Genomic DNA, 63,157 nt, shown 5'->3' on the forward strand with positions numbered 1-63,157 from the left:
AAACCTTTCCTTGATATGATATGTTGATGACATCCTACACGTTAGTCGAACTCTTCAATTTATCACCGAAATTTTTGGAACCCTTGAAGTGGAATGTCAGAAAGTTGGGCTTGATTTCAGCTCCTCCAAATCTGCTATTGTCCTGATTAACTGGAAAACAGATTCCTCCACCCCTTCCATCACACTTGGATCTAGCTCTGTTCAACCTATAGATCACCTTATGTATCTAGGTCTGTCCATTCATTCTTCTATCCAACACACCTGAAAACTTCTTCCTGAACAAATCAGACGTAGAATATCAGCAGCTTAAGCTTCCATTGTATCTTGTAAACTTCAATTCAACTGAGCTCTTCTAGCAAGTCTAGACAATGTTGCAATTCGACTTTCTTAACACATAATTTTTTTTAGCTATGTTTTGTAACTCCTGCATTTTAATGTTTTTCCATACTTTCATTATTTTATCAGGTTTAATGGGTCTAGCACATGAAAAAATTCAAGTTTGCGAACAGAGGGGCAAAGGACTAGGGGACCCTACCAGCCAAGATTTATGTAGGCAGAGGGGGCAAATACACTTGTAGTTGGCTTGTCTGAGAATTCTGGGAGTTTGTCGAAGGGAAGTAACCCTTCTATGTTTTGAGGGTTTCAACCGATTATTCTTCCATATTTCAAGATTTTTTTCACATTTTTAATAATTTTTTCTCGAGTTTAATGGATCAGAAAATGAAAAAAATTCAGTTGAGGCCAGAGTGGCAAAGTATTAGGGGGCGTTACTGAGCAGACAATACGTGGGCGGAGGGAGCCAATACACTTGGAGTAGCCTTGTCTCAGATTTTAGGAGTTTGCAATAGAGAATAACTTTTCTATGTTTTAATGGTTTTAACCAATTATATTCCATATTTTAAGATTTCGTCTTTGTTAAGGGGATGTCTATACCCCCCTCTTGGGTGCTTCTGGGGTTTTGAAGGCTAACATTTAGTTCAACTTCTTTAGCATATCAAGTTTTAATGATTTACTTTTCATCTTTATTAAATTTTAAGTTATTATTTTTTGTTCCCTGTTTTAAGATTTGGGCTTATTTTTAAGGGGAAATGTCTACACCCTCTCTTGGGCTCTCGCCCTTCTAAGGTATGTGCCCGATATACAATTCAACTTTTTTTTAAACTCATACTTTTGATCGTTTCGGCTCTGGTTCTTCTGTGTTTTGAGGACTGACATACAGTTCGATTTCATCAAAAACATACTTTTTTGGTTATATTTTGTAATTCCAATATTTTAGAACTGGTTTCATATTTTTTATTATTTTCTCAGGTGTAATGGATCCAGTGCATGAAAGAAATTTCAAATTCGAGGGCAGAGTTGCAAAGCAATAAAGGTTGCTACCAATAAGGTTTTACATTGGTGTAGGGAGCCAATAAACTTGGAGTAGACTTGTCTCAGATTTTGGGAATTTGTCTTAGGCAAGTTTTTCTATATTTTGACACTTTTAACAAAATTATTTTCCGTATTTTCAGATTTGTTTCATATTTTTGGTTATATCCTTGGGTTTAATGGATCCAGCACAAAGATCCAAAATTTCAAAATTGAGGACAGAGTGGCACAACACTAGAAGTGTTGGTGCTTCCAACACTAGAAGTGTTGGAAGCACCTGCGCGGTGCTTCCGCGCAGGTGTTACACAGGATAAAATAATGTTTTAAAAGATAATTTTTCTGTGTTTTAAGCTTTGATCTTCTGTTAAGGAGAAGTAACTATGCCACCCTCTTGGGTCCTGCTGGGGGTTTGGGGGCCAATATACCATTCAACTCTTTTTTTAGCACATTTTGACCATTCTATTGAAAAAATAAAACACTACCATCCGCATAGAATTTTCCTGTCATCTTCCAGAATCTCATCTTAGATACTTGTCCAAATATGCAGGACTAAGTCTAACCCAGTGTCTAATGCAAATATCTCAAGAAAAATGCTTCTTGGAATTCACTATAGAAAGAACGTATCCTCTCCTTTGGCCATTATATTATGACTAATATGATATGTAGAAACAGCCCCCACTCCCCAAATTTCACATTATTCAGAATTATGAAACAACATATTGAACCCATATCTTGTATCCTCTGAGATTGAACACCAGTTGATAACCAAAACAAAAAAAAAATCTATTTTCCCATTATCTTCATCAGTCTTACTTAGAAGTGGGAAGTAGAAACTAACGAAAAAAAAGTGAATATCACAATTAATACTAATGAATCTAATATAAACATATTACTACAACCAATATCTAACGACATTAGTTAAAATATAGAAAGTGCAACGACTGTAAAGACTAATGAGCATCACAATTCAGACAAAAGTAATACTAAAATTCTTGAGAACATCCCCCCCCATTCAAAGAATATCTTATATTTATTGGAAAACTCCCCCCACTAGTCTGAATTCGTCAACCAAATGTTGATACGATAGTTATTTTTAACGTTATAACATTACAAAATCCAGTTATCAGATTCTTTAAATAATTGAAATTGTTTTCATATCAGAAAAGGCAATGGTCCCGGGTAACAGTGCAGGACGGAGACCGATATATCTTCTCAAATCTACATCATAGCACCTTAAGCCGGCTTGGAACCCTAACCACGACTATCCCGCCCACTTCTCATTTTTTATTGTAGAAAACAAAAACTTCAAGTAATTAGACTATATTTGCTTACCCATTCATATCCAGACGCAGTACTTGCTTTATCACATCCTTCCACTTTCCAGTTTCAATTACAGCTATTTCTTCTCTCTTAAATCCTTCTGTTTCAAATTGTTGTATCAGCTCTTTCACTTTAAGTTGAATAACTTTGGAGTCTTTGACACAAATAAACTCAGGCTCCAATAACCCGAGTTCCTGGATTGAAATCGATTCTCGAGATCAATTCGACTTTCATATAATCTGATCCCAGGAGTTGTCTTAAAAGGGTGTATGTACTACATGTATACCTAGGGCCATCCTTAAATTTTTCATAGCACATATAATCTTTTGGTGTTTCTTGATTAACATCTTGAGGGTCTGGTTTTTGATATGAGGTGAACCAGCAGAAATCGGATTTCTGATATATCCTTATCATTTCAGGACGGTGGAGACAAACAAAAACGAAAAAACCATTTAATATTAAAATATTCAGAACCGAGGTCGACAGACATCTGGAAATGGGTATCAGCTAAAAGTCAAAATTGATATCATCACAAAACAGCCTAAATCTTGTTTCTGAATCATATTTGTCAACCAAAAATAATTCTTGGGTATTAATATCCATAATATCCTTGCCAGGAATGAATTTGGTTAGTTTTGGAATTTCTTCTGTTTCGTTTATGTTTTGTCTTTATTTTTTTACAGCTCACAAAAATATGTCTTTAATAAAGCATAGCGTCTTCTCACTCATGTCAAAAACGATAATTATATCTTTTATCTTATAAGATTCTGTTCCTGGACTTGTCTGTTCTCTCTCCAACAGTTCCAAAAACATAGTGATCATTTTAGATATTGAACAATAAGGCTTGCCAGTGCCTGCCATACCTGTGATATACAATGAGGTATAGTCACATTCCATGATAGCTTTCAGTGTGGATGTTAACAAAATTCCTGCAACATCGTTTTGTTTGTTCATTTTGATTTTCTTCTTTTTATGCTCTTGGTTTAAATATATCTCCACATTTAGTTCTGGGATCAGTATATTGCAGTGATGTGCCAAACCATAGAACCTGAAAACGAGATACTGATATTATAAAGAACAATAAATCACTGGAGGAGGAATCACTACAGTTTCAAGGCAGATACTGAAGCTTAGTGGGGAGGTATGCAGTCATTGGCCAAGTCAAAGCACGAAATTAAAACTTGAGAAAAAAAACACATTAATCTTGAAAAAAGGACATTTTGCCGTTTTCTTACAGCAAATGTGTGCACTTTGGTTTACACAATGATCCAATAGACTAATCTAGCAACTGCCGTTGCTTCTATTGCTAATATGAATGCTGCTACTCCTGATATAGCATTTACTAGTCTTACTACGTTAAGACGTTACTTACGACGTTAATTTTTTACTAGTCTTACTAAGGCTAAGAGTAAGAAGGCAAAAACGTTGCAGAATGTGAGAGAAAAGAACTGAGAAAAATCAAAACACACTCTACATGCATGTTATCAAAATGGCATATCTCAGGAACGCCTTAGGGTATTAAGTTGGAACTTTCAGTGAATAATGAGGGGTATGATCAGTTTTTTTTTATGATCAATTTTCACCTATGGTTTAAAATATATGATAACAAGGTACCGATTAACAAGTCCACTGGGGAACTTACCGAGAAACTTCGTTTTTCTAAGAAATGCAAGCTTTAGTCTAAGGCAGATCAAATTAATTGAATATCTTATAGAGCTGTACTATATACAGAACATGTGAACAAATCATGGTAAAAAGGGCTCTATTCAGATGGAGAGCATACAGTTTCTTCATATGATTGGCAAATTCTGTTTTCCAGGCTTTCAAACACCATTGCTCACATTTCCTAATATTTTCACTTCAGGATAGCACAAACTAAAGATCTAGAAATTTCATTATATTATTTCAAATTCCCCCTTGATTTTCAGAAATATTTTGGGTTTGTAATCCAAACAAAACCCATAAACGTTTTGGTGAACAGTGAAGAAGCAAATTGAAAGATAACAAATTTCTTTTGTCATTTTAAAGACAATAAAAATTAAACAACATTCTGTTTCATCATGGGTGAACCTGGGGTTGCTACCTAGCAAAGCCCTAATCACGGCTCACATTGTTGTTGCTGTGGTAGCAGCACTTAAGTGTGATGCTGCCACTGTCAACCATATTAAGAAACACCCTAGAGTAAGAAATTACATCCCATAGTAAGAAATACAATAGCCCACATCTCCTAAAGATGGTATAAAATTTAATCCCATATTAAGCATTAGAATTGCCTTGTCTGAAAACCCTACAAAGGAAAATTAAAGTCCAACAGCTTGAGCCACAAGGAAAATCCATTGGCTTGAAAAACAAAGGAAAAAAGCTGCAATCATGGTATTGTCCATCAACAGGATCTTTTTTTCTGTTTTTCCTTCTCCTAAGCTAGCTGGACACCAGAATATCATACATAGCTTTTTTTTGGCCCATTTTAAAGGAAATTGTCCCATCTAGTACCTTTTGTAGTTAACAAAAGACAATATTTTAAATAAAATCAATTGCCTTACAAAAGCTGCCTTTTCATACACAAAATGATGACTCCAGTCATTATCATATGTTATAACCATAAATGACATAAAAAGTAAAACCTGCATTGCAATGTTAGTTAAGATGACGTTAGAACATAATGACGTTATACCACTAGGACATAGATTTTAGATTACACCATTAGCCAGTATAAATCAATTCATTATGGCAATATTTATTCATCAAATTCATTATGAATCTAATATAAACATATTACTACAAGTAATATCAAACAACATCAGTGAAAATATACAAAGTGCAATGACTGTAAAGACTAATGAGCATCACAATTCCGGCAAAAACTCAAACTATAATTTTGACAACAATAGGTGCAAAAATAAATGGTTTCTTATGCTGATTTCAAACTTATAAAACTTTAATAATGCCAATCAATAAGCTGAGAGCCTGAAAAATTTAGCTATTTTAAAAAAAGGGGGGAACAGCTGCTAAAAGTGAAAAAACTTGACCAGATTGTAAAATATATTGATGCAAAACAGATAAACAAAACATATTTTAAGTGTCTCTAAAGATTCCTTGCGTACTGATAGGCTTACCCAATTTTCTTCAATGCAGGAGCACAGAACAAATTCCACCCACTAAAAATTGCACATCTTAGGTTAGATGGCATCAATACAAGCCTGAGTAAAATTTACACTCTACAGTTTTGTTATAAGTTAGGGTTGACAAACCTTCCTCAAATACAAGGGTGACATACAGGCCAGCAACCCCTCCCCCCTATAAAACTCAAAACCAAATTCCTCCTTCATTCCCTTCAGAAAGTTTCAAAATAAATATCTTTTAAATGTCTAAAGGTTTTAAAGTTAAAATTCTTCATTCCATAGGATGCATGCTTTTTGGCACAAGTTTTACAGCAAGCAAAAAATGATACTTTTTAAACTATCAAATTAGATTAAAAAATGTAACTTTTAAATAAACCAATTAGAATCCAAACTTTTACTACTGGTTTGGTCAATGAACTAGAGATGAAAATCCTCATTATAAAAATAACTCTTTTGAGAGGAGGCTAGGCCATATGTTGTTTTAAAAAGAACAGTTGTATTGTGACATGTTTAGATTTGAGCATCCCATATCTCATATCAATATTAAGCTACCAAGACCAAGAAAAGTCCCAGTTACCTTGTAGTAATAAACCCTCAACAATCCTCCTTTGAAAAAACATGACTTAACTACATTTTAACCTACCAAACCCCCCCACCCCCTGTGATACGAGTAAAGGCTGTAGCTTGACAAGTCCTACTAAAAAAACATTCATTGTAGCATCTGGAATGAACTGGAAGCAAACCATGAGAGTCAACCAGAAAATAAAAACACATAAAATAATCTAGCAGGTATTAAAATTGATCTATCCCAGAATCAGGATGAACAGAGTGCAACCTGCAAGGTAGATGTGTTTAAATACATGTATATTCTTAAAATATAGGATATTTGATATTCTATAAAATATATTTGTTGTATTTATATAAGTATTTATATATATATATATATATATATATATATATATATATATATATATATATATATATATATATATATATATATATATATATATATATATATATTCTTGTATCATATTTTTTGGCATGCCTCCCTAATGAAATCATTAGGGAGGCATGCCAACTTCCATTATGGTAAATAATGGAATGTAGACTATAGAATGTAACATATTATGAGCATGAAATATAAGCAAGAGATATGAGCTTGGAGGCGTGTTAAAGAGATAACATTTAGAATCTGAATATAATCATAACTCAGCTGGCATAGGCTACTTTCCAATGTCTTATCAAAATTTTAACCATGAAAGCTTGTCGGCCATTAATATTAGCTTAGTCTAAGGAATGGTAAATAGTCTACTGGTATGACTATTTTAGTACTAGTAGCCCAGATATATAAGTAGCTCAGAATATTAAATTTGGAAAAATATAAAAAAAAACTTCTATCATTTATAAAAACAGTTCATTTGACTTAGACTATAACCACTCTTGATAATTATATTTTATAGCTACTTTTGCCCATCTTGGAAAAGGGTTAAATTAGGAAAATGAAACTTTTATGGATGAGTCTACAGGTTAAAGTAGGTCCTAGGAAGGTATTTTGAAGTACCTACCTCTACTCCTTCTCTCTCTAGAGGTTTCTGAAATCTGCTGACATGACATGTCTATACCAATTGAAATTTTGACTAAACAATATTTTACCTTAAATTTCCAGGTAGCCTATCAGTTTGTTTTTCTTTGGATTTAGTTCTTAAAGTACAATTCTAGATATTTGAGTCAATTTTCAAGCTATATCAATGTTTTTGTCAAAATTTAATAAATGCATCTGTGGCCTATATCTTGGTAAAAGTAAATATAAAGCCTATACAAAATGTCTCTCAAGCTTTTTCTGTTTCTTAATTTACATAGTATTTGTTCAATTTCTGGGTAGCCTATTAGGTTAAAACAAAAGAATGATGTATGGTAAAAGACATGTTAAGTATATAAATAAAAATAACTTATAGCCAATATTTACACATTAGTGGGGGGGGGGGTAAAATCCTCAGTAAAATTCTAGTCAATTGACTTCTTGCTATCTCAGAAAGGGTTTAGGTTAGGAAAAAGAAAGTTTCAGGGATGGGTAGGCTAAAGTATGCCCCTGTGTTACAGGGGGGGGGGGGGTTATAGATAATTTGTGGGTGTTTAGCTTAAGGGGGGATTGTTGCTACGAGGTATTGAGGACTTTTCTGGGTCTTGGGTTGCTTGGTATCGATATGAAATATGGGATTTTCTAATCTAGATATGGGAGGTAAACAACTAACATGATAGAAAGGGTTTGTGAATGATCACCAGTAATCTGGAAGACAGAATAATCTCTATGATGTTCAGGTCTCCTAAACAGTATAGATTCCCTTGGGATCGTGCCTGAAAGACTAAAGGAACTGTACCTTATGCCCTACTTCACAGACAAGATGATTATAAGACAATAATTGTATTTTCGTACTTACATACAACTTTGGATAAAACAACTTCAATAATGTATTGCATGAAATGGTACATGGAACACTGTTGCCAGATTGTCAACGCAGAAAAACGCCCAGGGGTTTTCAAAACAAGCCCGAACAAGCCCCAGAAAATTTCAAAACAGGCCCGAACAAGCCCCAGAAAATTTTACCGAAATAATCCACTTTTGAGATTCCACTTTATAGTGAGCGCGTACGAAAGCTTGTTTCACGAAGAATGTTATATCTAGATGCAGAATTAATACTGAATTTTCAGTCCAAAGCTATTCTCATCGTTTTTTCTTTAAACTTCTGGAAGAGTCTCAATTTTGTTGATCTCCCCTCAACATTTGCAGGGAAGAAGAATAAACCTACCCGGCAGGCGGGAATACTTGACATTTTTTTTCTGCTTTTAAGTTTGAAATATAAAAGAAATACCTTAAGCTGTATGGCAGCCCATAGCTCTGGCCTCTCCTAATATCGAGTTAATCTTTCGTTTCTTTTTTAAGCTGTATGGCAGCTAAATATTTTGAACTCATGTTTTTTTTCTGACGCTAAGCTTTTGCATTGACAAACTTATGGTGCGAAAGTAAAACTGTTTACTTGAAAACGAATTCGTCCATAGAATTTTCAAACTCGAGACTTTTGGAATCAAAGATTATGTGTTCAGACCTAGGATCAAAGTTGGACCATTTAATTGTGACTGCTGCTATTTTAGATGAAAGCTAGATAAAAAAGACAAAGGGCCATTTCCCAGCCGAGCCCTCGAGGCGAATCCTAATATGTTATTATTCCTTACAGTTTCAGTTTTCCCTCCGAATTTACACCTTTCAATAGAGTTGCCGCCTCTCCATGCCCTTTCGAAAGCTATAGCCATATAAAAATAAAGCCACTTCCCCATGCCCTACTGCCCTAATAAGTGATATTTTTTTAATTTGTCACTAAATATTATGTTTTCTTTATGTTTATCTCTTTAGAAACCTATTTTGAAGCAAGATTATTTAATCTAAAAATTACCTTCAGCTACGTGGCAGCTATATATTTTGAACTTTTATGATTATTTCGGATGTTAAGACTTGAAAACCTTTTTTTTTCTCGTCACCTAGTTTTAATGGACGCGGTTCTCAGCTATTTCTTAATGTATTGACTTCGTAATACAACAAAAAAAAATTCACAAGTAACAGAAAACACAATGAGATCTCTTCAATAAGCAAAATAATTTTTGTGAACAAAACAGAATTTTGGCCAAACTATCACGACAAGAAATACACAGGCTTAATTACTTCTTTGGATAGAATGGTAAAATGCAAAAAAGAAAATAATTGAAGCTTGAAATTTTGTAATACAAAGGAAAAAAGCTTCAAGAGAATAAACGCAATGATTGAAAACTCTCAATACTTTTGGTACATTTTCTTAGTACCTCAAGTAAGAAAAATTAAAAATAATTTTTGAGAAATGAGATACTATGTACAGCTTTTGACAAAAAAAATGCTACAACAGCTGAAATACCAATATATTGAACGAACACGAGGAACTTTTGATTTAAAAAAGCTAACTGCAAGCTAAAATTTCAGCGTCATCACCTTAGGAAAATATGCATATCAAAGGCTGATTATCTTGTAATACAGCATTTTGGTTTTTAAATGCAGCTTATCAATCGATTTCTTTTACCAATCAGGCTTCAACCCAAAGATTCCTAGTTTTGGCTCCACTGAAGGGGCTCATTTTTATATTAATTTCACAGAATCTGAAGAATTCCAACATTCGTTTTTCTTTTTTTTTTAAACCGATGGTTTCTTATTTAATTCCTATTCGTACCTTGAGGTGCAAATTGAAAAAAAAAACACTTATTAAAAAATAATTTCGTATCTTATTTTCAACATTATTTGCTAGAATAAACAGGAAAACGTAGAATATTAAGCTTTTTCGTTGGATTTTTAATTTTTTTTGGAAAGTCAGCAGAGTGTAAAATATAAAATTCTTTCATTGGAATTCCAAACTAATTGGTTGGACTTTGAAAAATTGGGTATTGGAAAGTCAAGAGAACATGAAATATCAAACTTTTCGCTGGACTTTAAACGTTTTTTGTTGGAAAGTTAAACAAATCGTTGAAGATCACATTCACTTTTTCGATTTTACACCTTTGCTGAAAATTCAATTATAATTTTTTTTTTAAGCAATTGAAAGTTCAACGCATTTTCTTGTTGGAAATCCATTTCTTTTTTTAAAGTGTATATCTACAACTCAAGAAGTTAGAAAAGAACACCAAGAGAAAAACAGCATCAGATGAAAAGAATACGAATAAAGAGCCAGTTCTGCAATTCTATAGTAAAACCAGTATGTCATCAAGATCATTGTTAAAATTCATATCTGTGGTTGCAGTGGAACCCCCAAGCCTATAGATTTCACTGTTGAACTGAGGCTCAAACTGGGAACAGCAAATACCACACACTGACAACCACAGCCGAAAGACTACTATTGAGTTCAGCATAGGCAACAACATTTGATTCCGAAGTTTGTTCTTCACAATATTCATCATAGAAAATGACCTCTCAACTACAGCATTGCTTATTGGCAGGCTGAGGAGGGTCAATGCCCACCTCGCTAAGTCACGACATGGAGGAACACCAGCTGGATCAAGATGGTGCAGGACCTTGACCCAGAATTCACAAGAGTCACTTGGAATTTCTCCGCCACAAGCTGATGCCCAGTCAACTACCAAGAGTCTTCTCCACTGACTCTCTAACTCACTAATATTCAGCACTGGAATAACATCCAAAGGCAAATCACTAAATCGAGGACGCAACTGCGACAAACAAATGGTCGGAGAAAGCACTTTCAGTTTCAGCAGAGAATCAAGAGCTGGGGACAAGCGCTTTAAAACTGCTCTAGCAGCTGTCTTGAGAAATTTGAGGCAACGCAGCTTTACTTCTTCCTTTTGATGACTGGTCAGCTTAGATCTTTCAAGCTCCAAATTGAACTCGTATCCGTAGTCAACCTGGGCTGTAGGAAGGTAATAAATTTCGAAGTCCATATTCACTGTAAATGGCACTGCAGACGTGTGCAATATTCTCTGCAGAAGACTTAATACAAACTCTTTTAGCTCTTGAAATAAACGAAAGTGATCTGCGTTAGTGTGTTGGAAAAGGAGGTTAACTCTCTGAAATATGCCTTATTATGTTCATCGAGGTACATATCATGGAGCATTCGGGCAGTGTAGCAACGTTCCTTTTCCTTCGCTAATCGAAAGTGCGCTGACAGCTCAGAATACTGCTCGAGTATGCGAACGACTGCTCTATATCGAGACAGCCAACGGGTATTGGAAGGAGCAATCATTTTCAACGGGGTATTCCCATCGTTTATGAGCTGGAACATTTGCTGATATGCCTCTCTTCGTAAAGGACTAACGTTAAACCACTTGTAAGTCTCTGAGAACATGAACTCCAAATTGCTTGGAAGCTCTCCAACAGCCTCGGAAGCACACAAATGTAGGGAGTGACATACACATTTGAAGAGTTCGGAGTTGAGGCAACCCGTCATCTCGTAATAACGTGAACAGCGAATGGTTCCCACCACACATGTTGTTTGCTCCATCTGTCCCAATACCTATCAGATTTTTTAGGGGAATTCCACATAAAGCTAAGAAGTCTTTCAGTTCTTGATGTAAAATCACAGAAGTGGTCGAAGGTACTTCAACCATGCCCAAAGTAGCACAAAGAACTTTCTTCATCTTGGGGCTATAGTATCTCACACAAATACACATGAATTTCATGGTGGCAACATCGGTCGATTCGTCCAGAATAAGGGAATATCTGCTGTCACCAACATCAGCAACAATCTCTTGGAGACTTTCTGGTCCAAGAACATTCTTGATAAGGGCTGAACATTTTGTTCTCTTCAATTTCGTTGCCTCGGAAACTGGTCCAGGAAAAGCACTCTTGATAATGGTGGATAGGTGGTCAATAGTCATAATTGATGAGTGACATGCGACATGTGCTGCTAAAATCAGTTCTGCTTTTCGTGCTTTGACATCGAGCTGAGTAATTCCTAAGAAAAGAATGGGGTTTTAATAGTCAAATGAAAATTCTTTTTTTTCCAAACTTCAAACCCTATTTTCCTTTCCTATTTGACCTAGGATCTTCATCTCAACACTTGATGTGATTCATGATTTTAGGCATTTTTTGTCCATCTTTGATTCAAATTTGTCACTACATTCATATACTATACAAACAAAACGAAAAAAATCAACTTTTTGAACGCTTCAATCTGACTCCCCCTCATACTATTTAGCCTAGAGTTTTCATCTCAGAGATGAAGAGTTTGGAATTTGATCTGACTTTCATTGAAAACTGCGAAATTAAACTTTTTTCAACACTCCAAATTCCCTCAATCTGTTTGAGCTAGGGTCCTTGATCTCAGAGTTTGATTTGAGTAATGATTTTAGGCATCTTTGATCTAGCTTTCATTAAGAACCATCAATCTATACATAAGTTATACTGAATTAAACAAGAAGCTCAATTTTCTTCAGCACTGAAAGTCTCCTCTCTCTTGCCCTATTTGAGCTAGGGTCTTCACATCCAAACTTGACATAAGTCATGGTCTTAGGCATGGTTGGTTCAATTTTCATTCAAGTCTGAAAGGGCAGTTCATCTGCTATATTTAATTGCACACACTCAACATCTGGAGGTAACATCTAAGGTATCTATGTTGGCACATTGGCTCCCAATAATACTTTAATCTTTTGTCTTAGATAATGGGTCAGTATTGCATACATAGTCTAATAGGGTCAATTTTAACATGAATGAAGGTTTTGATAGGATATTTATGTTTAGGTTTTATATTTGGGTTTTCATCTCCTGTAGATTCTGCAGTAATGGAATATTAGCTGATATTTAGTCTGCTAATTTTCTTTTTAATTTGACTGTTTTGTAAAAAAAAAAAAATAAAAAATAAACATGAAGTAGTGCAGCAGTCAGAGAAGTGCTAAAAAATGCAAATTTCCATAGTACCATTACATTAGAGGTATGCTTAGTTGAATATTTGCTTGTTCTGAAGTTTGCCATTTTCATGCCCTTGCTGTCACTAAAACTGACCACCAATTAGCCATAGAAGGTAATTAAGGGCCTCTCAAAATACATGAATAGGTGTTTGGCATCTTCATTCTTCTATACAGCCCAAAATTATACAGTTAAAATCTAGGCATTTCAAATAAGCATGCCTCTATCATAAAGTCAGTAAACTACCTGCTCAACTTCCACCAAAAATATGCTTTTTAATAACAGGCAAACCTTGTCTAGGAAGCTACCTGAATCCAATAGGGTATGCAACTTTCTTACAACAGCAATGAGGATTAAAGAATGGCACTAGATTCAACAGTTGAATTTCCTTTGACCCTTGAATATAGATGTTACATAATTTACAACCCTTGAATCTCACAATCACCCAATTTGACAGTGGGGTCCAAAAGTTTTTATCTGGTTGACCGCTCATTTGACAGGTCATCACTACAGGGACAGATGGACCAACCTTGAAGTTTGGGTGACCTCTCTATGGGTTGATGACCCAGTCTAGGTGACCTCTCTTTGGGTTGATGACCCAGTCTGGGTGACCTTTCTATGGACTGATGACCTAGCATGTATAGAGAGATCACCCAGATTTCAAAGTTGGGCCATAAGTCTTGGAATGATGACGTGTCAAATGAGTGGTCACCCAGGAGAGCCTGTGGACCCCACTACAATTTGATTGATCACTAGATTCAAAAGTCAACAAGAATTCAATGCTTGAATCTGATGATGAGCTTTGATCTTCATTGTCATGGACCCATATAGAGCCCACTGCCTGGGTCTCCATTTCGTCTAAGTCAGGTCTGAGCATGGGTCTGAGTAGGCAGAAGAATCCAGCCTTAAGTCAAATAACCTTGAAATTGACATAAAATGCTGATGAAAACAAACTAAATCATAGATTACAAGAAGCAAATTCAAAATGACCTAGGACAAAAGTAGAACTGCAAGGTATTCGTTTGTAGCATTTTGAGTGTTCCATGCTTGGGGGTTATGAAGTCCATCTCAATCTATTTCAAACACAATTTCAAGAAAAAAGTATTTGGAGTCTTACCTTTATCCATGTTTTGTAGATGAAACATTTCTATTAAATAATTGTAACTAGTAATCTGCTGCAGTACATATTTCCATGTGATTCATATCACTTATATTCTTCTTCTTCTTTAGTGAATCGTAGGGTAAACTTTTCCTTAAATCCGTTCCTTTTCTTTCCTCGAAAGTTTTGTAAAAGAATGAACTTGAACTTGAAAAAAAATCTTAAAAACGAAATAAGAAATATTATTTTTTGGAGTAGAAAAAAGCCCCAAACAAGCCAAATTAAAAAATAATAAGCCCAGTTTTCCGCCTCAAGCCCGCAAAAAAAAAAAACGCTCGCCCCAGCCCAGAGAAATAAGCCACCGGGGCTTGAAACAAGCCAATCTGGCAACAGTGCATGTGAACGCCAGTACACAACTGATGTGAAGCTTCCAACTTCTTCTGCAGCAAAATCATTGTCTCCAGATGTCTCATCCGCAGCTACTTCATCTTGGTTTACTTTTATTTCAGGCTCTGCATCAGTATCTTTAATACTTGATCTCATTTAAAGACTTTCATCAGCCTCAGTAGTGTCTTCAGCTATATAAGATGATAAATATAAAAAAAATAGATTATTTTATTCTTATATACACAGCTTTATTCAGCGTATGATGAAGTGTGGTAAGTAAAAAAAAATTTTTTTATTATGTGGTGCAATTTTTTTTTTTTTTTTACGAATGACTAATGTGAATCTTAACACAGAACTGACACCGGTAATTATTAAAATGTCTCTCACTTGGAATGCCTAAACAATATGCACTTCTGCGGCAGTAAAAAATCTACAGCGGTAATTCTTAATATATATCTCACTAGGAATGCCTAAGCAATATGCAGTTCATGTTAGCTTTCTAAAAAAAAAATATCATTATTGTTCACTTTGTTTCTAATCTCAATTTGTGTTCAGGTAAGCGATTCAAAAGACCTGTCCACAGAATATTTTTATGTCAATTATTGCACTTACAAAACTTACTAACAATAAGCTTTCCAGAACAATACACGAGAATTGAATAACACCTACGATATTTCAATTGTGCTAATTTATATGTAACTTAACCTATAGTTTTTCTTAAGAAAGTATACAAACCCAATACAATCTATACGTCTCTAGATGGTGTACAGTCCATATGCCTATATGTAACTTAACCTACACTTTTTCTTAAGAAAGTACACAAACACAATACAATTTATACGTCTCTAGATGGTGTACAGTCCATATGTCTATATGTAACTTAACCTATAGTTTTTCTTAAGAAAATATAAAAAAACACAATACAATCTATACGTCTCTATATGGTGTACAGTCCATATGTCTATATGTATATTAACCTATAGTTTTTCTTAAGAAAGTATACAAACAATACAATCTATACGTCTATAAGTAATACATACGCGATGTCCAGATGACCTACAATTCATATCTCTATATGTAGCTTAGCCTACAGTCATGTTACCAGAAAGCGCAAAAACATTGTTGAGGACCATAACCCCAAAAAATTGAAAATGAAGAAGAGAGAAAAAAAGAAAAGAGGAAACATGGGTAACTAAAGCAAATTGAATAAGAATTTAGAGAGTTATAATATCAAAATTTTAGTACATTGTTATACAGCGTGCAAAAACTTGTGGATAGCTCGCCACTGGAGGGTATTATATTCCATTGAAGTATAGATTTATAAATGGGGGATCGCTGGGCGGAACTAGAGACACACTTGGGGACAATGAAGGTACGGTTGGATGAACGGAGACAGAGGCCTTCAGAATTATTAATATTAAAATAAGATAATAATTGAGGAGGAAGATTTTTATGGTAAGCGGAGTATGCAAGGTATAGATTTAATTTTTTGATGATTTGTTCAAAAGGGATAATACCAAAATCGGAGTACAAGTCCTGCGTGGGATATAGTCGGGGCAGCCGGAAAACTGCTTTGATGGCACGGTTTTGGGCAGATTTTAATTTATTGGTAATTGAAGGAAAAGTGTTGCCGCAAACAGATCCACAGTATGAGATATATGGGTAAATAAAAGAGTAATAAAGGGTGACAAGGATATCGGGAGGAAGAAAATAATTCGCACGATTAATCATACTTACCTGTCGCAAAGTTATGGCTCTGATGTAGGACACGTGTGTTGCAAATGATTGGGAGGAGTCTATGTGGACACCGAGAAACTTGGCAACTTCGACCTGTGGGAGGAGATTGGTAGAATATTTAAGGCCAAGTGCTTGCTGAGCTTCATTTTTTTGTAAGGGGTTCGAAATAATACAACCTGACTTTTCTTGATGTTAATGGTCATGTAGTTAACTAGACACCACTCCTGTACTCTATTCAGAAGGGTTTGAGTAGAGGCGACGACGGATGGTAAATTAGGACCGGTGATGAAAAAGTTGCTATCGTCAGCAAAAAGTACTGGGTGCACTGCTGGACCCAGGTCCGTAACCAAATCATTAATATAAAGGAGAAAAAGTATTGGACCAAGAACAGAGCCTTGTGGGACGCCCCTTCGGACATGTAGGGGATGTGAAGTCAACCCGCCCAGACTCACACTCTGTACTCTACTAGAGAGATAAGAGCCAAACCATGAGAAAGGAACTCCACGAATCCCTAAGTTGTTGAGTTTACTTAATAGAACACTGTAATCAACCATATCAAAGGCCTTAGAAAAGTCTAGAAATAAGCCCAATACAGTATTTTTAAGGTCAAGTTGGGAACGTATAAACTGTGTGGCGTCTATTAGTGCACGAGCAGTTGAAAATTTGGAACGGAAGCCATATTGATGAGTAGAAATCAACGAATCTGAAGAATGAATCCCAAATAAAAAGGGAGAAAGACGTCGGATGGGAGAAGTGAGATTGGACGGTAATTACTTATCTCAGCCGGATCGCCTTTTTTATGAATCGGGATAACAATTGCTGATTTAAATATTTCTGGGAAGACTCCATTGGTCATAGACAGGTTTGCTATGTGCACAATGGGTTCACAAACATAGGAAGATACGGTCCTAAGAAGCTTATTACTTATGCCAAAGAAGTCAGGTGTACTACTATTAGAGAGAAATTTGATAACTTGAAGCACCTCTTTACGATCAGTTGGAGAGAAAAACATGGATCCAGGATTCTTGCTAGGTTGTACTGACTGGGAGAAGGAACAGGAGTTAGCATTTGGAATATTAGTGAAATAATTATTAAAAGCATCCGGTACTGAACTTGGGTCAATTAATCTGCCACTGATGTCCTTAAGGTTAAGAGGTACAGATCTTGAATTTCTTTTTTTTGAAAGAATTTCATTTATTGTTGACCAAATTTTTTGCAAGTTCCCTTTGCAATGAGAGATTTTCGAATAATAATAATCTTTTTTGCTTCCCGGACAAGTTTGGTATATAAATTTTTGTATTTTTTATAATTAGTCAGGTCAATAACGTTACTGGTTTTGCAAGCTAACTTATATAGGTCATTTTTTCGGTATGAAGAGATTATCAGGCTATTAGACATCCAGGGGCGTATTTGGGTAGTTTTTCGGTTTGATTTACGAACTGGAAAGATTGAACTGATAATATCACTCAGTCCCTGTGTAAAACCATTTGTGGCTGAATTAACATCCTGACAATCCAAAACCTTGGACCAGTCGAAGGATTTCAAACGATCCGTGAACCTGTTCATATTCACAATATTATATATTATATTATACGTAGGGGTTTTAGTTCTAGAGGGCTGAGTAGTTGGTAGGGAGGGTAGCGAGAGATAGATTGAAAAGTGATCTGACAGGTCAGAAAATATTATTTTGGAGGACAGGTGGTTTCCCAGGGAAGTGGATACAAAAATGTTGTCAATTACAGTAGCTGTAGACCTCACAGGATCAACTCTAGTAGGAAAAAGGATTGTGGGAAGAAGACCACTTGAGGTGAATGTTTCAAAAAAGGTATCATAATCATTATTATTGCTAATATTTAGTAAATTACAATTGAAGTCCCCAAAAACTATTGCCTTCTTTTGTGGTAAATTAATAAAACTAGAAAAATCATCAAACAGGTTACAAAAGAAAGGGGTCGGAAACGAGGGGGGCTTATAAAATAATGAAAAAATAAAAGAATTCTCGTCAACACTTATGTCTACGATTATTGAATAAATGCATCTATTATTTATAGGTTGCGAGAATAAGGATTGACAGTCTAATAACCTGGTGAATTTCAGACTTGACCGGATGTAAAGAGAAATGCCGCCAGAGGACTTGGTTAATTTTCTTTCAATATGAATAGCTTGAAAACCAGGGGGGGGGGAAAAATTCATTCTTATCATCAATTTCTGAAAGCCACGTTTCCGTTATTCCAATTACGTCGAAAGGGCAGTAACCATTAATTAAAACTAAGTCTTTAAAATTAGCCCACTTATCCCGTATACTTCTGATGTTAAAGCAAATTACATTAAGTTTGGTCTCTTCCATTAGCTTAGGTTCACAGATATTCACAGTTAATTTGGTTTAAAGGGCTATCGGGGCTAGCTAAGGGGCTGGTGGGCAAATTATTTTGGTCATCGTAATAGTTAAAAACAACATTATTACACAGTGATAAATTCGTGAGAAACGTAAAATCTTGTACGGTGCACATTTAAACATCCATTGTGGTCTGAGTTTCATCATCTCCTTGATTAGACTATTGGAAATCTTCTTCAGCCGACGAAATATCATTGGTGGTAATTTTGGACTGGGATGGAAAGTTTGCCGTTTTTTCCTTAGATTTCTTGCCTTTGACTAGGGCAGTGGCATCGACTACCGTCTTGGGGGTTGTGGCAATTTCAGAGCCTGTATTGATTTGATTTACAGTTGAGTCTACAGGCTTAACTAGCTTTGATGTGGAATCTATGTCCTTTTTCATGGAGGATAATTGAGCCATAGCTGTTTCTAATATGTCATCACCTAGGAGTTTAGTGATAGCTTTCTTCTTGAGAATATTTTTGGTTTCCTCAGCTTCATTACTAACCTCAATTAAGTGACTGACTGTGAGATAAGTTGCAAGCCTTTGCCATTCTTGGCTATTTTCAGATGAATCTTTTGGAGGGCAGGATGTTGAAGTAAACTTAGGTAAGGGATGGGGGGAATGACTAGAACCTTGAGTATGAACATTATTTGCCTCTTTTGGAAATGATACTGTCTTTGCATCTGCTACAGCAACTGTTGCTTGGCTTCTACTGGGCCGATGGGGTGTGGGTTGCCAAGGGATTCTTGCAGCTACAACTGAGTAGGGTAGGTTCATTTTATCAGATGTTCTAAGGATTACAACTCGCTTTTGGTGAGCTGGGCAAGATTGTTTTTGGAGGGCGTGTGTCCCTTACGGTTACAATTTCTGCAGAAAGGGTCTGACTCAGGGCATTCACTAATTGCGTGGCCTCTTTTCCCACACTTAAGGCAAGACGGATGGGACTGTTTGCAGTGTTTTTTGCTGTGGCCGTGGGCCAGACAAGTGGAGCATTGTAGGGGCTTAGGCTTATAAATCTTGTAAAAAAGAGACATACCGTACAAGAATATTTCTCCACTTAGCTCAACTTTGCAGGAAATGAGGATTGAACGGCTAGGGTGAAGAAAACCTTCTTTGTTTAAACTTAGCCTTATAGCAGTTGAAGGATTGATGAGCAGACCTGAAGAATCTTTTAGTTCAGTTTGTATTTCCTCCACTTTTACACTGGTATCAACACCATACAGCACATACTTGTGTAACTTTTCCACATCTTTTTTTGTGGCTTAAATTTTTGAGCCATCAAGAATTATTTCTTTGGATTTTGACAGGACATGGTCTGCCGTCTGAGAAGACGTAAAGTAAATATCAATAGACTCGTCCTGCTTGAAAACAAGTTCAAAATTCACCTTGGTGATCAGAAAGACAGCTTTCCTAATTTGCATTATTCTATCTTTTGAAAAGGGTTGGCCATTGGTTTTCTTGATTGAGACAGTATAATAATTGGGGTGATCGTTAGCACTTGTTTCTGGGACACTTGAAGAGAGGGGTTGCACTATCGTTGGTGAACGAGTTTCATCCTTTTTCCTCTTTTTGCCATGCGTCTCACCTCTTTCATTAGAGTTAGTTTCGGTTAAGGCCTGAATTCCTGACAAGTGGCTAACAGTTTTGGATCGCGTAGTTGGGGGGGGGGGGGGGTTCTAGGAAGAGTTTTATAGGTAGGTTGGAATGGCGACCGGCTAAGGGTTTCAGTGGGAGTATCCTTCTCGGGTGGTAGCCTTAGGGGCTTTTTTCCCGTCATTTATTCCGACGAGATACTGCAGATTCACAAACTGTTAATCAGTCTTAATCACAGTTTTTAATCAGCGATAACACCAATATATTCAATTATAGACTAATAATAACTCACTTTGTATGAAGTGAGTAATCCCTCACAATTAAGTCCGCAAGTTAATTGCGCAATCTAACACAATACAGTACAAAAAGTAATCCGATTAGGTTCATAAGCTATTTCCTTTTAGTTCAGATACTAAACTCATACTGTCTTAAATGTCTCTATAACATAATCCGCAATTTTTCTTACGAAAGTTACTGTTGATTTAACTTCTCTGGGTCCAAATAAAGCGTAATTCCGACATTTGAAAGTCAATTGAGTAACTAAAAAAGACTACCATACTATACATTCTTAAGCGTAGGACGAGTGCCAGTTACTATCATGGTAAAAAATTGCTCTCTGGCCTAACTTTCTTATTTTCAAGAAAGTAGTTGAATAAGGTGAATGAATCATTGTAGAAATTTCCCAAAATCAAAATTTTAGCCGATCACAGAAAGTTTCAGTCACTTCACTCTAATAGCCTCATAGTATACTGGATCAACATATATTTCTTTGAAACATACGAGAAGCTTGCCCAGAAAGAAGATTTCACCCTAATAGAGTAAACATGTTTATTAGCTATTTCATTGTACTTTCAATCACAATATAAGACTGATTGAGTCAATAGAAGATCGACGAGGAAATTAAAAGGGGATATCTGTTTCATCTAGCCCCTTTTCAAGTACGGCCATAGCAAGACTTTCTAACTCTGTGTTTTCCCCCATAACAGAAGCCTGTTTTTGAATCGTTCAAATTGAAATGGTACGCTTCCTTGGTCTCGTTGAAACAAAAGATACAACTATCTGGTCGACAGGTAGGGACATTCCTGAATCTGGGTCTGGTAAGCGGGTCTTCATGTTTTCTTTGTGGATCTCCTCATCACTTTCGGGTAAGTTGTCTTTGCCAACACTAATGGTGTCCTGTACACCAGGCTTGGGACTCTCTGATTCACTAAGCCGTTGAACAATAATTCCCTCAAGCAGATTGTAATCTTCACCCTCAGCAATTCTCAAATGCATATCTTCAGCTTTTACGATTCCACGTCGAGTCGTTTCAAGTGACGGATAATGAAAAAAAGGTACAAGAAGGCGAATTTACTGTCATTTAACTCATCTGCTAATGATCTGAGTTTTTGCTGAGCTTGTCTCAAAAGGTCGTAACTGGATGTACCTGGAATGGGCTGGGCAATATTGACAGCTTGGACACGTTCTGAAGAGCATCCTCTCATAGGAAATCCTCCAGACTGAAAACTGAATTCTTTGTCAGGCTTATGTTCACAGCTGGAGGGACAGGACTTCATGTGACTAAGACGATGACGAGAGGGAAAACTGCTTATAATGGGAACAGGAGAATGTTCAGGTATGATTTCGTTAACTGATGAACCAGATTTATGACGATATTTCCTTTTAATGCTACTATGTCTTGATCTATCAGAGTCCTGTACGTTATCCGTAGAATCGTCCGATTCTTCATCAAAGGACATTTCAGAAACATAGCGGACACGATGTGCTGCTTCAGAAACTCGGTTGAGTTTTTCCAATTCAGCTACTGTGACTTGCGGCTGCAAATCCGCTTCATCTGGTTTTCTGTTACTGTACAATCTAGAATCAAATTTTAACAGATTTTTAATCCCGTTACTTAAGGATCCAACATTGTCTTTGTCATTGGTTATAGTGGAGATAATGTGCTCAAGACGGCACAAATGTTATAAAATTAATTGTTTTGAAGAGAGCAGTGCTTCTGATCGCAAATATAGCTTTTCATACTGTTCATATGATATCCTATTTTGCTCTTCACGTGAAGACCGAACTTTGTCTTCCTTCTCAAGAGCAAGATATTCCATACATTCTTCTTCAAAATCTCTAAGCCTTTCTAAGCCTTCTTCATCTAAAAATAGCTTCAAACCTCCACCAAAAACTCTTGGCTGCCCTTTAATGCACCTTTTGCACCATCTATAAATCAAAAATGGGTATGATAGAACCACAAAAGGTGGTGGCAGCGAAGGTCTTTGCTCATAATCCATTACCACAGAGTATCGATGGAACATCCACACCTGATGAGCTATAGCGTTGGTTCGAATGAAAATGTTATTAAATATGGCGATGAGCATATTTAATAATAAAATTATTGCCATTAGGAGGTAGACAGTCATAAAAATTGGATTCAGCCAGCGACCAGGTACGCACGGATCTTTTCCTACTTCACCGCAGGGAGCATCGATCTCTTCAGCAAATAACTCACCCTAAATCATAAAATATGGCTGAAAAGTGACATTTCTGGCTGAGAGCCAATTTGGCTCGTTATTCGGGTATAAAAGGGATTGCCGGAACACACCATAGTCGAGAAGAAAGACAACTAGCAAAATGACAAAATAAGCCATTGTATTAGCAAATTTTCCGATCAATGTTACAAATGGACCAAGAAGCTTGCTAACCATTAGGATCCTAAGGATTCGGACATACCAAAATACTATTTTGACACTATAGATAACTCTTGATTCGGCGAGAATTTCTGGTATGTGTCTCAAACAAAAACCAATCATAAATGTGACAATGCCAATGGTGTCTGCAACATTCCATGCAGAGGTTCGCCATACTTTGATCTTCTTCAATACATTGGGAGCGTCAATGTAAATAATCTTTCTGATTTTCTCGATGCCAAAAATAGCCAGATATGTAAATACAAAATATTCATTCCATTCAGGCAAAGGAAGGGACCGAATCAATACAGTGTATGTACAGATAATCAAGAATGTAATATAAGCCATGGAATGGGACATAAACTTTGTAATTGGTGCTCCATAGAATTCATAAATTTTTTCTTTGATTCCAACTGCTTTCGATGCTTCTGATCTAGTTGCTGGTCACACGAACTGTCTAAATATGGGCTCCCATTTTGAACCTGTAAAACATCTTGACAATCTGAGCGTGATAATATATAGTTAGTGACATCATGAGCCTCTTCTCCTTTAGAATATCCTTCATTGTCTGTTTTTGAATTAGCGTTATGAAGATCCAGAAAGCTACTGGTTTCACTGGGTGCTTCTTCTTCTTTAATTTCATACAAATGTTCTTCTTCAATCTGCGGCATCAAAAGTAGCTCCTCTTTCGACTTAAACTGAAGTGTCCATATAGCGGGTGGAAACAGTAGCCCCAGAAGAACCTTTAAATTTGGAGATTTCCGTGTTCGAAGTCCACCCATCCATAGATCAGCAAGAAGAATTTGTGCACTTGGATGTGATAGCATTGGTTTGAAGTTGCATAAAACTGCCAAGTAGAGACAGGTCTGTCGACCCCAATGTGGGAGGGCACAAGTCAACAGCTGCAGAATCATATCATCATCCTGTCTATAGCAGTAGTCTAATAGTTCAAGACTAAGACTCTCAAACTCAGCAGAATACTTCTTCAATTCTTCACAATCTTCGGCTTCAAGGTCATCGTCGGCCGCTTCTTTCGCCATAGCCTTGTAAAGACAAGACGCAATCAAAGACTTTGCCAGGGCTTCTTCTCCATGTTGCCACATAAGAATCGCCAGACTGGCGTTTCATTAAAACCGCCCATACCAGGAGTTCATTAAAAGGGAAGGTGAAAATGACTTGTTGTCCGGTCAGATGAAGCTGCAGTGGATGTAGTTGAGCAGTAACTACGGCTTTGTGCTCTGCAGATTGTACATGTTGGTTTAGCTGAGCAACCCCAGCCTTGCAACCAAGATTTTCAAGCAGAGTTTGCAAAAGGACGAGTACTGGTCATTCCCAGTCTTATACCCTTTGTCAATCTTTCTACCGCTGCAATCCGTCTTAGCAAGCCATGAACTATTAAACTTGGTAGGCCCCATACTTAATTACCAAGCATCATTTGCAAAATAGCATCCAAAGATTAAAAGACCATAAAAAGAAAAAACCTGGATATGTCCGAAACTGGGCCGTATTCGCATCAGCCTTTTAAAAAGCGTTCAGCCAGGAAACGCATAAGTCACAAGAACTCTAGTTTCATTAGGCAGAGACTGCTAGCCTACATACTGATCTTCGCTCATTTCAGACAAGCCCAACATAACAAAAAAAACATAGGCTATTAAGTCAGCACAACAGCATAGCCGAGGCAGAAGCCGCTAACTAAGCTCAACACAAAGCATTAGTTAAGTTCAAACAGCTCAACTTTTGTAATTAATTATCGACCTACACCAAAAGACAGCACTGTCTACAAGCAGAGTCAAAAGCAAAGAAAAGCACATCTTGGCTTACTTAATGAGCAGTGAAAATTCCAAATCATGGATAATGTTCTTAGTGTTCTTCTGCCGAAAATATAGGAATAATAGGATTTTAGCCAAAATATAGGCATTTCATAGGAGTGCATTAAAATACAGGAATTCATTGGAATTTATAGGCGAGTCCGAACGCTGCGATAGTAAAACTTTAGTATAAAGAGAGGAGAGTCGAAAGTAGCAGCCACTCCCTTCCTTAGAACATTTTTGGGACATTCGGAATTTTAATTTCAGTACTAAACTACATTTGAAAGAGTTTGTTGATATAAGTGCGATTGCTATGTGTTTTAATGTTACATTAAGAGTCATCCTCAATACAGCAGGACAGCTCTCCCATCAACCCGTTGCTTTTTACGCTAAAAATTTCACTATTGTATAGCAATGCTTAGATAATAAGAGCTCATTATACTTTTCAAATAAAATGAATACGCTGTATACTTTTCAAATAAAATAGGCTGTTGCCCCTGTCAAAACTCAGTACTTACACCTAAGTTCAAGTTTTGTAACTATCAAGGGGATTCTTGACACTTTCTGACGAGAAGCAACTTCTGAAAAGCTGCTTCTCTGGCTTTGACCCCATATTTGATTGACTTAGCTGGGTGATGATTCACTGTGGTTCCTATTTTACTATTCAAAATACGAAAAAAGGTCCATAGGCTTTTCCTGTGTCTAATAAAAAAAAGTAAAGAATACGGGATTAGACTTTACAGCCCCTACTGGCGGTGCTAATCTCCGTTTCTCGGCCCTTTAGCCAGGAAGTGCAATGGGGGGTTGGGGGCCAACCATCCTGTGCTTTTGCACATTCTTTCTGTTTACCTTCCCCAGATTTCTCCAGGTACCCATTTAGAGCAGGGTCGACTCTGGCTGAGCTTACAGAGTCACACCACTGACCCCCGTCCCAAACAAAATAATTGGGAACACTAGGATTCGAACCATCTCCCTCTTTGACAAACGATCCTGTAACATCTAATGTATATGATTACATGCCTATTAGCCATAGAATCTTTTCGCGTAGGCATAAGAATGATCGGTTTTTTTTAACTCTGTAGATAATTTTGAGCAGAGATATATAATTTCATTATTTGAAGCTCTGTAAGGTTTCGTGATATTTTTCTTGTGAAGACTATTCAGATTTTCACCAGTGCAAAAACCTTTTCTAACTTCAGCAAGTGTATGAACCTATCACAGTTCCATCTTCTGTCTCACTTTTATGTTTTGTTCCTCGTGCTCGAATAAATACCAGAGGTTGAAAGTACCAACTGATTCAATCCTCTTTGTTACTTCAAGCCGTGTCGGAGGTATATACAGAGGATTACCAGATACTGGTGTTAATTAAAAAGACTTTCCCAAAAAGACCCATTGGCAAATCAACTGGCATTATTTCAGCTAGTCTCAAGTGAATGCAGATATAGAGAAGAGATAAAACCATACTGATTTCGTGCTCAAGGTATCTGCAATCATTACAACTATCGTCAATTATACATAGATAGATAAGTGTATTTGAAAGCCAAGTATACGGCCATGAACACAGTAAAATAAAAGAAAGGTATAAATAACATAAACTCTAAATACGTTCTGAGACCATACTGGCTATAATAATTAATAATTTATTTGTTACCCGCTTGTTTTGACAAATTAAGCGGAGTAAAAACATCAAGGAAAGAAAAACAAAATAACACAAACAATACAATTAATACAGTCTAATCAAAGGGTGGTAAGGGCCCAAGCGTTGACAGGCCTCAGCACCTAATCTAGCATAGAGTTTTTTATAAACGAAAATAATATCAGTGGCACAAAACTTTCTGATAATCTTCTGATTTCTATAAGAACGCGGCAGATACAATAAATATTTACAATAACGAAAATACATAACTCTTATGCCCTGCAAATCTTGATTATTAAACAACGGGCGCAAACCGGAAAGAAACAATATAGAATGATCGCAATATGTAGAATAAAGTCTGGATAAAGCCTTTCGTGAAAATCTGCCTCGGTTCGGGACAATTTTCGCGTACCCTTTTTTTAAGTTTACTTTTAATATCATTTAGCCCACAGGATCGAAAAGCTGATAAAGATGAACAAATATTAATACCAAGCCACCGAATCGAAGAAACGAGCTTAACTGAAAAATAACCACAATCAAGATCACTACTTTGATGCTTAGCATTAAAAACTAAATATTCACATTTTTCAGTATTAAGTTTGAGGCCGATTTCCTCAAAAGACTTAGAAACAAGCTGGGTCGACTTAATTAGGCTAGATTTAGTGCGGCTGATCAAAAGTAAATCATCTGCATATGCAATGTACGAAAGATTAGTTAGGCCTAAAAAACATGATGGATTAATACGTGGCAAAACAGAATAAAGACAAGCATTAAAAAGATAAGGGGATAAGACTCCTCCTTGCCTAAGACCAGAACGGATGGGGATATTACCAACGTAGGTGTCACCTGACTTGAGTCGAACATATGAATTAGCATACCAAAAACGAAGAGTTGATATAATAGACACATTTGCACCAAGTTGGATTAAAGAATACCAAAGTTGGCTATGACAAATTGAATCAAAAGCTTTTGAAACATCGAGTGCACAAAAATGAACCTCAAAACCATTTTTATGCGCTTCAAGTAATAGCGAAACTATAGCACGATGAGCATGTTGGCATCCTATATACGGCTTAAAGCCAAACTGATTAGACATATAATCTACATTAGACAGGAGATCAGGGAGCAAAACATATTCAAATACTTTACTTAAAGTACAAGCAACCGTAATAGGCCTATACGAAGCGCAACTAGTTGGGTCCTTACCGCGTTTCAAAATTGACGTAATGTTACCAACTAAAAAAGAATCAGGGACTAAAGAAGAGCATAAACACATCTGAAAAAGTAACTGCAAGTGATAAACTAATTCCTCCGAATCGGTGTTGAGGTGAAAAGCACTGATCCCGTCTATATCATAAGATTTCGATTTAAGTCTCTCTACACTTCTTTTGACACGGTCAACACTAACGGGAGGTACATGACCTTGAATGATTTTGTTAGGCAACAGATTAGAACAGAGCTTGGCAAAACGAAAATGAACCGCATATATCACTGTATCGAAAATGTTACTATAATGATTGATCCATGATTCATTAGGGATTCGGTCAGCCGTAGGCGATCTATCAAACTTCGCGACATTGATCACTTTTTTCCACTGGCTAGGAGACTTAGGAAATTCAGCACCATTGTACCTAATTTTTCGAAGATAGCGTTTAAAATCAAGCTTTGTTTTTTGTTTAATATCGAAAACATTACCCCTTAAGGGGCGGCCGCAAGCTATCCAAATTTTTAGCCACAACTTAGCCCGATTTTTTATTGTTTTGAGCTCTGGGTCCATCTTCCAAATTGAACTTCTTGTTTTTGCTCTAAAGCGATATAGGGGAACAGCTACTTCTTCAGACCTCTTTAAGCACGATACAATGTGGCTATAATAAATATTAAGCTGAATTCTGGCTTGTGGGGACCCAACGCTTGTACACAACAGATTAAAAGGGACTTTAATCGTTAATAGAAGGCTAACAAGCGTAGAAAAATAAAGAGGCCAGTCAGCTTTGTTCCATTCTCTTTTAGAAATCCATTTTCTAGAATTGGGACGAAGGTTCTTCTCCGCAGTAGCATTAAGGGTAACAGTGAGGGATAGGGGGAGATGGTCGTAATCACGCTCATCCTGATCAACATGGACTTCGCCACAGATGAGACCAGAAGAAACGATACAATGGTCAATGTCTGAAAGTGAGCCACTATTATGGATATAGGAATGGGAGGCATCTTTCTTCAAAATTTTGTAACTATTCGGTAAGGAATCTAACAGAAGCTCAGTCCGCACTGATGAAGAGTGAATGTTACAGTTCAGATCACCGATTAATAACCAATCCAGTCCACTACTCTCAATGCCATTCAAAAGACTTTTTATTAATGCGCAAAATTTTGTAAATTTAGTTAAACTTCGGAGGGATTTCTGGTCGCAGGGGAGATAAACATTAATGAGGACAAGGTTGGCAAGACGAATAGCAATATAACAATCACTCTCGTGATAGCATAAAGGGGGTGGTGAAAACAGCGTCTTTTTTATTAAACATGCTAGGCCACCTGATGGTCTGCCAGAGGTTTTGCGTGCACCTTTAGAAAAAACTGAGTGTTCGTTACTTCTCTGTAGGGAGTTTAAGCTCACTAAAGGTAGGAGATGCTCCTGGAGGAATAAAACATCAAAATTTTCTAATTTCTGATCTAAAGAAACGTCTTTATCCTTAGTACCGTTAATATTGAACGAACATATAGTGAAATTAGTCTTAGCACTCATTTTCTAGTATAGGACGATCGTTTCGACAGAAGTTCACGAAGAATTCGGCATTTCATTGAAAATGACATATGATTGCCTTGACAGTTCGCACATTTTGGTGTAGCCTGGCACGGAGAATCAGGCGAGGATTCATGTTGCCCTGCGCAACGGGAGCAGCATTTTTCTTTATCACAATTTGATTTTAAGTGATTTGGTGATTGGCAATTATAACAGCATTTGGGTGGGCGTTGGTATTCGTAAACTCGATATATCTCATACCCAATCTTTATACCAAGTCGAAGTGCATTAGCCAGCGCAACAGCGTTTTCAAAAAATGCTCTAACAGCCAAAGAATTGCCTATTCGCTTCGCATGAGTAATATTATTGCAATCAATTAACATTTCCTCATCAAAATTGGTCGGTATACCTTTAATGATTCCAATATATTTTGTTTCTTTTACTTTGACGTCACAATCTCTCATTACATTTGGAACGGCATTGCAAAAGTTCCTTGCAGCAATCTTGTCAATTTGTACCACTAGCTTATCGCCAGAGGGCTTAATGCTGTGAATACATTCATGACCTGGAATAGAGTCTATTATTTCGCGACGCTTGGCAGGATTATCTAATTCTGATGGGACTTTAGAAATAACAACGGTCGTCAGATCGGGATTCAATGACTGAGCGCCAGGGCTGCTAAGAGGGGGGAATTTAAGATCATACGACGAAATCTTCTCACGGATTTGCTTAAGTTCCGAATCAATGCTTACAAGCTTTGAGGCGAAGCTAGAATAAGCCACAGCAGGAATAACAGGAACCTCGGTAGGTAAAATAATCACGTATGTAGGTAAAGGCAAATTTTCGCTGTCGCATTTCTGGAAGATTTCCATCATGTCCTTAATGTGACGGTAATTAGCTTGATCGCCTTGGCGTCTTTGCACACGTTCACCCTCGTAAACATGAGACCAAAGTTCTATTTTAGCCGCCATAATAGACTTCTAATCGAAAAACCCAACAGCATGGTTAGCAATAACTTCATCACTTACTCCTTTTTTAAGATTTGATTGCACGAAATTCAACACCGACGAATGTACATATTCCGTCATAATGGTATAACCAACAAATATGGACAATTAGCCAAAGTCCAAAATCAAATCAAATTATTACTCACCATGCTGTCAAACAGCTAACATCCGATAAAATTAGTTTCAAAATAATCCTTTTCAAAGTAACTGAATTCGTTATTTTCGTCACACTAAAGTAGACCGGTTTTACTCACAGTTCATAAATATCCAATTCAAACCAAATCCTTTTACTTTGAACTCCGAGTCAATATAATCCAGTTATTTGAGATGTTCTCACTCTGAAAGCTAGGTTACAACTAACCTAGTTGTTCAGACAACTAGGTCTGAAAGCTATGCATGACGTACGAAAAGAAAGGAAATAAAAAATGAAAAGAGAAAAAACAAATAGTTGAAAAAACGAGGATTTTATCAGCCAGTAGTAAAATATGAAAAACAAGCAAATATTTCGACAAGGACCTCCGCCAAGTCGTCCTCAGTGCTCAAAAAAAAGAAAACAAAGAAGAAACAACAGCAAAATCTAACCTTTATAAGTGAACTACACGAGAGGAAGAAAGACACTTACTCAGACAACAAAAACCAACTTGAAATCAATGAAAGAGAAGTTACCAATTATATTGAATATGTATCCTTTGCCTTGCAACAGATTTCGCCTGTCTACAGTTTCGGTTTTCATTAGATATGCGGACAGGTAGTCTTAAATTAGACTGGGCGAAAATATTCATAGTCTTTTAATATTGAATTATTATAAATTGGGCTTAGGGAAATATCTCTCGTTTCTCTATTTATAGCCAAATTTATATGTTTTTTTTTATCTCAATTGCCTCTTTAAAAGATTGCGGTAGACCATTTACGGCAGACATTAAAGTTGCCTCCTCAAAAAGAACTAAATGGTCAGGATTTTCGTATATATGCTGGGCCAGAGCTGAATCAAAGTTGTCATTTTTATTTTTCAATCTCAGGGACTTATCTATTGAAATTTTGTGTTCTTTCAATCGTTCCCCTAGTTGTTGATGGGTCCTTCCAATGTAAAATTTTCCACATGAACACGGGACTCTGTAGACAGTACTACCTAGTATAGGGTCCGTTTTATCCTTTCCCGAGTTGAAAAAATGTTCAACTTTTTGTTCAGTTTTGAAAGAAACAGAGAGATTATGTTTTTTTTTTAAATTTTTCCAAGTTTGTCGCTGAGTTTCGAGATGTATGGTAAAGTAGTGAAAGTTTTTTTCTCAATTGCCAGTGTAACTGAATCAAGGGGGACGGGCTTCCTGTTTTCCTGTTTTATCTTTTTTAATCGTCTATCTATTATATTTTCAATGAGGTTGATTGGGTAGCCATTGCAGAATAGAATATCTTTAACATAATCTAACTCGGATTTTACATGATTACGTGAACATATTTTTAGAACCCTGTTGACTAAAGAAATTACTACCTTTCTTTTTACATAAGGAGGGTGATTTGACGAGAAATGTAGATACCGATCATTATGGGTCGGCTTTCTACATATAGAAAAATCCAGGCTAGGAATATTTTTATAATTAAAACATCCAAGAAAGGGAGCTTTCCTGAATCTTCCAGTTCTATTGTAAATTGAAGATTCGAATCAAAATAATTCAAATGTGCCAAAAAATCTTTTAGAGTCCTGACCATGTTCCCAAACAGCAAGAATATCATCAACGAAACGAAGCCAGAGAGAGTATTTTAAGGGGAAACTATTCAAAGCAGACTGTTGCCCAGTCTAATTTGAGACAACCTGTCCGCATATCTAATGAAAACCGAAATTGTAGACAGGCGAAATCTGTTGCAAGGCAAAGGATACTTATTCAATCTAATTGATAACTTCTCTTTCATTGATTTCAAGTTGGTTTTTGTTGTTTGAGTAAGTGTCTTTCTTCCTCTCGTGTAGTTCACTAATAAAGGTTAGATTTTGCAGTTGTTTCTTCTTTGTTTTCTTATTTTTTTTAGCACTGAGGACGACTTGGCGGAGGTCCTTGTCGAAATATTTGCTTGTTTTTCATATTTTACTACTGGCTGATAAAATCCTCGTTTTTTCACCTATTTGTTTTTTCTCTTTTCATTTTTTATTTTTTTTCTTTGTTTTCGTACAACATAAACTCTGATCAGTGATCACCATAAAACACTAAATTAATCTAATAGTACTTAATATTTGAAGACACGGTCATTGAAAAAACGCTTAATACTTGGAAAAATGCATAAATAAAACATTACATTTACTTTATGCTGTAATTCTTTTATTTTTTGTTTTTATTTAACAAAATTTCCAGATACTTTGCTATTCTAAAAATAAACTTAGGGCACGTACTAGTTAAGACACCTGGAAGTATCGACCCATTTTTTCCAAAGATCCTTTCCCTTATCGTAGAAAGCCGGCTTAAGCAATGCACTAAATAATTCTATTTAGCTCTGCAATGTGGGTCACTATATATGTCTTCATTGGCACATCTTTCTTTAGCGCATAATTTAAACCTTGCACTAATTAGCAGGTAGTTAGTCTTGAGCTACATCCACAACGACAAATATCTAGCTGGTAAATTCAGCTTAAAGCAGAACTAGTGCCCATAATTCCCCTTAACATCCTTATAAAACTTTAATGCTTCTGATTTTTTTATCTTCTCACTCCATTTTTGGATCATTTGATTCTCTAGTACTATCTGAATCTCATTCTCCCAATTTGTACTTCCGTTGGTCCTTTGCCTTCATTCCAAACAAAAGAAAACGTGGTTTTGTCTAAAATTTCTTTTATTTTTAATGGCCACGATCATTTTTCCCCTGTGAGAGTAAATCTTCATAAGCTGCATTGAAACTAGTCTGTAATTTTTCGTGGCCATATAACTAGATCGCCATTTAAAAACTGGGAATGAATTGTTCGACCCAGCCCAAACAATCTCTTGAATGTACACTTATTGAATATTCTGTAGCTGAGCCGCTTTTTCCTGTCCCCAAATCTCTACTCTATAATGTAGAATGGGAATTATTCTCGATAAAAAGACCCTTTTATGAAACGAAATTTTTTTATTCCCTTTATATGTGAATTCCATCTTCCATAACATTGGTAAATATATCCAATATACTTAATTTTAAGCACAACTTGTATCTCCTCCCCCCTTAAATGAAAATTTACTTCCACGGTTATCATTCCTAGTGTTAAATACAACTACTTTTGATTTATGAACATTTACCTGAAGGCACTTCATCTTGAGATAATCATCTGTCAAATCCATTAGCTTCTGTAAATTATGCGCTAAATTTGCCACTAGAGCAGTGTTATCCGCAAACAACAGCACTGAGACGTTTCTATTACCTAATCTCACAGCTGGAGCCCATTTTTTGTTAAAAATTCAGTAACGACATTAATAAAAAGACCAAAAAGTCGAGGTGACAAGGCACTTCCCTGCTTTACTCCTTTCTTAACTATAGAAGGTCTCGAAAGACACGACCCACGTACTCTTAATATTGCACTAGTTTCAAAATACATACTCTTAATATTGCACTAGTTTCAAAATACATATTTACAACCAAACGAATAAAACAAGAAGGCAGCCTCACATCATCTAGGCCTTTTTTAAGCAGAACTCTATTAACATTATCAAACGCTTTTTTTTAAGTCCAAAAACGCAACACATAATTTATTTTCTCCTGATCCACACTTTTCAATTAATCAACTTAAAATAAATATTCTATCCGTAGTACTATAACTTTTTCTAAAATCTTCCTGTTCTTCTTTCATAACTCCAAAACCCTCTAGCCAATCATTTAACCGGCTATCTAAAATTTTCTCCAAGGTTTTGCTAAATATAGGAGCTAACGCTATCAGCCTTTAACTCTCAGATCCCTGGGACTCCCCCCTTTAAATATAGGTACCATTATCGATGTTCTCCATGTAGAAGACCATACTCCATTACTAATAATTCTATTAAATAAGTAAACTAACACAGGCAATATCACATTAGGTGACCTCTTTATCAAAATTGCTTGTATTCCATCAGCTCCTGGTCCAGACCTTCCTTTCATATTCCTAACAACTTTCCTAATTCTTCTGACAAAATTCTCTTGCCAAATCATAATCCTTTTCTCTCATAGGGAACAACAAAAAATCGCTCCAATTTTCATTACTTAATTCTATGCATTCTATACTCTCTAAATAAATTGACCAAGTATCGGCGCAGAGCTATCTGATAGGCTTTCTGTTATCAACATTTTTGACCAGAAATCTTTTATATTACCTAGATTGAAAGCTTTCTCCAACTCCTTCTGTTCTTCTCTAAGCTTCTGTCATTTTTTTTTATCAACCTTTTATATTCTCTTATTTTTTCTTTAAATCTTAGTAATAATTTCTGATTTTTCTCAGATGAAGAGTAATGTTTAACTGCCTCTAATAAATCTTACACACATTGTCAAAATAATCTACATTTATTTAATAAGGCAATAAGGCAATCATCAATCAAAGCGGAAATATCCAAGGGTTTTGGGTAGTGATGAGGTTTTTCCCTCCTTGCTTCATTCTGATTGCGTAACCATTTTCTTCTTCTTTCAATGTCAAGAAGTCGCCGTCGGTCCTGGCGTTGAACCTCGGGTTGGTGAAAACGATCTTGAAAATACAAGCGCATAAAAAAAAGGATAAAATTTACATAAGAGAAATTTAGAGAGGAAATACAGGTAAAGTATCAAAAAAGATACATAGGGCAGAAATTACACCAAACAGAAGGAGGGTAGAGGAAGATCTTCGAAATCTCTCGAAGCCTTTACATCAAGGAGCCCCTAGTCTTTCCCCAGAATTCTTTTTTTCCCTCAACCGCACTATATTCGTCTTGCCACAGTTTACCACTAGTTAAAGCTGACAAACTTTCATTTTTCATTGCAACGAGTCTCATACCTTTACATCGAGAGAGGTGGCTTCAATGCACACCCCTTTTATCTGGACACAAAGTTAAAAAGTCATGACTAGTTTTACTTATCCACCGAAATAAAATCCCGATATCCCTTCCCTTCCCCTCAAGTAATGGCTGTCCTCATCAGTACTCATAATTTATTTTTCTATTTTCTTTTTGCAGGGTTTGCCTAATGGTACTAGTGTGACCAAAATAATAAGAAAGGATAGGACAAAATTAATGAAGGTATAAAAGGGAAGAGTCATAATTGCTGCAAGATACATAAGGCTTGTAAAAGCCAACCTGTCTCCATGTTTTTTAAGCACACGAGTGTTCAGTAGCCCCACCCCTCGGACACAACTTCCATAGCTTTATACAGGGCAGCGAAAATGAATCATGTTGATTTTGGCCCAGGACAGAGCTCTGGGGTGTCTAGCTTTTATCCTGCAGACCTGGGTTTGATTCCAAGGATGTTAAACCTTTGACATTTTAGAGCCCTACGAATAAAAGGTTAGGTCCTACGATTAAGGGTTGATTTTTTCAATAGCTCAAACACACAAAAATGATGAATCAAGTACCGATATCAATTTTGGCGGACGAAACATTTCTTCTCATTCGCATTAGTTTATCACCAGCTCTCTAACATAATATTGTAAAACAGTAGAGGACAAAAAGAGGGAAAAACAAGAAAACTCGGTAAAAAAAAAGGCACAGACTCAAGAGGATGAAAGGGTGGCAATTAACTTAAGTTAGTATAAAAAGAAATTCCACTCAGATTTACAGTTATATTTTCCTCTAATACCAACGATCTTTGAGTAAATGACCCTAATCTACAGCCAGGGACCGGAAACTAACCGTGAACAGTAAGAAAGTAAATTATTAGAGATGTTAAGACAAAACCGCCGAAAAGATCTGACAGAATAGATAGAAAGTCAAAGAGGGTACATTCATAGCTAAAAACTAAAATAGCACGGTCAGAGTTATATATCATAGTAGCCTACCAACACATTTACCAAGAATCTTTATCGCCTTATAAGATAATTTTCCCATTTTTATTTTATGAAGATGCGTGTTTATCTCCACCCAGCCTTCGTGTCCAAAATTTTCGTTAAAATTTTTTTTTCTCTTGTGCCTTTTTTTCAACTTGTTGCTAAACCTTGATTTACTGTCGTACTGCGTCGGTCACAAATAAATAAACAAGTTCATTAATAGTGCAACATAAAAAAACCATGGCTCAGAAGCATCATTGGCTTTTAGGGTATAATATACATTGGTACTATTCATGTACAAAAAGCTCATATTGTGTTAATGAACACCAATGACCGTCATCATATTCTTACTTTCTATAATTGGTAGGTTTCTGTAACAGCGAGCAATCGCAGTCTTGTGGGTTTGAGATCATCACAAAAGAGTAAGCTTTTTTATGCCTGAAGCCTGAAGGCAAGCGACCAATTTTCGTTACAGGCATTGGATACCGTAGTCAGGTTTCATTAGAAGCTGCCAGAATTTATACGCAGTTGCTAAGCAGACCCAGTTTTGAGTCACAATGGATCAGATGAAACTTGAAATGTAATCTTTGTGTGTGTGTAAGGGGGGGGGGGTCGTAAAGGGACTTTTTTGTTATGCACCAAACTCTTTTTTCTTTCTTTTCTCCCTATCGTTCAATAGTCTATTTTTCTAGTCGAATTATATTTAGACTAAAACCACAGAGAAAACAAAGACAGTTTAACTATAATTCTAAAGCAAAACATATGTTTTAATTTCATTGGTTTACGCCTGTGAGGTATTTCTGTAAGCCAGTCAGAAAGAGAAGCCGTCAAAACATTCCAATCTTCTTAAAAGCTGATTGGTTCCTCAGTAAAAATTTTTAAGCCAGTAAAAAACTGATTTTTAAAAAATGATAACACTTCTTTTTACTCTTTATATTATATACTACAACTTGATTTTTCTTCCATATTTATTAATCCTGGTAAACGTCGAGTCAGGAATTCTAGGAAGAATTCCAGCCAGTTTCTTCTATTTTAGCATAATTAGCAGAGTTCTACTTTAAATAATGAAATATTTTATAATCAAATGAAATGAGACAAAAAAGGGTAGATTAATTCTAAGCTTTCTAATACAGGAGGAGAGGGGATCACTCTGGCCTGACTTATTAATTGATTTGTTGTATTGTTCATTGTATTTTAGAGTAGTCATTTGCAAAAACAAATACTTGATTTTTGTTACTAATATATTCAGAACAAGATATATTATGTTTGTGCGAATAGTAGCATGTCCTCTTCTTATTTCTGTTATGGTTTTATCATAGGTCAAATAAAAATTACAGATACATCACATTCAAGCTACGAGTATGCCACAAGAATTTCAACAAATTTTCAAAGCTAACATTCGAATATTCGGATAAAAATATAGCAAGTTTCAAATCGATCTGGTTCGCTTATTTCGTTAGATTTCACAAGCAATTCAACAAGAATTCGATCTGAACCAACAGATACACATGCCTCTGTAAGATTAAGATTATATGAAAATGGCCTTTAAGACTTTATATCCTAAAAAAAGTACCTTCTCCCAATAAGTCAAGCGGTTGAAGTTGCCAAGCAGGAGAAGGCTCACGTTGCCAACGATGTGAAGGCAGGAATTGAACTTCCTCACTTTCCTGTGGTTGAGAATGGCCCGGCTCATCTCTAGAACAAAAAATACTTAAGAAATAATGGATAAAACGTTTAACTACGACAGTGTAGAAGATAAAATAAAAAATCCTGAGTGTTTTTGGTTTATCTCTGGAAATAATTATCAACAGAAAAAAAAAAATAAATAAAACTCTATAAATATACAAAGAAATATTTTCTATCTTTTTTAGAAACAATCTGTATATATTTTACTCTCTCGCTTCATATTATCTTTCAATGATCCTTTTCGTATCTTTTAGTCGATCATTTTACGGTTTTCTTTTTTTTTTCGATGATATAGGTTTTCAAATACAAAGCCAAAATATTTAGGCCTTTTTAGTTTAATTTGTTCTCTATCTTAGTTAAAACCTTTATCCATAACTTATCACGATAAATAGAAGTTCAAATAGGGATAAATCCTTATAATAGCAAGTGATAAATTTCACAATCACCATCATCAGTAGTAATACTGAACTAAAACAATTAAAATCAATAATTTACACGATAAATGTTTTGAGCAAGTGGTTAGTGTCAATCTGTAAACCTCTTTTGTCCACACAAATTTCTTAGATTAAAAATTAATCGACTTTCGTCGAAAAACCAAAAGAAGTAGAAATTTCTTAAAGCTCTTTGCTTCAAAGCTTCGACATTGTATCAAAGCACACAAACATTGATGTAGAAGCAGCCGAAACTTTTCAGTAAGGTTGTGCAACCAGTTCTCTTATTTTATCAATTCAGAAAAAAAAATTCGAACAAGTAAATTGTTTACCCATGAGGGTCCCTTTATCTCCATTGCCAGATATTTTTTTTTTTTTTAATATTAAAACAGTTGCGTTAGATTAATTTTTTAAAATATAATTTTTAGGGTCGGTATATGGTTGACATAATTTCAGAATGGAATTATGGGGAGGAGGAATTAAAAGAATTTTTGGAACATCTCAATTGTTTGGGGGGGGGGGGGGTGCTTTAAATTTTACTGTTGAATTAGAACAGGATGGGAAACTTCCTTTTCTTGATGTTCTTCTTTTAAAAAATGAAAATAGTATGGATTTTAAAATGCACAGAAAACCGAATAATAAGAATAAATTTTTGTCGCTTAGCTCCGGGCACGCTCGCCAAGTAAAAATTGGTTTGATCATTTCTTTAACTAACAGGATCTTTAATATTTGCTCTCCGAATTTTTTGAGTTGTCTTTTCTAAGAAAAATGCTAACAAGTAACATGTATCTAGAGTGGTTAATTAACCAGACTTTTTCAAAAGGAAAAAAAAAAGTTTCTTGAGATTTCTAAGGAAGTCTTGGAGACAACTCAGGAGAAGGATGTTTTTTCTTCCTTACCATATGCACCTGGGCTGAGTTAGAAACTTAAAAGAAATTTTACACAGTAATTGTCGAAAGGTAGCTTTAAAGAGTAGTAACACTATGGGTAATAAATTCTGGGAAGGATTTAATGTCATAAGGGCGACAAAGTGGGGTCTATCAGATAAAAAGTACTTGCGGAAGCTCATATGTTGGACACACTAACCAGAATTTGGAAACGAGATCTAATTTTGTACATAAATTATTGCTTCTAATTGTTCTAGTTTAGTATTATTGCGGATTGCAGTCACTGCATATGTGACCGAAATATCTAGTATTTTTATGAAATTTATCACTGTCTATTAGAAGGATTTTATCCCTATTTAAACTTTTATTTATTGTCATGAAAAAGCAGTGGGGTCTTCAAAATTATCTACACCATTACTTATATTATTTATATATTTTCATTTTATTTATTAATAAAAAGGCGGTATAACAAAAACATGAATACAATCTAGTATTTCCTGTTTCTTTGTATCTTTTCGGTGTAATAATTATGTAAATTATTATAATTGATGTAGTTGGTAAAATTAGAGCAGTAATAAATGTCTGATAGGAAAATATTTTAAACCTTGAACCAAAAAACACCAAACGTCAGATGACGTTGATGTTTTTTTAACACTAACGCCAGTTTCCACTATTATTACTTCCCATACTCTTTATCACAGTAAAATAGGTACAATAGAAGAGCGTACATCCTCTGCTACATAGTCAAATAGGTTACGGTCAGAGTCAAATACCAGAGTCAATATCGCAATTAATATCAAGCATACAGGTCAAAAATTAACAGTTAAACTGGTCATAGATAAATATCGCAATCAAAGTCCAATAGCCAAAGACAAACAGTTCAATCACAATCAAATAGGCAGAGTGAAATATCACAGTTGAACAGGCCACAGTCAGCATTTGAAGAGACAAAGTTGTGCATCACCCGTAAGTCTTTTAAGCATTACCACATTTGCCAAGAATCTTCATCACCCTCTAAAACAATGTTCATGCGAACTATCATACAGTGTTACCTAATACGAGTCAAGACTGCCATCTTCATCATAAGTAGGTACAGTCTTCATTTCAAATACTTTGATTAATAATCTTCTTTTTTTCAATGGAGTTTATGGGAAATATCTTCTTTTTCATTTTTGCTTTTCTATTTTTTGTTTCGTTAATATTTACTTTCGTTAATAATAACGTTCCCCTCCTAAAGGTGTTTTTTTCACTTTTCTTAGGGGTAATAGCAGTTCAGGCAATTTCGCATTTTGTCAGTAACAAAATTTACGGGTAAATGAAGAAAAAATAAGAAAAATAACAGTAGACAATGAAAAGATAGAGCAATAACAAGGATCACTTTTAACAAGAGACTGGGTTATTCACGACCTGAAAATTATCCTCATAACATTTTTTCTTTTTGTTTCTCTTTTTCTTCTTCGTTTTTCAATCAGCATAAATAGCCAGTGTGATCTTAGGTTCTACTTAAAAGTGAGTTCACCTAAATTAACTCATATTTTACTATGCATGCACATCGACAAACTTCGCCAGATTTAACTTTCCTCTAGCCTTGTAATTATCGGCACCTTCAATCAGACAAATAGACAATACGCATTAAGTGCCCTTGATTAAATAAGCATTAAAAGAATTAAAACAAGGATTGAAACAAGTAGTCACCGGAGCGGCTACGTGCCAGGGTGGAAGTATTCTGCACCTTATTTTTAAAAACGTGAGAAACTATTATTATCTCCCCATTCCCCGCCACCTTTGGGTTCTCGTCAAGCCCTGATCACTAGAACATTCTTTGGCAAGCAAAAAAGGCAAGCAAAAGCCGAGGAAAAACAAAATGACTATTTTAGCGGAAGCAGTTGCAGCAGCCGAAGATTCTAAACCAAATCATCACCATCAACCGTGTCAGTTGTCGGTAAATTGTCGGTCAAACTCGTTCGTAAGTCTGCGATGTTTTTAGCCAAACTTTGGAATCGATGGTCAATCAGTGGTTCACTGAACAGACATTTCTCGGTGCACAGAAGCATTTCTGTGTTCGTGTTGTTTCAAAAGTTAAAGGATCTAAAATTTGCAATATGCTGAGACGTATATTAAACACAAAGAACTTTACAAATTTTACAGAATCTTTATTCTACCGACTACTTCCACAAGTATTACCGTCGCTTACTACTCCTCTACTACTACTAACAACTCACTGCAACACAAAGCCGCCTGAGGCCAACACAACTATGCAAGCTCCTTCTTCATCCCAATGTATTAAGTCACCCCCTTTAATCCCTCCCAAGAAGTTCTCATTTCCCTTAAATCTTTTCTTACGACATCCTCTCCATTCCGTTCAGGACGACCTGCTAAATGTTCGTTTCCCTAGACCGTTGGCTGACAAGGACGATCTTCAGCAATCTGTTATCCTTGATCTGCAGAACGTTTCCTAGCCATCTCAATCTTTCTCTTGTTATAGCCCTAGAAAGTGGGATTGAACTATGTTTTTCGTAGAGGTTACTGTTTGAGATATGATCAGTTGATACCCATCGTCACCTGACCCATTCAATATGGTTGCCTGTTAGCATGTAGCTGCTATTTATTGCGGCTTTACCGCTTAGTAGTTAAATAGTTACATTGCTCATTTATTGGTAGTTGAATTTTCTTTTGCTCATTTATTTTGTAGACTACCGAAAGGCTATTGAGTTGACCCAAAATCTTCTTGCAGCTCACGATCTCAAGGCCATGAGTACTCGTAAGTCTACTCTCCTATTTGTAGTCGATTTTACTAGGGCAACTGTATCAAAAAGTTTCCACCCTTTTTCCAATGGTTGCTCGAATCAGAATAGACAGAATTTAAATGTGGTGTATCACAAGGCCCTAAACTAGCTGCTTTGATTTTCCTTGCTGTTATCAATTACGTCCCTCCTGGTTTCAATGATCGGTTCAAATACATCGTTGATTTGTCAGAACTTCGTGAATACAGTCGAAGCTTCACAGGCTGTGACTCAGTTTGAACAAAACCTTTTCGACGGTTTCAAAACAGAACGTACTGTAATCAGCCTTTCAACTCAACGAAAGCACATAAAACAATTCTGAGTTTCAATCTGCTAAAACGCGATTTCTCCAGCACCAAGCGATTCCTCTTTTCTTTTACCTCAGCTCCCACCTGGTGGGTATCCCATTTAGTGTTGACTGCTCGTCTGACATGCACAAGAGGTCAGAAGCGAAGCTGTGCTTTGTGAACGTTAGTAGTACTGCGGTAAAAAAAAAAAAAAAAAAAAAAAAAAAAAAAAAAAAAAAAAAAAAAAAAAAAAACTTGGCTCACGTACAACCACTAATGATAAGTGACTCCAAAAACTTGCTCGCACACAACCACTATTAGTAAATGACTCAAAGACGTGGCTCATGCACAACCACTAATGGTAAGTGACTCCAACGGCTTGGCTAATATACACCCTCTATTGGTAAGTGAATCTTAAGAACTTGGTAAAATATAAAAAGACTCACGCTTTCTCAAATAATTGACAAGAAGAACATTTGGCACATAAATTTGCGTAGACTATCTTTCAATGTTGAAAAAGACTCGATTTTCAAACAGCTGATGGTTGTGAACCGTACAAGTAACGAAAGTAAGCGAACCCTAAAAACCAGAACTTCCAAAACCCGTAAAATGAATACTTTTCATACTTGTTAAAAATAATGGTGGAATGGAAGAATTGGAGCTGTTGAAAATGAAACATGTTAAGAAAACATTTCTCACTTCATAATATGGAGAATAATTCTAGTTAACACATTTGGACTAAGATTCCAAAACACATTACCCTTTCCTCTATAATGTGCAAATACATAACCCAAATTATATAGTTCCCATGTGCTTTCAGCTTTTTGATTTCGTCCGCTTTGATTCGATTTACGGGTAGATTGATTGAAGCACAGGATTAACGTATGGCAAAATGCATAGAAAATATACAATTTGGGCTATCTGCGCAGTAGTGGGGTTGGAGGTAAAGTATAGAAGAATCGCAGTCAAAATGAGCTAATTACAATTATTCAGCACATTATGTTTTCTTAATTAATTTCCTTCTCAGTGGTCCCGATTCTAGGCTTACACTGCCTTCTTTATACGATTTCAGAACTCACCAATTGCTTCTGGGGGAAATTACCTTTTGAGCCTTTAAGCGGGTAAAAGGTATCAAAACTTTATATAATTTTGAAAACCAAAATTATGTATTTTAGCGTAACAAATAAAAGGTACCAAAAAAGATACGGAATTTCAGAAGAAAAAGGCAAAGCACCAACCTCAATTTTTTTTAATTTTAAATAAATTCAGAATATCCACCAAAGCAAAAAATTTAATTCGGCTTCCCATAGGCTAGAAGGCACAGACAAAATTTCTTACCCATGTCGTAATTCATCCCGTGAGCAGGATGGGAAATGAAGAGAAGAGCCAAGAGGCTTTATTTCCACATGGTCTTTACTTCGTAGGCGTTCTTCACGTTCAGGAAAACGATCTTGAAAATACAAGCGCATAAAAAAGGATAAAATTTTTATAAAAAGAAAATATACGAAAGGAAATACGGGTAAAGTATCAACAAAGATACATAGGGCAGAAAGTGCACCAAACGAAAGGAGGGTAGAGAAGATTTTCGAAATCTCTCGAAGACTTTACATCATGGAGCCTCTATTCTTTCCCCAGAAAAAAAAATCTTTTTTTCCCTCAACCGAACTATATTCGTCTTGCCACAGCTTACTACTAGTTAGAGCTGACAAACTTTCATTTTTCATTGCAACGAGTGTCATACCTTTACATCGAGGGAGGTGGCTTCAATGCACACCCATTTTATCTTGACACAAAGTTAAAAAGTCATGACTAGTTTTACTTGTCCACCGAAATAAAATCCCGATATCTCTTCCCTTCCCCTCAAGTAATGGCTGTCCTCATCAGTACTCATAACTTCCTTTTCTATTTTCTTTTTGCAGGGTTTGCCTAATGGTACTAGTGTGACCTGGTTGTGCAAACACAGCCAAGAGCCTTACATCCCTCTAAAATAATTTGTCCGTTCTCGCATTATGATACAGTTGTAATTTTTTTTTTAGCTTTAATTTAAATGTTACAAATCATTCAATTCCACTCCACCAATATGAAGAAAAGGTTGGGATTAGTCAAATGGCTGCTTAAGACAAGCCTACTTGAAAACACGCAACTAAATAGAATTTGCTTTCACTGCTATAAACCATGATGTGCTCCTTGGTGATTTTACATTGGCTAAATAAACGAGAAAACTTGAAAACATACATAAAAAAAATAAAAAAATTACGCATCAAAGATATATATGATTAGTCTCTTAAGAGAATTAGGTTGTGTTCGCAACTTCCGACTTTCAAATTTCAAACAAATCAAGATTGATGAATTGTCACCAACATTTGGGGAGTATATATAGATAAGGCGCCAACAAAGGCTTATAAGTCTATATCCACCATCCTAAAAAAAACGGTATGAAACATTATTGGAGAAAATGGTTTATAGATTTGTCAAAAACGACCTGTAAAATTTTGTTGGTTTTCTGTTTTTTTTTTTGTTCTTTTTCTTCTTTTTGCACAGTACTTATTGGAGTATATTTGATTTATTGAATTTTATTGAATTTATTTAACATGCTTAACTTGTTTCTTCTGTTAATTTAGTGCTTAATTGAAACATATGTATTCCCCTCTTTTACTGGACTGGGGGCCTATAAGGAATTAGAAGAATATATTTACTGTATGATAAAATAATTTTGAGTAAATCTTATCTATCTATCTAGCGCAAAATAACATGAAAATCTGAAATCTGAAGAACAAAAAACTTGAAAATCTGTTCATTTACAAATGTGGACGACTTCAAGAGTTTTACAGCTCAGAGCATTACCTTTATACTTGTTTAAAAATTCAATTCATTCACTGATTAACGACGCTTCTTGATTACATAAAGAGGCCCAATTTTAAAATTTCTAACAAAACTAAAAATATTTCCGACAGGGGTAAAGCTAGGGTTTAGAGTTAGGGGGAGAGTATAAAGAACGAACCGACAAGATCGTCCAGCTTAGCGACAAATGCGGACACGTAAGCTAATTAAGACCCTAAAGACGCCCAGAAGGTCGGCAATGCGCATCCACGCCTTGGAACTCACCATTTACCTGCGCCCCTGGTTTCCGAGTGTTTATTAACAAATACTATGCTTGCAATTAAATTAGACAAACCGCAAAATGTATTCGATGGTAATTACCAAGAGCAAAGAAAGGAAATAAAATTTTTAAAGAAGAAAGAAAGGGGTTTATCCATAAACATAATAACGCATTATGTTCTTGTAAATTATGGACACATTTATATTTTTCGCCTTATTTTGTTGTTTATAGCCCCTGTAACCACGTTATTATTTTTCTTAATTAGTGGTCTGCTTTTAATTACTTTTTAATGTTTTTTAAGACTCAAAATGTGAATTTGGCAAGGTTAGGGCTAGTAAATAAACCAAAAAAAAAAAAAAAAAATCGGTTACTCACCTCTGAAATGATCAAACGTTTCTTGGCTGATGACACAGTCATCTAGTTCTACTTTGATGACTACGAATACAGTCGGCACCGGTAGATGTTTTAAATACCGCAAATGGCTTCTCAACTCAGGGGTCATTGAATATGTTTCTTGTTGAATAATTTTTCCACTAAGAACACGCGGAGCTGTTTGCAGACTACCATATTCATGTTTCAACATTTGAGAGCAAACATCATGTAGGTAGATGTTCTGTCCGTCATCAGCTAAAAAAAAGAAGCACGTCCAGAAGCACCAATCTCGCCAAAGCACTGAACCCCCCCCCCCCCCCACCTAACTCCCCCAAAGAAAGCGGACCCAGTCCGGTTACGTCAATCACGTATCTACAACAATTATTAGTGTTTTCTAATATTTCCAGTTTCTCCCTCCAACTCCCCCCAATGTCAACAGATCTGGTCGGGATTTGGAATAAGAGCTCTGAGACATAAGTTCCTTTTAAATATCAAATTTCATTAAGATACGGTCACTCGTTCTCAAGTTAAAAATAGCTCAATTTTTCTAATTTTTCCAAGTTAACAACCCCCCTACCAATTATGTCAATTTCGTATCTATAACTTATGCTTATTCTTCCCATCATGTTCCATCCCGATTTCTCCACTCTAACCATTTTCCAAGATTTCCGGTTTCCAGGATCTCAGTTCCTTCCTCCAACCCTCTATGTCCCCGGATCCAATTCGAACTGAAAATGGAGCATCTGAGATATAAGATTCTTCTATATATCAAGTTTCATTAAGATCCGATCACCCATTCGTAATATACTTTCGTTTTCACGTTTTCAAAGAATTCCAGTTTCCCCCTCCAACTCCCTTCAATGCCACCAGATCTGGTCGGGATTTAAAAAGAGAGTTCTAAAGCACAAGATCCTTCTAGATATCAAATTTAATTAAGATCTGATAAGCCGTTCGTAAATTACAAATAGGCTATATTATTTTTTTTTGATTTTTCAGAATTACTCCCCCCCCCCCAACTCCACAAAAGAGAGCGGATCTGATTTGGTTATGTCAGTCACCTATCTTGGACTTGTGCTTAGTCTTTCCGCCAAGTTTCATCCTGATCTCTCCGCTTTAAGCGTATACCAAGATTTCCGCCCTCCCCCTAATGACACTGGATCTGGTCAGGATTTAAAATCAGAGATCTGAGTTTCGAGGTCCTTCTAAATATGAAGTTTCATTATGATACGATCACTCTTTCGTAAGTTAAAAATACCTCATTTTCTCAAATTTCTTATAATTAATCCCCCCCCCCAACTCCCCCAAACAGAGCAAATCCATTCCGGTTATGTCAATCACGTATCTAGAACTTGTGCTTATTTTTCCCACCAAGTTTCATCCTTATCCCTCCACTCTAAGGATTTTCCAAGATTTTAAGTTCCGCCCTCCCCCCAACTTCACCTTCAACGGATCCGGTCGGGATTTAATATAAGAGCTCTGAGGCATGATATCCTTCCAAACATCAAATTTCATTAAGATCCGATCACTCCTTTGTAAGTTAAAAATACCTCATGTTTCTAATTTTCATTATTAACCCTCCCCCCCCCCCAAGAGAGCGGATCCGTTCCGGTTATGTCAATCACGCATGTAGGACTTGTGCTTATTTTCCCACCATGTTTCATCCCGGTCTATCCAATCTAAGCGTTTTCCATGATTTTATGCCCCCCCCCCCCAATGTCACCAGATCCAGTCAGGATTTAAAATAAGAGCTCTGAGATGCAATATCCTTCCAAACTTCAAATTTCAATAATATCCGATCTCTCTTTCTTAAGTTAAAAATACCTCATTTTTTCTAATTTTTCTGAATTTACCCCCCCCCCCCAACTCCTCCAAACAGAGCAGATCCATTCCTGTTATGTCAATAACCGATCTGGGACTTCTGATTATTTTTCTCACCATGTTTCATCCCGGTCTCTCCACTCAAGCATTTTCCGAGATTTTATGCCCCCCCCCCCTCAATGTCACCAGATCGAGTCAGGATTTAAAATAAGAGCTCTGAGATGCAATATCCTTCCAAACTTCAAATTTCAATAATATCCGATCTCTCTTTCTTAAGTTAAAAATACCTCATTTTTTCTAATTTTTCTGAATTTACCCCCCCCCCCCTCCAACTCCTTCAAACAGAGCAGATCTATTCCCGTCATGTCAATAACCGATCTGGGACTTCTGCTTATTTTTCTCACCAAGTTTCATCCCAATCATTCTACTCTAAGCATTTTCCCAATATTTTAGCCCCCCCCCCCTCCAACTTTCCCAATGTCACCGGATCTGGTCGGGATTTAAAATCAGAGCTTGAGACACGATATCCTTCCAAACATAAAATTTCATTAAGATCCCATTGCCCATTTGTAAATTTGAAATACTCCATTTTTTTGCCACATTAACCGGCCCACTCACCCCCTCCCCAGATAGTCAAATCGGGAAAACGACTATTTCTAATTTAATCTGGTCCAGTCCCTGATGCATCTGCCAAATTTCATCGTCCTAGCTTGCCTTGAAGTGCCTAAAGTAGCAAAACCAGGACAGAACAACAGACAGACTGACAGAACTTGTGATTGCTATATGCCACTTGGTTAATACCAAGTGCCATAAAAAAAAACATTGTCTTTTATTCTAGCAAAAAGGTTGATTCAACAGCTTCGGTTATAACTAAAAAGGAAGCAAAAACTCTGAGGTCCATTATTTTCTTTCATCATTGCTAATTTACACTATTATGCCTTTTTACTTTTACGTTTAGATGTTAGTGTGCATTTAACTCAACCTTCATTACACTCAACTCAGATTCTGTTTGCTTCAACTCTCGTTTTTCTCAAACACGCTTCTATCAACTCTCACTCAACTCAAACCCTATTCAATTCAAACTATACAACTCAGCCCTATTCAACCCAGTCTAACATGTCACAGAGGTTGAGCTGCATTAGGAATGAGTTAAATGAGGGTTGAATTGCACAGTGTTTGAGCTGAAAGAGGGTCGAGTTAAACAAGGGTTAAGCTACACGGAATCTTTAGATCTAAATAAAAATCAAAAGGGCAAAAAAGTATTACTTAATTTAGTATTACTTTGAATTTCTCTAGTTATGGTGGGTAAAGCTGCACTGTCAGTGGTGCTTCGGTTTAAATTATTTATATAGTTTATCACAGCTGCAAATTATTCTGTTTATGCAAATTTCCTCTGGTTATAATCAGAATGAAATCAAAAATGGGACTAAGGGCCTGAAGAATCATGTTCAATAGCAGCACATTGAACAAATCCATGCCTCTATTCGTCAGTTTTTGCCAGATAAAGTGTACTGTTGTCTGTCATAATATCAACACCAAGTTTTCCTGGGATGCCAAATAAAAACAATAGGCCTGCTAAGGAATTAGGCTACGAAACATTGCACACAAGTCCTTTCAATCTTACCTAGCTCTACTTATTCTCCAAATTTGGCTAGCCTTTTGAAGCTCATAAAGAAAAGTTTTAAACATAAAACATTGACTCAAGTTAAAATATATTTATATTTGGAGCAGAATTGGTGATTTATAACTTTATGTGTTCTTCTTGAATAGACCACCTATTCACAATGGCATTAAGCAGAGCATTTAGGCTAAAAGCCAATTGAATCTAAAGACACGTTTCAACTTCTACTTTAGCAAATCTGCCAGCATACCAATCCTGAAACGCTTGTAGTCTCCAATCTGTATGCTGTCAATGGGGATTGGTCTCCATTAAAACCGGATTTGCTTAATGGAGCTGCAGATTTGCAGAATCTACCAAATGGAAACCTACTATAACCTAATAAAAAATTCCAACTTCGCTGCAGAGCCACCCCCAAATCCCTGACTTTTCTCAGGCTCTGCATCCTTTGTGTCCAAGAAAACTTAGTAAGGATTAAGATAGAGTAAGACTAAACAATCACCTTGATAAAAATAATGGATTTCTTGTTCTTCAAGTTCAAGTTCTTCCATCATATCAAAATCTTCCAAAGGAACTTCTGCCGAATTCCCCCGCTTCTGCAGCCGAACTTCTGCCGCTAGCTGATTCTCCCGCTTCTCTAACAAGCCAAGCGCTTCCTTTATAAATTTTGCTTTCTTGTTTTGGTCATCCTCATTGTGTGATTTTTGGAACTCCAGTTCTCTTCTTTCACGACGTACAACATAGTCAGTGACCTTCAAAGAAAAATTATTTAGAAACATAATGATTATAATATGTTGTCTAATATGTATGTCTTTCAGCGTGTCTGTCTGCCTTCAACTTCAACCTATTCTTTATTCAACTTAAAAAACACAAAATTGACAAACTGATCACGACATTGATCTTTTCGATCAATGTCGATGAATCCCTAGCTTTAACTGTTATAGCTGCATCATCTGCAAATAAAATTGCGTGGCTAATATTCTCATGCAAACCTCATGGAGAAGAATTTCATGATTTAAAGTGTGAAATGCTTTTTTTTATATCATAGAAAACAGTAGCCACATGGCAATTATCATCTAAACAATCATTTATTTCTAACAAAAGAGCTGCAACTGCTTGTTCTGTCGAACGGTTTGCCCTAAATCCAAATTGATATTTGGTAAAGAAATTTATTTTATCTAAATAGCTGGAAATCCTTCCTTTATCCTTCCTGGAAACACTTATATATAGATAATATAGCGATAATATAGAATATGGCGATAAATATAGATAATGGCGATAAAATCACAATTGGACGATAATTACTTATATCTGATCTATCGCCTTGTTTATACAACGGAATTACTCGGGCAATTTTCCATCTACTAGGAAATATACCTGAATTGATGCTCAAATTGAAAATGTGGATAAGTGGTTCAAAAATAACTCTGACAATACTCTGTAACAAATTTGTTGATAATTCATTCATCTCAGTCTATTCAAATACTCCCTCTTTAAACATATTTCCTTACGACATCCTCCCAGCCCAATTGGGGAAAAACAGCTTTTCATTTGGCCCTAGACGGTTGGGGGACAAGAACAATCGTTGGCGATTTGTCATCACTCATGCGCAGAAGGTTCCCTAGCCATCTCAATCATTCTCTCATTATAGGCCTAGATAACGGGATTGAACCACACTTTTCGTAGAGCATACTATTTGTGATACGGTCAGTCAGTCGAGTTCCCCAAAAAATCCGTAAGCAATTTCTCTAGAAACAATCCAGCAAATCTTCCTCTGCTTCCTCAGAGCACACACACTTCACTGTAGCTACCAATATTCTAACCTTGATTCACAAACATATCTTCCAAACTGTTTTCAACTGTGAAAAAACACCCTGGACCTTGACTATTGTATTTTTAGCATCTTCATTGCACCCACCATTCTTACTAATAATTATAATTATAAAAGAATTGATGACAAGATTTCTATCCAACAACTTTCAGTGAATGCACAACTTCCACCCTTCAAAAGAAAAGAAGGTATATCATTACACCTTGTTTTTATCCAAGACAGTACGAAACACGCTCCATCCACTACATCATGTGTCTATTTTATCTGCCTCTTTCAAACTTGTATTCCTAGTCTCAAACACAAAATTCAGAAGCCTCCATTTTTTTGCTATATTTCAATTCTAGGTTTGTAGAGTAGGATTTTGACCATCCCTATAGCAGTTCGATTTATTCGTTGATGTACACTAGAAAACTTTCAAAAGTATTGTAACTGTGCCTTTACTTTGAGAAATAAGTACAGGATGATGAATAAAAAGCATGTCTTTCTATTGGAAAGATAAGCAGGAGGCATTTCTGTAACTCCTGATCAATAAAATGGGCAAACGTGCTAGAAAAAATGTACAAATAAATTCCTAAAAATTTGAAAAGAAGCATTTAAGGGACAAATTTTACCTCCCTGGTAAAAAATCACTTCACTAAAATACTCTTATTTTCTGTCTAAAACTTGAATATTATGGTAATTCAAATTTTTCTAAAGGAAGCCACTCCTTTGGTGCACACTATATTCAGGTTCAGAGTCAAAAGCAGCTAAGCTCTGCACTAGTTTGATTATTTAAATGCTTAAATTAGAAAATACGCATTATAACAGTTTCAAACAATATGTTACTCCATTTTATTTGAGAAAGAAATATCAGCTCAAGAACAAAAGCGAGAGGGGGGAGTCTATTAAGAATCTACTCAGTTCTAGATCCAGAACTATCCACATATAAGACCCACATAGACTAAATGTATGTTTGTGATGCAGCCTGAGTAATACAACATGGAGGAGGTCCTAAGAAAGATCAAAGAGAAACATGTACATATTTCAAAGAAAAGATTCTTCTTGAAAAAGATCCTTCAGATCCATCCAAGGCTTTGTTTATTATTACTACTACTAACAGTTCATTGGAAAACTATATTCAGTGTATTCTACTAGTAGTGTATTCAAAGCTTCACTATCCATCCCCTTCCATTAAGTTCCGATTTTCTTTTGTATCCCTTTTTATACCCTCTTTCCATCCCAATCGTAGACCACTCGATTTTATCCTGACCAATTGGCATTTGACCATTTTTTTTTTTTTTTTTTTTTTTTTACCGACTTGAATTTCGTTGAAACGGATAGCCAAAAACCCAATTGAGATTTTTATGCCAATAAAAGAAGGAAGTTTTAGAGTCTCAAAATTTTTGTTTTCATATATGCCCTCTGTTTTACTTTGGTAATAGTTACAAAGATTACCTCCTGAGAAGTAGCCAGAACAAGTTTTTGGCCTCTTTCATTGTTCATTCAGCCCAATTCTTTTGCTGGCGATTGATTTATAAAGCGAGGCACCATTGATTTTTCTTCCCGAAACATCAGCTGGAACGTAATCTTTTGTTCAACTTTGTACGAGGGCCGAGCAACATAGATGGCACTGGAAAAATAACATAAATGAAATTAAGAAACGTATATATAAGCGAATTTGTAATCCTCGTAGAAAAACAAATAAACATATAATTCGTTTAATACGGGACACAGAGATTAATACAGGACTCAGCAACAGTAGCACACTGCAGGATAACCAGATGATGAGAACGTGACATTAAGCTCATCCAAACAAGAAGAAGATATCCATCTATTGAATTTGATCCATTCTTTTTCTCCAGTACATTAATCCTGAAAACACAAGTTAAAATACGCTTTTCAATATAAAACGGTTGGAAAAAGGTTGTACTTGTGCTCGGTTTCCCCCCTCCCTTTTTGCAAATATCATTTCTGGCTGACCTTGGCTTATTTTGAACCTACTTTCCAGTGCGGAATCGTAGTGTAGGTACGGTTTAGAGTAGAAAGCTATTTAGATTAATTCTTAAGGACTTAGTTTATAATTAATTTTTATAATTTCTATTCAAAATTAATTAATTTGTACTTATTCATTTATATAATATATTTAACTTAATGAACAAGTTATATTAATTTAATTAATTAAACATATTTATTAAATTTACATTAATCTCAAATGCACTTTAAAACAAATAATTTGATAAATTTGTATTCCTGCACCATTTAATTTGCCAAGCTTCCTGCAAATAGGATCTTCTTGATCTTGCAGCACGTTCATGCATTTCCTGCCTCACTCGAAATTTTAAATTCAGATGAAACAAGTTGAAGTTTAGAGTCAGAGCCAGTTACCAAGAGTTTTTCACTAAAGAAATTAACTTTAATTTATGTGCAGAAAATATCCCTGATCATCAAACAGTTCGTCGTAACAAACTGTAGTAAGGAGCGACCCGGCTCAATAGTAATCAAAACTCTAAAAAATGGAATTTTGATACCAATAGCTACATCAAAAGAATCGCATTTTAATGTTGATTTAAAGTATATAAGTTCCATCAAGTTTGATCTCACCCATCGAAAGTTACGAGGCTGAGAAAATTTGTCTTATTTTAGAAAATAGGGGGAAACAACCCCTAAGTCATAGAGCCTTAACGAAAATAACACAATCAGATTCAGCGTATCAGAGAACCCTATTGTAGACGTTCCATGCTCCTATCTACAAAAATGTGGAATTTGGTATTTTTTGCCAGAAAGCAGATCACGGATGCTTGTTTATTTGTTTGTTTGTTTTCTTTTTTTCTCAGGGGCGATCGTATCGACCCAGTGGTCCTAGAATCTTGCGAAAGGGCTTATTCTAAGGGAAATGAAAAGTTCTAGTGCCCTTTTAAAGTGACCAAAAAAATTGGAGAACACCTAGGCCCCCTCCCACGCTAATTACTTTCCCAAAGTCACCAAATCAAAATTCTGAGATAGCCATTTAATTCAGCGTAGTAAAAAAACCTTATAATTATGTCTTAGGGGACGACATACTCCCCCGCAGTCCCCCTGGGAGGGGCCAAAAGTTACAAACTTTGAGCAGTGCTTACATATAGTAATGGTTATTTGGAAGTGTACTGACGTTTTCTGGGGAATTTTTAGGTCGGGGGGGATTGAGAAGGTGGGGATATGTTGGGGGAACTTTCCTTGGAGGAATTGGTCATGGGAGGAGAAAAGTTTCATAAAAGGAGCGCAGGATTTTCTAGCAATATTTAAGAAAAATAATGAAAAAAAAAATATAAAAAATTTTTTTCAACTGAAAGTAAGGAGAAGCATTAAACTTAAAACGAACAGAAATTATTACGCATATGATTGACTCGCCTCCTCCTAATACCTCGCTCTTTACGCTAAAACATTTTTAGTAATTTCAACTATTTATTCTACGGCTTTTGTGATTCAGGGGTTATTCTTAAGAAATTGGGACAAAGTTTAAGCTTTAGTGTAAAGAGCGAGGTACTGACGAGGGGGTGAACCCCTTCATATACTTACTGTTTTACAATATTGTGTTAGAGAGTTGGTGATAAACTAATGCGGATAAGAAGTAATGTTTCGTCTATTTCACCGACAAAATTGATATCGGTGCTTGATTAATCATTTTTGTGTGTATGAGCTATTGAAAATATCAACCCTTAATCGTAGGACCTAACCTTTTATTCGTAGGGCTCTAAAATGTCAAAGGTTTAACATCCTTGAAACCAAACCCAGGTCTGCAGGATAAAAGCTAGATACCCCAGAGCTCTGTCCTGGGCCAAAATCAACATGATTCATTTTCGCTGCCCTGAATAAAGCTATGGAAGTTGTGTCCGAGGGGTGGGGCTACTGAACACTCGTGTGCTTAAAAAACATGGAGACAGGTTGGCTTCTACAAGCCTTATGTATCTTTTAGCAATTATGACTCTCCCCTTTTATACCTTCATTAATTTTGTCCTATCCTCCCTCATTATTTTGGTCACACTAATACCATTAGGCAAACCCAGCAAAAAGAAAATAGAAAAGGAAATTATGAGTACTGATGAGGACAGCCATTACTTGAGGGGAAGGGAAGGGATATCGGGATTTTATTTCGGTGGACAAGTAAAACTAGTCATGACTTTTTAACTTTGTGTCAAGATAAAAGGGGTGTGCATTGAAGCCACCTCTCTTGATGTAAAGGTAGGAGACTCGTTGCAACGAAAAATGAAAGTTTGTCAGCTCTAACTAGTGGTAAGCTGTGGCAAGACGAATATAGTTTGGTTGAGGGAAAAAAAGAATTCTGGGGAAAGACTAGGGGCTCCATGATGTAAAGTCTTCGAGAGATTTCGAAGATCTTCCTCTACCCTCCTTCTGTTTGGTGCAATTTCTGCCCTATGTATCTTTTTTGATACTTTACCTGTATTTCCTCTCTAAATTTCTCTTATGTAAATTTTATCCTTTTTTTTATGCGCTTGTATTTTCAAGATCGTTTTCACCAACGCGAGGTTCAACGCCAGGACCGACGGCGACTTCTTGAAATTGAAAGAAGAAAAAAATGGTTGCGCAATCAGAATGAAGCAAGGAGGGGAAAACCTCATCGCTACCTAAAACCATGGATATTTCCGCTTTGATTGATGATTGCTAGATTTATTGCCTTATTGCCTTATTAAATAAATATAGATTATTTTGACAATGTGTGTAAGATTTATTAGAGGCAGTTAAAAATTACTCTTCATCTGAAAAAAATCAGAAATTATTACTAAGATTTAAAGAAAAAATAAGAGAATATAAAAGGTTGATAAAAAAAAATGACAGAAGCTTAGAGAAGAACAAAAAGAGTTGGAGAAAGCTTTCAATCTAGGTAATATAAAAGATTTCTGGTTAAAAATGTTGATAACAGAAAGCCTATCAGATAGCTCTGCGCCGATACTTGGTCAATTTATTTAGAGAGTATAGAATGCATAGAATTAAGTAATGAAAATTGGAGCGATTTTTTGTTGTTCCCTATGAGAGAAAGGGATTGTGATTTGGCAAGGGGATTTTATCAGAAGAATTAGGAAAGTTGTTAAGAATATGAAAGGAAGGTCTGCACCAGGAGCTGATGGAATACAAGAAATTTTGATTGCTTGAAATGACCTCTTTTGAAAGAGGTCACCTAATGTGATATTGCCTGTGTTAGTTTACTTATTTAATAGAATTATTAGTAACGGAGTATGATCTTCTACATTGAGAACATCGATAATGGTACCTAGATTTAAAGGGGGGAGTCCCAGGGATCTGAGAGTTAAAGGCTGATAGCGTTAGCTCCTATATTTAGCAAAACCTTGGAGGAAATTTTAGATAGCCGGTTAAATGATTGGCTAGAGGGCTTTGGAGTTATGAAAGAAGAACAGGAAGATTTTAGAAAAGGTTTTAGTACTACGTATAGAATATTTATTTTAAGTTGATTAATTGAAAAGTGTGGATCAGGAGAAAATAAATTTTGTGTTGCGTTTTTGGACTTAAAAAAAAGCGTTAGATAATGTTAATAGAGTTCTGCTTAAAAAAGGCCTAGATGATGTGAGGCTGCCTTCTTGATTTATTCGTTTTGTTGTAAATGTGTATTTTGAAACTAGTGCAATATTAAGAGTGCGTATTTTAGGAGTACGTATTTTGAAACTAGTACAATATTAAGAGTACGTGGGTCGAGTCTTTCGAGACCTTCTATAGTTAAGAAAGGAGTAAAGCAGGGAAGTGCCTTGTCACCTCGACTTTTTCGTCTTTTTAATAATGTCTTTACTAAATTTTCAACTAAAAATGGGCTCCAACTGTGAGATTAGGTAATAGAAACGTCTCAGTGCTGTTGTTTGCGGATAACACTGCTCTAGTGGCAAATTCAGCGAATAATTTACAGAAGCTACTGGATTTGATAGATGATTATCTCAAGATGAAGTGCCTTCAGGTAAATGTTCATAAATCAAAAGTAGTTGTATTTAACACGAGGAATGATAACTGTGGAAGTAAATTTTCATTTAAGGGGGGAGGAGATACAAGTTGTGCTTAAAATTAAGTATCTTGGATATATTTACCAATGTAATGGAAGATAGAATTCACATATAAAGGGAATAAAAAATTTCGTTTCATAAAAGGGTCTTTTTATCGAGAATAATTCCCATTCTACATTATAGAGTAGAGATTTGGGAACATGAAAAAACGGCTCAGCTACAGAATATTCAATAAGTGTACATTCAAGAGATTGTTTGGGCTGGATCGAACAATTCATTCCCAGTTTTTAAATGGCGATCTAGTTATATGGCCACGAAAAATTACAGACTAGTTTCAATGCAGCTTATGAAGATTTACTCTCACAGGGGAAAAATGATCATGGCCATTAAAAATAAAAGAAATTTTAGACAAAACCACGTTTTCTTTTGTTTGGAATGAAGGCAAAGGACCAACGGAAGTACAAATTGGGAGAATGAGATTAATATAGTACTAGAGAATCAAATGATCCAAAAATGGAGTGAGGAAATAAAAAAAATCAGAAGGATTAATTTTTTATAAGGATGTTAAGGGGGCTTATGGGAAGGAGTTCTACTTTAAGCTAAATTTGCCAGCTAGATATTTGTCGTTGTGGATGTAGCTCAAGACTAACTGCCTGCTAATTACTGCAAGATTTAAATTATGCGCTAAAGAAAGATGTGCCAATGAAGACATATATAGTGACCCAGTTTGCAGAGCTAAATAGAATTTTTTAGGGCATTGCTTAAGCCGGTGCCATTTCTTAAGCCGGTTCTCTACGATAAGGGAAAGGATCTTTGGAAAAAATGGGTCAATACTTCCAGGTGTCTTAACTAGTACGTCTCCTAAGTTTATTTGTAGAATAGCAAAGTATCTGGAAATTTTGTTAAATAAAAACAAAAAAAATAAAAGAATTACAGCATAAAGTAAATGTAATGTTTTATTTATGCATTTTTCCAAGTATTAAGTGTTTTTTCAGTGACCGTGTCACTGAAAGTACTATTAGATTAATTTAGTGTTTTATGATGATCACTGATCAGAGTTTATGTTGTACGAAAACAAAGAAAGGAAATAAAAAATGAAAAGAAAAAAAAACGAATAGGTGAAAAAACGAGGATTTTATCAGCCAGTAGTAAAATATGAAAAACAAGCAAATATTTCGACAAGGACGTCCGCCAAGTCGTCCTCAGTGCTAAACAAAAAGAGAAAACAAAGAAGAAACAACAGCAAAATCTAACCTTTATAAGTGAACTACACGAGAGGAAGAAAGACACTGACTCAACCAACAAAAACCAAGTTTAAATCAATGAAAGAGAAGTTACCAATTAGATTGAATAAGTATCCTTTGCCTTGCAATAGATTTCGCCTGTCTACAATTTCGGTTTTCATTAGATATGCGGACACGTTGTCTTAAATTAGACTGGGCAACAGTCTGCTTTGAATAGTTTCCCCTTAAAATACTCTCTCTGGTTTCGTTTCGTTGATGATATTCTTGCTGTTTAGGAGCATGGTCAGGACTCTAAAAGATTTTTTGGCACATTTGAATTCTTTTGATTCGAATTTTCAATTTACAATAGAACTGGAAGATTCAGGAAAGCTCCCTTTCTTGGATGTTTTAATTATAAAGAATATTCCTAGCCTGGATTTTTCTATATATAGAAGGCCGACCCATAATGATCGGTATCTACATTTCTCGTCAAATCACCCTCCATGCGTAAAAAGAGGGGTAGTAATTTCTTTAGTCGACAGGGTTCTAAAAATATGTTCACGTAATCATGTAAAATCCGAGTTAGATTATGTTAAAGATATTCTATTCTGCAATGGCTACCCAATCAATCTCATTGAAAATATAATAGATAGACGATTAAAAAAGATAAAACAGGAAAACAGGAAGCCCGTCCCCCTTGATTCACTTAAACTGGCAATTGAGAAAAAACTTTCACTACATTACCATACATCTCGAAACTCAGCGACAAAATTGAAAGAATTTAAAAAAATATAATCTCTCTGTTTCTTTCAAAACTGAACAAAAAGTTGAGCATTTTTACAACTCGGGAAAGGATAAAATCGACCCTATACTAGGTAGTGGTGTCTACAGAGTCCCGTGTTCATGTGGAAAATTTTACATTGGAAGGACCCATCAACAACTAGGGGAACGATTGCAAGAACACAAAATTTCAATAGATAAGTCCCTGAGATTGGAAAATAAAAATGACAACTTTGATTCAGCTCTGGCCCAGCATATATACGAAAATCCTGACCATTTAGTTCTTTTTGAGGAGGCAACTTTAATGTGTACCGTATATGGTCTACCGCAATCTTTTAAAGAAGCAATTGAGATAAAAAAAACATACAAGTAAAAATTTGGCTATAAACAGAGACACGGGAGATATTTCCTTAAGCCCAATTTATAATAATTTAATATTAAAAGACTCTATGAATATTTTCGTCCAATCAAATTTAAGACTACCTGTCTGCATATCTAATGAAAACCGAAACTGTAGACAGGCAAAATCTGTTGCAAGGCAAAGGATACTTATTCAATCTAATTGGTAACTTCTCTTTCATTGATTTAAACTTGGTTTTTGTTGTTTGAGTAAGTGTCTTTCTTCCTCTCGTGTAGTTCACTTACAAAGGTTAGATTTTGCTGTTGTTTCTTCTTTGTTTTCTCTTTTTGTTTAGCACTGAGGACGACTTGGCGGACGTCCTTGTCGAAATATTTGCTTGTTTTTCATATTTTACTACTGGCTGATAAAATCCTCGTTTTTTCACCTATTTGTTTTTTCTCTTTTCATTTTTTATTTCCTTTCTTTGTTTTCGTACGTCATGCATAGCCAGTATGGTCTCAGAACGTATTTAGAGTTTATGTTATTTATACCTTTATTTTATTTTACTGTGTTCATGGCCGTATACTTGGCTTTAAAATACACTTATCTATCTATGTATAATTGACGATAGTTGTAATGATTGCAGATACCTTGAGCACAAAATCAGTATGGTTTTATCTCTTCTCTATATCTGCATTCACTTGAGACTAAGTGAAATAATGCCAGTTGATTTGCCATTGGGTCTTTTTGGGAAAGTCTTTTTTAATTAAGACCAGTATCTGGTAATCCTCTGTATATACCTCCGACACGGCTTGAAGTAACAAAGAGGATTGAATCATTTGGTACTTTCAACCTCTGGTATTTATTCGAGCACGAGGAACAAAACATAAAAGTGAGACAGAAGATGGACCTGTGATAGGTTCATACACTTTGTGAAGTATACTGAAAGTCATACACTTTCACGGGTGAAAATCTGAATAGTCTTCACAAGAAAAAGATCACGAAACCTTACAGAGGTTCAAATAATGAAATTATATATCTCTGCTCAAAATTATCTACAGAGTTAAAAACAACCGATCATTCTCATGCCTACGCGAAAAGATTGTATGGCTAATAGGCATGTAATCATATACATTAGATGTTACAGGATCGTTTGTCAAAGAGGGAGATGGTTCGAATCCTAGTGTTCCCAATTATTTTGTTTGGGACGGGGGTCAGTGGTGTGACTCTGTAAGCTCAGCCAGAGTCGACCCAGCTCTAAATGGGTACCTGGAGAAATCTGGGGAAGGTAAACAGAAAGGGTGTGCAAAAGCACAGGATGGTTGGCCCCCAACCCCCCATTGCACTTCCTGGCTAAAGGGCCGAGAAACGGAGATTAGCACCGCCAGTAGGGGCTGTAAAGTCTAATCCCGTATTCTTTACTTTTTTTTATTAGACACAGGAAAAGCCTATGGACCTTTTTTCGTATTTTGAATAGTAAAATAGGAACCACAGTGAATCATCACCCAGCTAAGTCAATCAAATATGGGGTCACAGCCAGAGAAGCAGCTTTTCAGAAGTTGCTTCTCGTCAGAAAGTGTCAAGAATCCCCTTGATAGTTACAAAACTTGAACTTAGGTGTAAATACTGAGTTTTGACAGGGGCAACAGCCTATTTCATTTGAAAAGTATACAGCGTATTCATTTTATTTGAAAAGTATAATGAGCTCTTATTATCTAAGCATTGCTATACAATAGTGAAATTTTTAGCGTAAAAAGCAACGGGTTGATGGGAGAACTGTCCTGCTGTATTGAGGATGACTCTTAATGTAACATTAAAACACACAGCAATCGTACTTATATCAACAAACTCTTTCAAATGTAGTTGAGTACTGAAATTAAAATTCCGAATGTCCCAAAAATGTCCTAAGGAAGGGAGGGGCTGCTACTTTCGACTCTCCACTCTTTATACTAAAGTTTTACTATCGCAGCGTTCGGACTCGCCTATAAATTCCAATGAATTCCTATATTTTAATGCACTCCTATGAAATGCCTATATTTTGGCTAAAATCCTATTATTCCTATATTTTCGACTGAAGAGCACTAAGAACATTATCCATGATTTGGAATTTTCACTGCTCATTAAGTTTGCCAAGATGTGCTTTTCTTTGCTTTTGACTCTGCTTGTAGACAGTGCTGTCTTTTGGTGTAGGTCGATAATTAATTACAAAAGTTGAGCTGTTTGAACTTAACTAATGCTTTGTGTTGAGCTTAGTTAGCTGCTTCTGCCTCGGCTATGCTGTTGTGTTGACTTAATAGCCTATGTTTTTTTGTTATGTTGGGCTTGTCTGAAATGAGTGAAGATCAGTATATAGTCTAGCAGTCTCTGCCTAATGAGACTAGAGTTCTTGTGACTTATGCGTTTCCTGGCTGAACGCTTTTTAAAAGGCTGATGCGAATACGGCCCAGTTTCGGACATATCCATTTTTTTCTTTTTATGGTCTTTTAATCTTTGGATGCTATTTTGCAGATGATGCTTGGTAATTAAGTATGGGGCCTACCAAGTTTAATAGTTCATGGCTTGCTAAGACGGATTGCAGCGGTAGAAAGACTGGCAAATGGTATAAGACTGGGAATGACCAGTACTCGTCCTTTTGCAAACTCTGCTTGAAAATCTTGGTTGCAAGGCTGGGGTTGTTCAGCTAAACCAACATGTACAATCTGCAGAGCACAACGCCGTAGTTACTGCTCAACTACATCCACTGCAGCTTCATCTGACCGGACAACCTCAAGTTGATGAAACAACCAAGGCTAAAACATTAGTTGGTAAAAACATGTTTTGTGAGCGTGATGCCGCTACAGAATGCTAATATGCTTGAAACTACAGATCTGCACAGAGTATTGTATAGGAATCGTAAACCCCCAACCACTAACTTTAATTCAGACATCAAACTGGCATATATCTAACTGCATAATAATATAAAGAGTATAACATATATATCTATATATATAAAAATAAGTTGTCTGTCTGTGGATCTGTGGATCAGGTGACGTCATTTTTCTGTGTCGGCTGACGTCATGAAATTAGTTGTCGTCATTTTTGCTTTGACGATGCTTAGTATATTGTAAAACACATTAATTTGGTTAATAATATACCATTTAAAACACCAAAATGAACATGCTGGAGTAGTCACTCGTTGAGAGAGGGTGTCAGAACGGAGAATGAAGGTCCCAGGTTCAAATCCTGGTTAGGCTAAAAAAGGTAAAAAACTAAAAACTAAAAAAAAACTGAAAAAACTAAAAAAAAACTAAAAACTAAAAAAAAACTTAAAAAAAAGGGAAAAACTGAAAAATAGAAGAGAAAAAGAAAACTAATAAAATTAAGAATAAAAATAAAAAAAAAATAAAAAAGATATAAACGAAAAAAAAAGTAAAAATAAAAAACGAAAAAAAACTAAAAAAGCTAAAAAAAAGTAAAAACCAATAAAAAACTAAAAAGAAAAAAACTAAAAAAATTTTTCATCTAAAAAACTAAAAAAAACTAAAAAAGGTAAAAACTAAAAGAACTAAAAAAGAAAAAAAAACTAAAAAAAGGAAGAAAACTGAAAAATAAAGGAGAAAAAGAAAACCAAAAAAATATAAATAAAAATAAAAAACTAAAAAGATAAAAACTTCAAAAAAAACTAAAAAGAAAAAAGAAAAAAACTACAAAACCTAAAAAAAGGTCAAAACCAATAAAAAAAAACTAAAAGGGGAACACTGGAACACAAATGACGACCGGGATACTGGGAATATAAATGACGACCGGGAC

The 63,157-nt window shown here is 35.8% G+C and overlaps 2 protein-coding genes across 2 annotated transcripts in view; both read right to left on the minus strand.

The window, feature by feature from the left end:
• Nucleotides 1–8,301, minus strand: part of LOC136032228 (uncharacterized) — a 16,532-nt gene extending 8,231 nt beyond the window's left edge. The window contains exons 1-2 of the mRNA XM_065712447.1: nt 8,249–8,301; nt 2,701–3,736 (exon numbers count right to left, since the gene is read on the minus strand). Of these exons, the coding sequence (XP_065568519.1) occupies nt 2,701–2,708 (8 nt within the window). The 5' untranslated portion in view covers nt 2,709–3,736; nt 8,249–8,301. The remainder of the gene's footprint in view (nt 1–2,700; nt 3,737–8,248) is intronic.
• Nucleotides 8,302–34,765: 26,464 nt separating this feature from the next.
• LOC136032229 (uncharacterized) lies at nt 34,766–52,634 on the minus strand. The gene is made up of 6 exons (XM_065712448.1): nt 52,479–52,634; nt 49,716–49,965; nt 45,781–46,032; nt 43,644–43,755; nt 37,805–37,926; nt 34,766–34,962 (listed from the first exon to the last, which is right to left on the minus strand). Exons 1-6 carry the CDS (start codon nt 52,524–52,526, stop codon nt 34,769–34,771), a joined length of 978 nt encoding a protein of 325 aa, XP_065568520.1. The 5' UTR covers nt 52,527–52,634; the 3' UTR covers nt 34,766–34,768.
• Nucleotides 52,635–63,157: the final 10,523 nt, after the last annotated feature.

This window comes from Artemia franciscana, chromosome 10, assembly GCF_032884065.1.
Source record: "Artemia franciscana chromosome 10, ASM3288406v1, whole genome shotgun sequence".
In the NCBI taxonomy this organism is placed as follows: Eukaryota; Metazoa; Arthropoda; class Branchiopoda; order Anostraca; family Artemiidae; genus Artemia; species Artemia franciscana.

Coding starts and splice junctions, on each gene's coding strand:
- LOC136032229 (XM_065712448.1), bottom strand. CDS start 52,526: ATGAACAATGAAAGAGGCCAAAAACTTGTTCTGGCTACTTCTCAGGAG. Junction 43,756..45,780: donor AACGTTTGATCATTTCAGAG/GTGAGTAACCGA, acceptor TGTATTTTCAAG/ATCGTTTTCCTGAACGTGAA. Junction 34,963..37,804: donor GCTTGACTTATTGGGAGAAG/GTACTTTTTTTA, acceptor TGTATTTTCAAG/ATCGTTTTCACCAACCCGAG.